Consider the following 72,089-nt stretch of genomic DNA (forward strand, 5'->3'; position numbering starts at 1 on the left):
TTGCCTTTGTTTGCAGTTAGTAACAGCGAACAAAGCTCTATGGTAAAAAAAAAGTCAAGCCTTTTATTTGCTGTTACTAATAGTGAATAAAAAATGCCCTGGTCAAACAGGATCAAACATTTATTTACAAATTAGTAACCGCGAACAAATGTTCGACTTGTTTGATTTTAAGGAATATGAATTAAAATGAATTTGGAACAATTTATAAAAAACATCGGTTTGCAGTTAGTAACTGCGAACAAAGATGTGACTTATTATGACCACATTTTTGTTCGCAGTTACTAACTGCCGAACAAACTAAATGACTTTTTTTTACCAAATGATTTGTTCCCTGTTACTAATCCCGAACATACTCCTAACCTAAGGATTGGGCTGCGGACGCTTATTTTTGAAATTAAGTTTCACCGAAACTTATATATTAAAATCTTTTGCTTAAAAAGTTTATCTTCTTCAAATTTTCAGATATAACTCGATTGCTTTTAATTTCTAATATATAACTCTTATTTCAGAATGCTCCACAACATTAATTTAGTATACCAACATTCTTAATCTTTGTTCAATTTAACAATGGGGCTAAATAACTCAAAAACATATTAATATCCATTTATTGCAATTTTGTGAGGCAAGCAAATCCATTGTTAGGTTTTTTTTTATGATACAGGGTAAAGGTGTTAATTTTTTTTTTCAAACTTGCATAACTTGTTGTCAGTAAACAAACAATCACATAGTACTCATTAGATAATATACTATCACAAATAAACAAAAAACACTATTCTTATAAAAAACAACAAAACATAAACAGGACAAAAATTAAGGACAGAGGAGCATTTACTTGCAAAAGATGTGGTGAAAGTTATGCGAGAATTACTCACTAGATAAAAAAAATCATGGTTGAATAAATGTACAAATGTACCGGAATACTCGACAACAACAACAAGCACATATTATCTCACTGTCGGGTGACACCCGCTTCGGTCAAAGAAGTGAACTTCGATTAGAAAAATCTACAACTTCACATAAATTAGTATTATACACAATTGTTTTATTATAATCTATTTATTCAAAGTTAGATGACTACAAATTTAAAGCTGAATTGATTAGGAGTCCAAGTACAAGACCCATTGTTTTTCTTCAAAGAACAGTCGTCAAGGGAAAGGGAGTACAAAATTAAAGAATTCTTTACACCTGCTAAGATACATAAGTTGAACCAACAGTCTCCAGAGATTTACATACCTCTTGAAAAGTTTGAAGAACACCATATTTCAAGTGCATGCTTCGATGGTGATTGTAATAACCGATTATAAAGCAGCTATTTTACCTCACTATGCCGAGTATTTACATGCCAATAAAGACATAAGTGCGTGCTTTGATGGTGATGGTAACAAGCAGTTCTATGCTGAGTTTATGACTCACTGTGCTGAGGTTTTACCTACCAATGAAGCCAAACCAGTGAAGAGTGATGGCCAGAATGAGCATACACATTGCTAGAATCATTCCTGGTCTTCCAAGAAGCCAGTTCTTAGTCTTTTTTGCCCCTTCTACTCCTCTTTGCAATCGATCAGCCCAACGCATCTGCATCAAGAATTTTTGATGTTTCATATAGAATGCAAATGCCGTAATTTGAGTGACAATAGTAAATTACACTGATTGATGGTGATCAGATAATCCAAGGTAAGAGCAACCACAAGATAAAGAGACAATGAAAAAACAAACAAATATTGGTAATGTTTGAGGTTTTAACGGTGACAACTTTAGCTAATTAGAAAAACATTTCAGAATATACATGGATAAAAGAAGTTTTTCAGTTGTATGTATGAGATACTTGCTTCCAAATTATCAACTAGGCTCTCTCAATCATTAACATTTTCTACATGAATTTCACTTTAAAAAATTGACACATCCTGGAAAACAATTATTTATTTTTTTGTAGATAAGACAGACAGAGTTTAAAACGCAGAAAGTACCATTTTATCTAAAGCTTCAGGTGACAATGAAGCCATGGCTTCTTGAACTTTTGGAGCATCTTCTTTTGAAAGTTTGAGTCCGAATTGCTCACTCATACTAGCCATCATATCTGGGCTCATGTTTTTCAACATCGATGAAAACATCTATACCAAATTAACACGAAACAGAATAGAGTACATCAGCATTATAGATATGAACCATTTCTAGAACACAACCATAGAAAAAAATCAAGGAATTCGTCACGATTGTGGTAAAGGTTTCATGGACGCACCATTTCACAGTGCAATAACTCGGTTCACGGAAATCTCAATGTGAATTGTTAACTTGAAATACTACATTTTATCATATTAATTCAAGTTTTCTAGAACCTATATTTGTATTAAAGCTTTTATAATAAACCTTTAGCATAACTTAAAATGGTTGTTATTCCATGAATTAAGATCACATGTTCTCTAAAGGAGTTTTGCACAACGGTAAGCCCAACATTCGTTATAAGCCGTCCATTATGTAATGGAATAGCTTTATTTTTATTCCATGATGACAACAGACTTGTATTTGAAAATTGCCAAGTTTCTTAAATAAAATGCATAAAGGGAAATCAGTAACCAACTCACCTGTCGCATGGCAGGATCCTTCATTTGATTTCTCATCTGTTCTTGTACATCTCCCATTGATGTAGGAAAGCTTGAACGAGATGTACTAGCAGTATTGGAATATGAACGAGCAGAGTTGCTAAATTCACCAACATTATTTCCATTAACAGGTACATCCCTAGTTTCAGTGAACTTTGGCTCAGGCTCTGAACTCAATCTACCACTTGATGAAGCTGAGCGTGAACGTGAATCTGAAGTTGAAGAACTAGAAACCGATTTCTGCTGTAAGGAAGAAGCCATCTCAAACATCCTTTGAAGTTCTTCAGGTGACATCTTATCCATCATATCACCTGCCGTTTTCAGCATTTCAGGTGACAAATTTGGAGGAACAGAGCCAGGTTCAAAGTTCCCATTAAAAGGGGAGCCATTTTCACTCTGGAATGAGGAAGCCATTTTCACCATGTTTACGAGCTCTTCAGGTGACATTTTTCCGATCATATTTGATGCCGTCTTCAACATGTCAGCAGGAATCTTTTCAGTTTCTCCAGGATTCATTCGGGCCAGAAATTCGGGATCAGCACGGGAAACAAAATTCTGGAATGATCTGCAGAAAGACATGACATTAACCAATCTATAATGTATAAAAAAATCTTTAGCTTGCCTAATTCCATTTCAAGCAGACAGCAGCAAGATCTTAATACTAAATGGTAGAATTTTTAAGGAAATGATTAATATTTAAAAGCTCACAATTTTCAGTCAACCAAGAAAAAACCCATCTGTCATAACTCCATTCCCAAAAAACATAAATCTTCATTAAATTGCATAAGAGGTGCAAAATTAGGAATTGTTCCAATCAACACATGAATGGCACTCCTACTTTCCTAGAGTTTGCCATTTAGGAGATCGGCACAAACATTAAGGTGTACATAAGTTGTAGTGAGAATAAGACAAAAAAAAAATTGAATTGTTTGGATGGTATCCAGAGAGGGAAGAAATATGCGAATGAGAATTTAAGAAAGTGGTGAGGTTCCATAAAAGTAAATATAGCAAATTAAGCGGGATGGACAAAGAAAGAATTTGTAGGAAACTCGGGGGAACCGAGTATGTTCTTTTTGAGAGTGAATTTATGAAAGGTGGGATTTTTTTCTTAGATAAGTGCAAGGTGGGCTCTTTTTCAAACCGGACAAAGTTGGAATTTTTTTAATGGAATTTTCCATATTTGAATACCTCATCCACAAATGCAACAGCAAGAATACTTAAAATTTCACAAGGAAACATAATTTGTCACAGTTCAAAAACAGGACCAAACTAATTAAACCCACATGAATAAAAATGTTGGAAAATTTGATTTCAAAGATACGTATTTTCTCTCTTCCGCTTTTAAAGGTTCCAACTTTTAGATAGATTTTCTTTTAAACAACATCCGGTTTTTGTAACCTAGAATTACCGGTTACCTTCTTCCTCCTTTTGATTTCTGCATCTGCTTTTTATCCCAGCCATGGCAGCCTCTTCACCGCTCAACCTTGGCCTCCACCATCTTAATCTTTTTCATCTTTCATTTCTTCATATGGTTTCTTCTCTTCCACCATGACCTCTTTACCATTTTAATCCTTGTTCATCTCTTTCATCTTCACTTTCTACCTCTTCTCCATTTCTTAACTATTTGTATATTTATTTAACCATTTTATTCTTAATTGCTGCAATCGATACTCAAACTATTCTTGTTGTTTTCTTATTGCTTCTCCTTCTAGTGCTACCCAACTTAGTGGATATGCTTTGGCTGCAATTAGACCTAATTGGGCTAATTTGGGGATAATTAGACCTCAAGTGGGTACTCAACTATTTATGTTACCCAACTATTTCTGCTTCTGCTGCAATTAGACTTAATTGGGCGAATTTTGGGGATACATTAGGAAGATCCAAGTGGGTACTTCAAATTGGCCTTCAATTATTGGAAGTGGGTATGCTCAAGTTTTTCGCATTTATGAATTGTGGATTACAAACCTACGGCTAAATAACAACCATAGTCCTTAGCTTGCTGGAGTTTGATAGGGATATGGAAAACATGGATGTTAGGAATTGGATTTGAAAATTACAATTGTTTGGGAAAAGTATCATTCAATGTTAATTTCTTAAAGTTAAATCATTTACAATTATCTTCATAGTATCCAACAACATACAATATTTGATGGCATTCTCTAATAATTTGAGCAGCTAAGACCTGAATATTAATGAAGGGAAGGTAATTGACAATCAGGTATCAATACTTAGGAAAGAAAGGATAAAAATTACAAGTTCAACCAGTAACAAGTAAAAGAAACCTTTAAAAGTTGAAAAGACATAAATTTAGAACGTTAAAAAGATAAATTGAAGTTGAAACCTTTAAAAGTAGAAGAGGGAAAGCTCGTATCTTTAAAATCAAAATTTCCAAAAATGTTTTGCTCACTAGGGTAAATGTCAGAACTAGATGAACAAATCTACACCAATTTAGCATAGTCAACTCTACACTTGTTCGGAAATAATTTAATGATACCGATAAATTGGGACTCTAATAACCACAGGCCACAGCCTAGGAACCAAGGGAAGAAGAAAATTGTTATTTCGCAATGCAAATACAATCAAATCCCCTCCCCCCTGCCCCCCCCCCCCCCCCCCCAAAATAAAGGATAATATAAAACTTGCCTGATTGTATCGGGATCCTCTTTTAACGCTTGCAAACACTCTGATTCTGTAGTTGGTCTCTTATTAACAGTATCTGACTGATCTTCAGATGGCCTACTGCTTTGCACAGGCTGTGTCACTGAACTATCTTGAAATTTATCTCTTGCAGCTGACACTTCTTCAACTTCTTCAGTAATTTCTTCAATGACCAACCCTAAAGGACACATCAATATACATAATTTTTTTGAGAACGGTCTAATGACTCTAAAAGCTTCTATTACAAAAACTAGTCACAAAATGTACCCGTTGATGCTCGAAGCATACCTTCTTTTCCTAGGCTTTTTCTGGCCTCCCTGTGAAAATATTGGGAAAAACTCATTTTCAGATATGATGAATCTAAATGTCAATAAACACAAACGATGATTCCAAAACAATAGCAGACCCAACACAAAAGAAATACCTGAAAACTTCAGCAATTGTCTCATCATCAGGGGAAAATTCATGCGCCTTTCCCAGATCAGAAACAGCATTCTGAAAGTAAGAGAAACCAAAAGCAGCCAAACAAAATTCAGCAAACACTTCAATGTAAATCGAACCCCCTAACAGAGCAACTCACTGCTACATGTAAATAAACCTACCTCTTCCTATCCCCCCCCCCAACCAAACTCAAATAAAAAAAGGAAGAAATTATACGTAGTGAACCAGAGGCTTAAATTTTCTACAAAGTGGACCAATGGACATGAATATTTCAAACCTGCAAAATGACTTCATGTTCTAGTTTGTCATTGTCTGTGACCTTAAAGAGCAGTAGGGTGTTAAAGTGTCATTCAAAACTTCAGGCCCCACCTTTTCTCCTCTTTTCCTCCATGAAACCTCCCATGACAATTATTCAACCAAGAAAAACCACCAGTCCACCTAAGCCAACCACCATTCCACCAATCGACGGCCATAATCACTCATCTCATCAGACCTAGGACAAGGCTGCCTACACCACCCGTTTCACGACCATTCCGAACTAAAAGGATTAATGGAAATAATTCTCTTTCACTCCCACTCCTCACTCTATTTTAATCTCAACGCTCGCTTTTCTGTTGTTTCCTCAAATCTCAATTTTAATAATAGAAGGGACTAGGGAGTATTAGGTAGACAAGCAGGCTGAAAGTTTTAATAAGCAGATGGATGATAGTTCATATTAAAAGGATTAACTTTTATCTACGATAAAAATGAATGCGCGGGGAGTTGATATTTTCTACGAGGTGAGGGAAAGATTAAAGGAGGCTAGTGGGTTCTGTTGGTGAATGGAAAAAATGGGTATGGTGGGGATGCGATGGTCTAGTAGGGTAAACAGCATATGGTTTTGATAAGCTTTTACCTTACAAAAATAACAGAATTTTAACATTTTTTATATCTAAGGTCACCAAGAAAGAAGAAAACTAGAACACGAGGTAATTTAACAGAATTAAAATTTTGCAATTCCACCGCTTGAAAAATTAAAACCTTGGGTCAACATATAGAATTTTCCAAAAAAAAGAAATACAAGAAAATGACCTCTAGCTGACATAATTCTTTATATGCTTGACCCCTACGATACAGAGCCTTAACGTTCCTTTCATCATAAGCCAAAACCTGAAACAAAACAAAAGTTTAAAAAGTAGTCAACTGATATAGCTATCAAGAGTAATGATCCAAATAAAAACAGCAGAATTAACTATTGCCAACCCAACCCCTCACGGTAAAGTTAGAGATTGGCATGAGTAGGCAAATTAACATTTTTAAATCCTTTGAAGAGGGAATAACTGGAGCATATGGGGCCGATCACCACAAAAATATTGAGCTATCTGTAGGAAAATAAGGACAAAATAAACTCTGATGTTATATTATCTCTTTATTTTAGAAAATATTGTGTTAGAATATTATCCCTCTATTTTAGGAATTTAAGATATTGTGTTATTTTAATTTCTATGTATAAGTTCTTGCGCTCTTGTATAAATAGAGGTGTTACCTCTCGTTATAATACAATACAAATCGAGTATTCACTTATTAAAACCAAATTTATATTTCCGCACTATGAATTTCTTCATGGTACCAGAGCCGATGGTGTTTTCCGAGGACCGGTGATCAGCCACGACATTCATCATTTACCAGGAAAAATCAAAAACCAAACTAAACTAAAAAAAAAAGATCAAAATCAAACCAAAACCAGTGCAAAAATTAAACCAAAAAAAAAAACCCGAAATGAATGATTTCCTTGGAACAAGTGTTCCAAAGTATCCAAATATATAACCAAAAAATCCATACTTACCCAAACGTTTCTGAAAATTTGAATCTTAAAAATTACACCAAGTGGTGTAATGAAATTAAACAAGAAATAACAAATCGGTGGCGGCTCAATCATATCATTGCCACCCCTCCAAAAAACAAAGATCCTCAATGGATCCAAAACGATGCACAAGTGGTGTCATGGATACTTTACACCCTTGACACCACCATTATCAATGTTGTTCTTGACCATACTACTAGTGCCCAGGACTTGTGGACATGGATTCACACTTTTCTTGGGCCAATTATGCTACCTCCCGTGAATGACCCCATCCAGCGTGAGGTCGCGAGGAGCATAAATATAGAACCAGAGAAACCCAAAACCTGAAAAGAATTTGAAAACTGAGAAAAAATTTATCCAACAACCAATTGCCTAGAACCAAACCCATCAATCAAACCTGTAACCTCCTTAACCAAGACCCACAAAACCCAAAGAAAACTGACCCATAACCGGCACACAACTACCCAGAACCAACCACACCCACAAAACCCGATATCCCTGACCCAAAACCCGAACAAAACCTCAACCTAAAACCAGTTACCCAAAACCCGCGAACAACCCTTACCCAAAACCCAAAGACCTACGGCCCGACAACCCAAACAACCTAGAACCCATGAACCCAAACCCAAAATGCAGACTGGATCTCATAAACGAAAAAAAAAAAAGGAAAATTCGAGCCAAGATCGAGAAGGAACTAGTAAGGAAAATTCGAGCCAAGTTTTAAGCCCACAATCTGAATGTCTCATTTGTGATCCAAAGCATAAAATAAACCATCCCGATTTATTTCTTGATTTTTTATCTAAACCTGACAAACTGGAAATTATTTATGACCAAATTGCAGAAATGATTATCAAAATTTATTTTATGAAATCAAAAGATCATTACGCAGATTTTCGATTAAAGGCAATGGGAGCTGAAGAATTGAAGAAATAATGTGCAAGTTCGATCTCGGTCTCCCGAGACCAAACTTGAGGGGAAGTATAGGTAAATAAGGAACAAAATGATATTATATTATCTCTTTATTTTAGGAAATATTGTTTTAGAATATTATCCCTCTATTTTAGGAATTTAAGATATCGTGTTATTTTAATTTCTATGTTTAAGTTCTTGAGCTCTTGTATAATAGAGGTCTTACCTCTCATTATAATACAATACAAATCCATATTCACTTATTAAAACCAAATTTATATTTCCGCACCATGAATTTCTTCACTAACGCCTCAGAATTGATGTTCAAGACAAATGACTAACAAATACCTCACAGCCTTCTTTCACACAATCATGATATTGTCTTGTTTTTAAGTAACATGACATCAGATTAAGTGAGCATGCTAACTGTAATGCTCTGCCTCTGGCAACTGGAAGCCCCTTTAGATTGTTTTTGGCCTGAGGATACAAATTCGAAATAATGAGTATATCACTAGACAAAATCTATCTCAACAGTCAACAGTAATAAAACCTAGTGTAATACTAACTCTTAAGTACTTCTGTGCAGCTTCTTGATACTTTCCCTGACTGTGAAGTTTGTTTCCCTATAAAATTTAAAATAACCATAAGCACAAGTCCACTAGAATGATTCACTTTTGCAACTCGAACATTACAAAAAATAACGATGCAAATTGCATAAAGAATTTGCAATTTGAAAATTAAATTGATGCCTTACATTAATGATATGATAGACAAGACAACTTGCAGATATACACAACAAAATCATGTCTATTAAACATTTTCTTCATCTCTACATATGTCATGAAGGTAAACAATGCATCAAATTTTAGTATCAGTAGCAGCCTACATGAGAAAAGCATGCAGATGTGACTCGATCAATATAAAATACAACACTGATACATTGTTTCAACTCTCAAGCTTGACTGACTCAAACAAGCTACCCCTATTATATTTCCAGCGTCACATCTTTCTCAAGAAACCATTCACATCATACTCTAAAATGCCATGCAAAATTTTATTTTCCAAGCACGTTAGCTCACCTATTTCTTAAGCATTTTCATTGACATAAGCAAGTTAGAATGTTGACTAGCTCAACATAATCATGTCTATGAGACTTTTTCGCCATCTCTACATATGTTATGGATGGAAAGCGATGCGACAGATAATAAAATAAGTAAAAACCCACAATGTCAATTTGTTTTGATTCATTTAGCCGTCCTCATGTGCTGGGAATTTGGGAGAAAGGTTTTTTCATAGTTGTTGTAACATATAGATGTCTCAAGCTTAACTAGTTTAAACCAGAAATTTGACTCAAGCTTAATTTGAAGATTTCAAAAGTTTGACTAGTTCAAACCGGCTATACCTATTACATTTCTGATATCACGCATTACATTAGCAGCATAACATTCTCTACAAACTCATTCAACTTTATTTCCATGCACAACATTAGCTCACCTGTTGCTTAAGCATTTCGGCAGCATTCAACTCATAAGTCATTTGAGCATCAGCGTGAACACGCATTGATGCAATTTCTTCTGGAGACGCACGTGCCATCTTCTCACCAATCTGAGCCATTTCTTCAGGGGGAACATGCTTCATTTGCTCCGCAGCCATCCTTAAATCCTCTGGCCCTATATTCTTCATCCCTTCCGAGGCCATTTTAAGCAACTCCGGATTCGACATCATCTATAATACCATTATCATCAAATATTATTTCAAGCATCCAAAAACACATACTCCCTCTATTCCACCCTAAGTGTACAATTTAGTTTGCTACAACGTGATAAGTCAATACACTTATTCAAAATATCTGTAATTTAATATGATAAAAAATTATAGAAAGTTTGATATTAATAATATTTGCAAACTCAACAAACAAGAACTTGACTACGTTTTAACTTAAATAACTTGGAGTGATTGATTAAGTGTTAGAAAATTAACACTTAGGTTGAAACTGAGGGTACTAAATTTCCCTATTTCAACTGAGAAACCTCAACCATTTAATTTTTAAACACTAAGCACTCCAATCAAGCTACTTCTTTTCCTTCCTGTGATCATCAACTAAATTTAAAGTAAAAAACTAACCCTAAGTTTCACAAATGATCAAATCTTCAAACAAAACATAAAATCCAATCTTTCATAAACAGACATTAGTAATTGCGATTAAAGCCACATTAGTAAAAAAAAAAAAAAAAAAAAAAAAAAAAAAAAAAAAAACCAATAATCTGTGAGGAATATATTTTTAAAAAATCAGAAAAAATGAAGAATAAACGAAATTGAGACACCTGTTGTTGGATGTTAGCCAATTCAGAAGGAGACATGCGACTCATCTGCTCTTGCGCAATACGGAAAAGCTCAGGATCTAACATTGTTCGCTAAAATATGCCGATCAATTTATTGGGTTTTCAAACGAACAAAAAATGACGATCGGGAAAATGGTGGGATTGTGATGCTTAAATAAAAGGAAGTGACAGAAATTTGGGTTTGGTCGGTGAACCAATCGAATTTGTTATTCGACTTAGGGATGAAGAAAGGAAGAACATCGGTCAGCGAAGAATCCGACCTAATTAAGCGGTTAGTTAAATGTTACTTCCAATTAAAAAAAAAATAAACAAGAGCAAACCAAGTCAAATCAAACTAAAATTTATCCCATAAATTTAGCCTGGATTTTGATTATTATTTACAGCTTAATAGAATAAAAGTTCATGTAATCCACGAAATTTCTTAATATAAAGATATATATAAATATATTTTTAAAGATATGTAATAATGAACACATTAAATATTAACTATGAAGTAATAATTGTTAAAATATTATATATGGCATTCTTTATATTATTATATGCAACAAAATTTTTTAGTTGAGAAGTTGTATAAAATTATTCAAATTATTTATTATTAAAAATGATAAATTTATACTACGTGATGAATTTCAATTAATAATTTATAATATGTAGCTCAATCTAAACAAAAATCATTTAAGTTACTTTGTTTTTAAAATGATAAGTTTCTCAGTTTAATAAATTTTTGATATGGCTAAAAATGACATGTTAGTTAATTATATTTGCCATGTAAGCCAACATCAATAATAAAATTCTTCCATCTAGCGGAATTCTCTAAGAATGACAAGTGTAATTGGCGTTTCAATCTTTTTATTAAATTGTGTAATTTTAATTTGTATTTTATTCTTAATTTATATTTATAATTTTTATGTAAAGATTATTAGTATCAAATTTTTATAATTTTTATTATTTATAATTAGAGATATTAAAAATTAAATTGATGACTTGGACTGCGTGAAAGTCTAATGATGCAAGCATTTTAGAAAGAAAGAAGTAGTATCTATATCTCCGGAATATCCCATTGAACCTCCAAAACACCATTTTTTACCTTATCTCATCTAGTGGCAATAGGAAATAATATATAAATATATCTCTTTTAAATTTAATTGCTTTTAATTCATCATTAAAATGATAATAGAAATTTCATTAAAATAATAATATTATAAATTAAACTTGAACAGAAAATAGTAGTAATATAATTTGAGAATTAAATATATAAAGTATAATATCATACAAAATCATGCATCCTATTTAAACACATTAATTTTAACTTAGCACATAATATTAACAAGATAACCTTAATTGGACGAACATTAAGAATTACCTTGTGAAATGGCCCTAGAATATTAATGTACATGCCTAGTAGTCTTCGTCTATCAATTTGACATTTGCAGTATAATTGTTGTTCGGAATTGTAGATAGAAAATGGCTAAAGATTGCAAATAAAATACTATAAAGCTGAAGAAGAAATTGATAATGGGTGAAAAGAAAAAAAATAGTTAATGAGAGAAAAAGAATTAGAAAGAGAATGGGGAAAATTGATAGCGATGAAAACAAAATTGAACTACAAATATATCAACTTAATAATTCAATACTTAAGAAGTCAACAACAAACAGTAAGGGTGTTAAAATATAAACTAAAATTTGTGTATATGTTATTGTCAAAACTACAATATAAATCAAAGGCTTCATCTTGAGCAATCCTTCAAATTCAATATTTCTAACATCTTCGATTTGTTTGGGAGTTAGCTTCACGATCTTTTTTCCATTGGTGAGAAATAAATGATGTTTGTAGTTTTTGTATATGTTCTTGTCAACACTATAATAAACAAATTACTAATTTATTAGATAATCATATGTATAAAAAAAAGTGTAACTAAGGGACGTAAAAAGAGGATCAAGGGACATTTTGAGAAAAAAGGAATACAAAAAATAAAGAATTCGGTTTTACAACCCCAAACTAACACATTATATAGAGTATAATTTCTTGTTTAATACAAATCATATAGCATTGGTGTTTAATACAAATCATATATCATTAGTGTTAGTGGTTCATCATTATGTTATAACTGCAAATATACTATGTTATAAAACCAAATGTATATTGTTATAAACCCAAATCTATTATGTTATAACCCTAAATATATTATGTTATAACTCCAACTATATTATGGTATAACCCAAATATATTATGTTATAACCCCAAATATATTATGTTATAACTACAAATATATTATGTTATGACTTCAAATGTATTATGTTATAACCACAAATATATTATGGTATAACCCCAAAAATATTAAGTTATAACTCCAATTGTATTGAGTTATAACCCAAATATATTATGTTATAACCACAATTACTTTAATTACCTTTCTCAACAAGTAACCATTGTTGTCTTCTTCAACGTTATTGTTTTACACCATTAATGAAGCTTAATTTTTGTTAAAACTCAGAAGAACCACAATTACTTTTATTACCTTCCCCAAACAGTAGATATCTTCTTCTTCAACATCACTATTTCCACATTGGTAAAGCTTAATTTAAAAGAAATCAGCGGATTGTAATTCCAACTAATATATAGCACAATGAACCTCAAAAAAATGAAAATGAAACATTAAAAACGAAAATGGTGAAGATGAAGCATAAATACATATACCTTTGATGGTCTTACAAATGTTGAAGAAAGATAAACAAAGAATAAACGACAATGGAGTTAAAGAGAGGAAAATGGAGATTGAAATGGAGTTTGAGAGAGAAAGATGAGTGGTTTTGTCAGGAAAAAATAAAAGAAAAACTGAAAATGAAAGTTGAAAAGTCAAAAGGAGATTGAAAACCGCATGTTTAGAAAGTTAGTTATTTTTTCAATTTAAAAATTAGGCCGCCCCAAACGCGAGACGTCTCTAGACGTCTCAAGTAAGAATTTGTGATTAGTTTTTCAAATTTTATTTAACTTTTTTTAAAATTAAAAACCTTGTGTGTTAATCTTTTTTAAACATCGTCCTGATTCTCAACCACCAATCATCAATTTATCTATCTTTTGCAACCACAAAAAAAATGAGTATGTCATAGAAATTGATTATTTGATTGAACATTGAGTTGGATTATTGAAATTCATCTTGGGATAAAGATTTTATAGTAAGTAATTTGGGATGAAGTATGAAGTTTGGGTTGAATTAATAACTGTAAAAGGTAATTTTCAATATGCATTGCTCTAGTAACTTCTATGGGTATTATGTGTTATGTGATGTTATGTATTATGAGACGTATGGATTTAATTCTATTAATACTTTATTTCATTATAATATTGCTAGTACTATTTAACATTGTTAACATATTTATATTGTTATATTTAATTTTTTTTTAATGTTTTTTGCTACGTTTATTTGGATTGATAATTATTCTATAATTTAAGAATACTGAGAATTATTATATTCAAGGTTGAATTAAATTGATATTTTCTATCTGGTAACATGAGAATCGGTCAATAAATACGACAAATATGATAGATTTTCAAAATGAAATTAATAAATAAATTTAAATTAGTACGATAAGTATTATATGTTTTATGTGTTATATGGTCACCTAAATAAATGAGGATATGATGAACAAAATAGCATGTTAGTTGGTTCAGCAGCTAGCTTGTAGGTTATCACTTAGTGATGAGCTTCATGTGGTACAAGTAGAAAAATCTAAGAGAAATCATACTTGTGGTTTAAGGAGGATGATGACAATTAAAATGAAATTAATTGGTAGATGCATGTCATTTGTTATTGGGATTTATATATGAATTCTAAATGTTTTTATTATGCGATATAAGTATATAATTTGTAGATGTCATTATTATTGTGATTTATATATAATTTGTAGATGTCATTATTATCTGAATTTACTTTATTAAAATTTTTATTTTCGAAATTATGTAACCAGTGATATATAATTATGCTTTTGAATTTTATACTACTTTAAAAATTCTTTTCTTAAATTTATTATTTTACATGATAGAGTTGGAATTATTCACTTAAAGATGGATAACATGTCTCGGAAAAGTTAGGAATAATATTACAAAATAAAATAGAGGTAGGTTTTTAGATTTGAATATTTTTGAGATGAGCATATGAAATAAAATAGTTATTTATTATTTTGGCTTTATATTAGAATCTCTAGTGATCTGTTGTGGTGGTAAGACTTTTAAGGTTGAATTGATATTTTTGAGCATATTTTCTTAAGTTTAAAAGGGGTTTACATTTAAGAGCGTTACAGCACAGTTGCCCCATAAATCAAGATTGGGTTCCATCATCCTCTATTCGTTCGCATGTAAATTTGTTGTGTTAATTAAATCGATAAAATAACTAATTTGAAAATGTGGGGTGTGTTTTATTCTACTATTGGATAGTTGATACAAATGTGCCAAGTGTATCAAGTGATCAAGACCTTGCAAACAACCTACAAGTACAAGACAGTGTTTCTAACTTGTCATCTACGCCAATTGTACATGAAGGGCGGAACCATGTCAAGGATGCTTTCCAAAGACCAAACATGACCTTAAGACACTATGTTGGGAACAAGGAAGCCAAGACAACAACAAGGAAAAACAACATACACTTGGAAATAGGAACAGACAGCAGAACCCAGGCCACAGGACCTTCTGACGACCAGCAGACCTTGCTGAGTCTCCTGAGTGCAAGCCCAACCCATCTAGACCCTAAGCAAGCTTGGGACGTCACCTTTGCACATGGACAAAGCCACCAAGGATTCAGGATCTTACTAACAGTCCACGAAGAATCCTAGAGACTAAGTGGAAGAAGGGTTGCTCGACAGTTTTGCTGAGTAAAAATTTACCTAAGTATTTTATTTTAGTTTTCTATTAGGCGTTTTATAAGCCTTGTAATTAACACGTGTTCTTTAATCTAGGCTTATGATTAGGATATAGCCGTTAAGGTAGTTATGAGCTCTATATAAGGAGAGCCTCACCCATGTAATAAACAGCATATGATTTCATTTGATTCAATACAAGTTGAGGTATTTTAGAAAGTTGTTTTCTGTTTTCCTTCTTTGAAGTTGGTGGTGACTTCATCAAAGGTATACAGAGTATCCTTTAATCTTTGTAGGCTCAAAGATTGTGGAGCAATCATTGATTCTGCAGGGAAACCGTAAGTACAATCCCTGGAAGGCATTGTACATCTATCGTTGGTATAAGAACGTTGATACAGACACCGATCATCATCATCAGAAAACCAAGAAAGGATTTCTTGGTTCTGTTTTTGAGTGTTGAGTGTTTTGTTCTTCATCATTTGTTGTTTGTGTGTGTGTGTAATCAATCAAGGCTTCCGATAAACATTAACCTTTGCATAATCAAGGCCTTAATCAGCCTTGGTTTTGCATCAATAGTGGACTTAAAATGAAATTAATTGGTAGACCGACGCATGTCATTTGTTATTGGGATTTATATATGAATTGTAGATGCTTTTGTGATGTGAATATGGGATGGAATGCTTTAAGAACCCGTTTAATCCCTTCAAGAATGATGCCAAGAACACTCTTGACACAACGAAGAACACATACAAGCCTTCTGCTTGTATGAAACAGAAGGTGATAAGAACAATTCCTTGGAATGGTTTTATGTCGTGGATAGAGACAATTTACCTTCACTCAGCCACTGGCCTCTTCCTCACACTCAAATTAAGATTCACTCTCTTAATTCTCGTGGAAACAACTGAATACCCTCTTTGCTTCACTCACAAAGACAACACTCAGGTTTGTAATTGCACAGAATTACTTTGAATGAAAATTCATTAACCCAAATCTCAATTACATTTTACAATGAGGAGGTCCCTTTATATAGGCCTCTAACGGCTAGTTTAGGGTGTCTAACAAACATAACTAACCCCGTGCCTTATTATTAAAGCGCGTGCAATACATGAACATTAAAATAGAAACATAAAATATCTTTAATACACTGGAATTAGCCATTATCAAATATCTGGCTAACACACGACCTTGTAGCTGTGCTCGTGGGTTCTATGAAGGCTAGCACCATCATCCTTGGGTCTGGGCTTTTTGTCTCATGTCTAAAGATGCCATTCCTTGGATTTCCATGTTCATTCGTGCACCAGGCTAGGCGTTCCAAGGCTCACAAGGTGGGCTGGCAGACAGGCTGGTGTTCTGCTTGTTCTGTTGTTTGCTGACTTCGGAATAGGCCTCTGTTCCTGTTCTGTTTGATGGTTGTTGGGAGATCTTCTATTGTTCCCTCCTGGTCTTCCCATGCTTCTAAGTTCCTCTTTAATCCATTTTGAAGGTGATCCTCTTTATTCTTCAAACAAAAGTCAGCAAGTTCCATAGGTTTAATAGGCTGAGCAAGTGCAATAATGATACAGTTATGCTTTTCTTCCTTTTCCTTGGATTGTGGGCTATCCATAATTGCATCATTTTGTTACGGGATATAAGTATATGATTTGTAGATCCCATTGTTATGGGGATTAATATATAATTTGTAGATGTCATTATAATCAGAATTTACTTTATTATGATAAGGAATATCATATATCTCCTTCTTCAACTCCTTAATTATATGGATTATATTCCTTGTTTATATTATAATTATTCTATTGTAATCATATAGCTCTTTAGTCCTTAAATAAAATATAACCTTCATTACAATTCCCTTTATGGATCTCTTTCTTCTCTTCCCAACAAACTCCCATTGGAAAAAAAAAACTCCTCTTCTCAAGTTCACAATACACATGATCCTACAAAACCTTTCACATCTCTCAATCTTCACAACATACACAAACTCACACCCACAAACTACCTTTCATGGAAAATGCAACTTGAAGCCATTCTCGTCGGCCAATCTCCACTCTTACGTTAATGGTACTAACCCATGTCCTTCTCCTACTATTACCACTGATCAAAAGAAAATCCCCCGACCCAGAATTCTCCTTTTGGATTCGTCAAGACAATCTCCTCTTTGAAGCCCTCATCGGCACGATATTTGTCGACTTAATCCCTCTTATCTCCTAAACTCATACATCCACAGAAATATGGGATGTTTTCTCCAAAACATATGCTACTCCTAGCCGTGGCCACATCAAGCAACTCAAAGACAAATTTCACAGCATAACCAAAGGAAATAGCACTATAACAGAGTTTATGAAAGCCCTCAAAAACTATGCAGATCAACTTGCCTCTCTTGGTAAGAACATCGATCATGAAGATCTCATTGACCAAGTTCTATTCGGTCTTGATGATGCCTACAAATCAATCAAGGAGTCGATCGAAGCTAGGGACACACCCATCTCATTTGAAGAACTCCACGTAAAGCTCATCAACAAAGAACTTTCCATTAAACAAAATTACATAGCCCCCAACCCTCCCGCTACTGCCTTTGTAGCACAAACTGCCCCAAATAGAACTTGTTTTCGCCACTCATCTTCCATAAACCGTAACAAAAATGGCCCTGGTCTTCTTCCCACCCCACCTTCATCTCACAAAACACCTCACCCCTACCTAGGAAAATGTCAATGGTTTAGAGAACAAGGTCATGGTTAGCAACTTACCCTCTTCACCAAACTTTTCCCTAATGCAACTCCTCCCTCCCTTTATCGATCCAGTAAACCGCAAGTGAACACTGCCCTATTACCCTCGGCCTCTACTGGATCCTTTTGGCTCCTCGACAGCGGCACCTCATATCATGTCACCGCCGACCTTAACAATCTATCATTGCACACTCCATATGATGGCACAGATGAACTTATTATCAGAGACGGTATGGGGCTAACTATCACTCACTTTGGCTCTTTAACTTTCTCCCCTTCCCTTGTTCTTCACAATGTCCTAGTAGTTCCATCTATTTTTAAAAACATCATCTCTATTTCACAACTATGCAAAGATAATAATATTGCTATCACTTTCTCATACCACTCTTTTTTTTGTGAAGGATCTCACGACGGGGGCCATACTCTTCCAAGGTCCTTCTAACTCTGGTGTATATGAAGCCCAAACACAATCTCTACAAGTCTTCTCAAGCTCAAAAACCATATCTTTGGATTGACATCATCCTTTAGGTCACCCCTCAAAGCATGCTTTTAGACATTTAATTTATAGAAATAAACTAAATGTTGCTATATGTCAACATTAGATTGAATTTTCTGTTATTGCAATAAAAGTCACAAACTCCCATTTTCTATTTCATTCATTACATCTAATGCTCCACTTCAATATGTTTATACTGATTATGGACTGCCCTAGTCATGTCTCACGATGGTTTTAAATATTATGTAATTTTTGTAGATCATCATACCAAGTACGTTTGGCTTTACCAGCTCAAAAGAAAATTTGATACAAAAGACACATCCATTCGCTATAAATCCCTCGTCGAAAAATACTTCCAACTACCTCTCAAAATTCTTTACACCGACAATGGTAGCGAATATGAATCTCTCAAAAATTATCTATCCATCGATGGCATTACCCACCTCATCACTCTTCCTCAAACCCCCAAACACTACGGATATTTTGAACGTCGTCATCGACACATTGTTGATACTTTCTTAACCCTCTTGCATCATGCTAACATGCCCTTACAATATTGGACCCATGCTTGTTCAACAGCGGTCTATCTTATAAATCGTCTTCCAACTGCAACACTCCAAAATGCATCCCCATATCTTAAACTCTTTGGTACCGCACCTAACTACACTCGTCTAAGGAGCTTTGGATGCCTATGTTTTCCATGGCTTAAACCCTATACCCATCACAAACTTGAATCTAAGTCAAAGCCCTGTGTTTTTATAGGGTACTCCCCTACCCAACATGTTTACCACTACCTTGAGATTGACTCACATCGCATATACACCTCTAGACATGTCCATTTCATGGAAGATGCCTTCCCTTTTAAAGATGAACAACTTAATTCATTTCCATTAGGATCCAATGTAAACACTTGGGCTCTACTTACTTTAATAAACCTTCATCATACTTCTCCTCCACCCACAGATACCTCCCCTTCTAACCCACATAACAACCTAACTCCAATGAACCCACCACAATTCTGCAAAACACTCAAATTATCCTCCCATCTCATTCCGTGTCAACAAGACTAAAACATGGCGTAGGAAAACCCATCAAGAAACTAAATCTCCACGTTGCTGTTCATGAGACAAAGCTACCCAAGAACATCACTCAAGCCCTTAAAAAAAAAAAAATGGAAACTTGTCCCTCACGCCTCTACTCAAAATGTGATAGGGTGCAAATGGGTTTTTAGGATCAAAAAGGACATGAATGGAAATATTACTCAACACAAAGCCCGTTATGTCGCCAAAAGTTTTCATCGAAGAGCCGGTATTGACTATGGAGATACATTTAGCCCCGTTGTAAAACCGGCCACCATCCACCTTGTTCTCTCTCTTTCGGTTCGCCAAGGTTGGCCTTCAAGACAACTTGACATAAACAATGCATTTTTACTTGGAACCCTCACTGATGATGTATACACCAAACAACATCCTGGTTACACTGATCCACAATACCCAAACCATGTATGTAAGCTAAACAAAGCCCTCTACGGTTTAAAACAAGCACCACGTGCTTAGTATACCGAACTTCACCAACACCTTCTTCACTCTGGGTTCAAAAATGCAAGATCAGACTCCTCTCTTTTCATCTTCCACTCCATTGGAGACACTATTTATCTATTGCTCTACGTTGACGACATCATCGTCATAAGCAATCTCCTTGAAACTTTTATCACCAGACTCTTAGCCCGTTTCTCACTCATGGACCTTGGTAGCGTCACTTATTTTCTAGGTGTGGAAGTTCTCTCACATCCCCAAGGGCTCTTTCTTAGCCAAAAACGTTACATCTCTGATCTCTTGTCCAAAGCCAACATGGATGATGCCAAAGTTGCTGCCACACCTCTTGTTGTATATCCTCCTCTAATCACCAATGGCTATAGTGTTAACAAGCTAGCATAATATATGCAACGTCCCACTGAGGCTCACATGCAGTCCCTTCATCGCCATCTATGCTATTTATATAGCTATTTATATAGCTCTCTATATAGCTCTTTATTCTTGAATAAAATATAAGTATATAACCTTCATTACAATTCCCTTTTATATTAAAATTATTATTTTGGGAATTATGTGACTAGTGATATATAATTATGCTTTTAAATTTTATGCCACTTCTAAATTTTTTTCTTAAAATTGTTATTTTACATGATAGAGTTGAAATTACTCAAACTGATGTGGGAACTTTCTATTGTTTTCTTATAACTCTATAGATGAATAACAATATAACATGTCTTGGAAAAGAGAGGAATAATGTTACAACATAGAATAAATGTAGGTTTTTAGATTTGAATATTTTTGAGATTATCATATGAAAGACCATAGTTATTTATTTGGCTTTGCACGATTCAACAACCTTGTAAACACAAAACTCGACCCAACATTTTTCAGTCGGAACCCAAAACATTACTACTTTATACATGCTTTTAATGAGTAAATCTAAAAACAAATTACCTTAATATGCCATTTACTTTCTGAATGACAAAACAGTACAACATTACTCTGAGATTATTAATAGTGCATATAAATCAAGCATTCTAGAATTCAGTTTTCTGATGAGTTAGAATTCTGTCAGGACTGAAAGACAAAACAACTTGACAATCAGTCGAATTTTCTGCTACGAGTAATGAATTGGCTTCCACAATTGATTTCCGAACATTCTCAAGCTCTTCTCGCAGTTTTTCTGATGGAAGAACTGTTTGGCATTTCTCTCCGAGTAAGAGTTGGATTGCCCTCTTTACTGCAGCTTCTCTTTCGCTTTCTAATATATCCAATTTTATGGACAACATGTGCATATCTTCTTCGAGTGTATTGAGCTCGTCTTCTCTTAAATACTCTTGGAAGATACACTGCTGGTATTCAACTATCAAATCATCGATCCGTCTCTTTCCATTCTGTTTCATCTCATTGAGAACCTCCTTTTCATTAGAGACATTTCCAAGGGCAAGCTCCAATTCCCCCACCAATTGTAGAGCCTTTTGCATCTCTGAACTTCTTACATGGATTTCACTATCTAGCTTTTGACCCTTCTTGTTCAAATCCATAACCTGCTTCTTTATGACACTCAGCTTTTCTTGGGATTGCTTGATCTCGTTCTGAAGTTTGGTTTTTTCTTCCTCGGACTTGAGCAAATCAGTAGCCTTGCTGCATATCAGTGCAGGAGCTTCACTCTTCTCGATGTTATCTATGGCAAAAAGAACCCTTTGATTTTCTTGTCTTTGATTTTCCTCCTCAAGTTTTGCTTTGAAGCGCCACAGATTGTTCCTCATCTCCACTTCCGTCTCTTGGATCTCTCTTCTTTTCGTGTTAATTTCATCACTCTGTCCCTGAAGAATGGCTACATTTTCCTTCTGTTGTTCCAAGGATGACTTTGCAGCATCCACCCTTGCCCTTGCCCGATCTTCTCGTTTTTCAAAGTAAGCAATAGATGAAGAAATGCTTGACAGAGATATTTTAAGTGCTGCAAGCTTTTTATTAACAAGTACACTTGCAGCCTGCGCTTGTGACAGAAGAGGATTAAGAAATTCAATCTCTTGTTGCTTGAACTGCACAAGACCCTTAGCTGCATCAATTTCTCTTGACAGTGCATCTACCTTAAGGACTGCTAACTCAACATTTCCAATTTCATCAACAGTATTTGAAGAACTTGACAGCCGTTCTTGGGCCAATTCAAGTTCCTTCCTGATAAGAACAAGATCCTCCTCAGTCATTGTTCCAGAATCCTGAAAATCACCAAATAAATGTCCGGAAGCATCATTATTACTGAACTCATGTTTTTCCTCAACCATCATACTTGTAGTGCACTCAAGAGGGTTGTCAACCATCTTTGTGGCCGAATTGGATGCTTGAAATTGCAGGAGCTCATCTGAACTCGTGTGAACTTCAGCTGTAACTGACGTGGGAATGATTCGGCCAGATGCATTCTGCATGTTCCATTTGGAAAGGTCACCTTCCTCTAAGGCTTCTGTTTCATCGGACAATAATTGCTGGTCCAGCTCCATGCTGGTGCTTCTATCAATGTCAGTATGGAAATCTTCAAAAGATTTCGGACAATCTACTCCGTCAACCTCAACAAGCTTTTCAGGGAACTCAGCTTCTTCTCTCTCCAAACAATGATTTTTCATCGCAGAGGAAAGCATTCTTTTCAAGTCATCTTTCTCCTGCATTGCTTTCTCATACAAACTCATCAGTTTCTCATTTTCCTCGTTCATTTCTGCAAGTTGATGCTCTAGATCCTCGAGTCTATTCACGTCAGCATCTTTATGAGAAATAGGATCTGACTCAATAACTTGTTCATACTTCGCTTCACCTTCTGGATCTTTATTGTTGACTTTGTTGGTCTCTGCAGCAGCCCTTTCGTACAGATCTATCAACTTACTATTGTCCTCAAGTAAAACCTTGATCTTCGTTCGTAATTCATCATTTTCTTTAGCAAGAGTAATTGCCATTTCATGTGCTTCAGCTTCTCTTTGACTTGCTGCTGCAATGACATCAACCATAGCTTTGAGCTCCTGCTGGTCATCACTGTTGACGTCGTTTGTAGTCAAAGCATCAACTTGCACTTTGTGGTTTTCTTGTTCAGTGTCTTTTGAAGATCTTACTTGCTCCAACTGTGCTTCTAAATCCTTGATGTGCCTGCAAGAAGGGAGACTTATTATCAGCCTGTCTGATCCAGGTACAAGGTAACAGAAGAGAGCTGGAATTTGCTAACACATTCATCAGAATTCTGAAGTACATTTACAAGCTAGGGACATCGTGCAGGCACTATTTTTATGTGAAATATGAATTATTTTGACCGAATAAAATATGTATTACTACACTACTAGTTTTTATATACGAATTTCATTGCCAGATTACATGGCATCATAGATATAAAATCATTTACAAACTATGGTAAGCCAAATTACCTTTGCATCTTTCCTTTCTCCTCCACATCACAGTTAAGCTTTTTCCGCAGGGAATCTATTTCTGCCTGGTTTTGTATGGCCTATACAACAGCGAATACACATTGTCAAAAAGAAGTACAAGGAGTTAGCATCAATCAGAAAAAATTTGCATATCAAAACTATAGCAAACATTGATCTAAAAGGCACTTTAACAACCTGAACGCGAAGAAATTCATTCTCCTCGTTGATGGACGATTGCCAAGTTGATGTAGATTCCTGATTTAGAAAAACACACAAAAGAGATTAGATTTGAAACTATGGAAAACATTATTCAGATTTTCAAACTTGAACAAGTTGATCCCTTTCGCATTTGATTGAGCTGATAACTAAAAGTTCTACTAATGTAAGTTAATGTGTGCAATAGCAGATGAAACTGAACATAGTAACGCTAAAAAAGAAAAACATTTTATGCTGAATAATCAGTGCAAAAAAGCGATTTCAATACATTTCATAAGCAGCTATGATTATAATTTTACAAGGAATACTCAACATTCAAGAAGTTAGTTTACTAGGGCAAGTTGATAAGATCTATACATACATATAACTCCAAAATGCAACACAGATAAATGGGGCACTGACTGATATGTGATCATAACAGTCATAAGTTTACAGCTGGAAGAAATCACACAAGTGCAACATCCTACCTTGTTGAAGTTGAGATGGTCCATATCACTACGACCGTCAGTTAGCAAACCAGGACTCCCTTTCTGTTAATAGGTACCCACAATTTCTAGGTCAAAGAGTGAAGAGCATTTACCATCATGCAGTAAAAATATTAATGAAAATTATTTACAAACCTGGACATTTGTTTCCGATTCATGCATAAGCTTCCAATCCAGTGCATCAAGTAACTGCACATTGTTTTAAGAGATTATATTCAAGCATGCTTGTCATTCGCAAGTTGCAGAAAACAAAAAACTAGAGTGGCTGATGAATAAAAACCTTGTTCTGCAATGTAACTATCTGTTCATTCATTCTCTCTCTTTCACCTTCCTCACAGAAAGATTTCAATCTGTCAAAGCAAGTTGCAACAAACATAATTAACAGTAAACCTAAAACATATAGAGTATTTAGTTAAAACATTCCAACAATCTTAATGCTGTATAATGTTTGAAATTTGGAAACACTTGAGTAGAGGAAGTCTTATTAAATAACGGTGATTTGTGAAGTCATACATCAAGTTTGGCTTCCCCTAAAGTCATTGTAGCTGTCTACAAAGTAAGGACATGTTATGTTTAGTTTCAGGAAAAACATGCCTTCTAATTTCTTCTTTCAAACGCAAATTTTCCATTGCAAATCTTGTCACCTCCTGATTCCTATCAACTTGAGCTCGCAAGACCTCAATTTCTTTTTGAAGCTCCTCTTTATCCTTCAGCAAATGGGCCTCTGCAGAGATCTTTCCACTAGCAACAGCTTCTAACCTCTTTATTCCTGCTTCTCTGAACCTAAGCCTCATTTTCAGGCCTTGTATTTCATCATGTCTTTGTTTTGCCTAATAAGCATCAGTAACACCATCACAGAAAGAATGTTAAAGACATTGTTAAAGGAAGCATTTGATCACTCTCAAACAATATAGATTTCTTCATGAATGTATAATCATTGATAATGTGAAAAAGTGATCTCAAATGAAAAAATTTCCAACAACTTGATCGGCAGGCACCTCGTAAAGAGTTGAATAGCGCGCCATCTGGGATCACAGAATTAAAATGCAACTATTCTCCGGTGGAATATATGCGATTTAGATTAAAGGATTAATTTCAAATGCTAGTGAGTATTGTGAAGTAGTTAGCTAAAGTTTCCTAATAGATGAAGGATCTACATGGAAGAGCATCCGTATAGCTGCCTGATAGATAAAAAGTGAAGAGCATAATATATAGGATTCTTTTGTAACATACCAGCTGCATAGCTGCCTGACTTTCAGCAGTAAGAGCCTGCAAGGCTATGTCTTTGTCTTTTTCTCTCCTAAATGCTCCAACAAGAGCAACCTCAATTTCTTTCTTCTGAAAAACATAAATGGACTTGAGAAGGAAACTTGAAGTTAAATTGTGCATGACATGCCCAAGCAACAAAACTACAAACCTGGGACAGCCTTTTATTAGAGGTCAGGGGACTAAATGTACCATTGAGCCCTTCCCAATTGAAAGCTCCAGGTGATCCTAGCAAACTTGAAGTCATGGCGTTGTCTTGATTTACAGCTCCTCCATTGAGTAAAGAACGCAAATGGGACACTTCTTTCTGCAATAACCCAAATCGGGTAAGTAAAAACACAAGTGCACTCCACTTGTAATGCTATTCTTTCACTACACATTTTTATATTCCTTTCTTTTTCTTGGCAAATATTTTGATTTTCATTTCATTTTTTTGGCAAAATTTCATTTCATTTCAATTTCTTGGAGTACATACAGCTCCTCCATTGAGTAAAGAACGCAAATGGGACACTTCTTTCTGCAATAACCCAAATCGGGTAAGTAAAAACACAAGTGCACTCCACTTGTAATGATATTCTTTCACTACACATTTTTATATTCCTTTCTTTTTCTTGGCAAATATTTTGATTTTCATTTCATTTTTTGGCAAAATTTCATTTCATTTCAATTTCTTGGAGTATATACTAATCCAGACAACACAACATGCATGTAAAAAATTTTCTTTTGCGAGAATGAGACAGCATGGGTTTGGTAGCACAAACAGGAGTAGTCTGGTTCAGCAGAAAGTTTGCTCAGAAACATTTTTTCATATATAGTTTCCTTCTAAAAAAGATTTTTGCGGTACGCCTCATGGGAAGATGTAAGACACTCATAAAATACCTTCAGGTGCTGAATCTGCATTCTCATGGCAAGGACATCCCCCGAAGCATCTTCATTTACAATTGCCTGAAAGATAGAACAAATGGATTCAATCACTGAACCAGAAGCTAAACATATGACTGCAATTTTTCTGGGGAAAGTAATCGGTGAATTAAAAAAAAACAACATAGGCAAATGCAAAGAAGACTCAATTATCTCCACAACATACATTGTTCTTTAGAAATTTAGCACGCTGAGCAAACTTCAGGGTGCTTAGAGTCTCCAGCGAGCAGCTGCAAGAAGCCCAAAAAATAGTATCAGCCAAAAGGAGCAGAAAGCACAGAAAGCTATTGCTGTTATACCACTCTACCTAAGATGACTCAAATTTGTAACTTAGCTTAGCAGCTGCTGAAAGGAAAATAGATGCTAATATAAAATCGTTTTTATGATGTCAAAAGTATTGTAATAACTACTTTCATCTTTTACGAATTAATCAGAAACTCCACCTGTTCTCTCATCGTGACGGAGACAAGGATTCATTCTTTGCTTTTGGATTATAATGAATTGAAGTAGCAGATGGTATTTTAAATTAACGATCAACCATAAACATCTCACAAAATTAATGATCAACACCCTTTACCCTCCTAGGTGGGAGTTGCTGTAGACAGTGGTGGTAGGAAAACATAGGCGTTGAGATTGTTTATCCTACATCGACGAATTAAGGATGGTGTGCACACTTTATAAGTTCTTGGAGCCCTTCTTCCCATTGTGATATTGTTTTGGGATGGTATATATCTTCTCAGGTTATGATGTGTGCACCTCATGTTTCCCAAATTATATTATGGCAAGTCCAACTAAACTTAGCAATAAGTTGTCTAAAACACTCCACCAACAACTCATCATAGAACACCGAGAATGATAACTAAATCAACACTGGTGTGTATAGTATGACTTGTGATAACTTGGAAATCTAACGCCTAGTTCCAATTCATGAAATATTACAAGAGAACATCGAATAAAATATGAAATGGATGCAATATTCACTAACCAGTTAGACGGACTAATATTAGCAATTATAATGGTTTTTGAATTCCCTCCAAGTGAGTCCTGAGAAAATTCCATAATATAGCTTAATGATACTAGCAAATAGAACAAGTTGGAAACTTAGTAAGCAAAGAATTGTATTGGTACAAACCTGAAGTAAAAAGGTTAATTTCGAATCTCGATATGGTACATGATGTGATTTTCCATTTGATATGCTTACGAGGTTCATTATCACAAGTCTGCAGCATATAAATGGAAGATGCAAATTGGATCAGAAACTTAAGTTGTTAAAATGTGATCATATATTATAAGAAAGCTTTCAATTGAAAGAAAGGAAAACAGACCCTAATGTAGAGAGCGATTTGTTGATGTTAGTGGCTTCTTTAAGCCGATCACCTTCTGCACCAGAACTTTTTTGTCTGCAGTTTTCATTTTATAGAGTGGCTAAGACTCAAAATTGATAGCATGACAAAGTTCAAAGAAAAGTTTAGAAAACTATGTAGTACGAGCATCAACTAATGTTGTCACCTTTCAGAGCCAGCTAAATCTACAAGATTAAGTCGAGCGAAGCGATGATGTGTTACGCCTTGTGATTCCCACTACAAATTTCACCAATATTCATCCGAAAGACACTAGATTAAATTGAGATTTCAAATGCTACACAATAAAAGAAAAGTATTTTGAGATCTCAAACTATTTACTTACAGTACTCTCAATAACACAGGTAAATACACTATGGGAACGACTACTAGCACGATTCATGTTGGTGGCAGCCACCTTTCTGTTTGCAGCACCCTGACAACATTCAACAAGTCTACATTAGCCGCTAGTATGAGCGTAAGATTCATAAGAAACAATTCAGTACTTGAAGCGTCTACCAACAAATCGAGAACCTGAGAGAACTCAAGTCCACTGTTTGAAGTTGCACAAGCTAATTGACCCCATAATAAATGAGTTATAACTTGTGTAGAAATAAACTAAAAGGCATCACTACCATTCAACATTGACCATACACTCATAAAGAAACCAAGATATAAAAAGGTTTAGTGAGTATTTAGTTTGGTAAATCATTACCTGAAGAAGTTGTTGCATAACTTCTCGAGCACTTGTAACCTCTAGCTCTGTTATGTTTTCCACATGTATACCTTTCTTCAAGTCTTCCCTAATCTGAAACGGAAAATAACAAAAGATATATAAGTCTTCCACACACAACCCTCTATTCCTAAAAAATCACCAATACAGAAACTAATTAGTAGTTAAATATTAAATATTACCAAAAGAACTAAACTTATGAACTCGCAGCCACAATACTAGTTACCATATTTTTATTTCATTCATGCTCTGTACCTGTAAGTTGACAGAGGATGGATTCAAAAGATCAAGTATCTGTTCGTTGTAGATCTCCAAGAATGAACATTTACAAGTGAATCGAAGCTTTTCTTCTCTTCGAGCCTCCTTTTCCTGTAATATTCCAATAATATTGTCATCATAACAAACTTGATACAATAATAATGTTCATAATAAGTCGACACATGACCAAATACAACCAAGAGTAAATAAAAGAAACCATAAATGAGATTTGAGCGGTATAAGGCACTTATTTAGTAACTACATGGGGATAATTCTAATCTTAGAGTGAAGCAGCCATGTACAAATGTGTACTAGGCGTCTGGGCCTACGTTGAAAATTTAGACAGCCTTGACGACTCAAAAATCAGATGTACAGAACTTTGATTAGAGCTAAAGTGCAATCCTATTATACATATTTAAGGAAAAATAAACTTCACCACAGAATTAATGGGCGGCAAGTAATAACACAGTCCTCTGTTCTAAAGAAATTACCTTTTGGATCCTGGAAAAAAGGTACTCAAAAACTCTAGGTGTCATCCCACAATTTACACTATGTCGTCGAGTCCCACCTTCAATATCTCCCAACATTGTGTGTGTTTTTCCACTTCCAGTCTGACAAAAGTTAAGTAAAGTCAAGGAGTTACGAACTGCATCCCTCAAAATGCGGAATCACAAGTTAACATTACTGATTTCAAAGAAGTGATTACTAAGTAACATCATTCTTGAATTCCCAAATGATAAATATCTTGAATAATTTCATATCCTATTTTCACCTAAACAATTATAGAAGTCATAGTTGGTAAGTAAATAAGAACAGTAGGGATCAAACATAAAGGCTTACTTGTCCATAAGCAAACATGCAGCTATTGTACCCTGCAACACAGTTTTCCACCATAGGTACTCCAGCCACTTTAAAAAGTTTTTCCTGCTCGATTGCATGAATAAACTTCATCAGTAACATACAGCTAAGGCCGATAGACATTAGCAGATAAAAAATGTTTTATCTGTTTAAATAATCTTTTATTCTTAATCAACGAAAATGAAACAAGCGAATAAGCAAAAGTATGTATAGAAACATAACCTGTGTGACAGTTTCATCTGCAACAACATCAAACGTAAAGCGTGATTCAGGGTGACCAGTCCATGTGATAGTCTGTGAACTTTCTTGCCTGACACACCGATTGTGTCCATGTAGTGATAATTCAGAACTATTAAGAGGTCGGAGTCTGATGATAACCTGAACACCAAAGTTGCAACATCCATAATAAAAGGGTAAAGATCTTGAGAAAAATCGATTGCTAGATAATAGACATCACTATATCCAATACCCATGTTAGAGCTAGACAATATACTAAATCAATCAAAAAGTATAAACATGGGAAAGCAAGCCGACAAGAAAGTTTATAGTTGTTGAAAAAATCCAAAATGATCTAGGGAATATAATGATTCTACAATTTTCCAATGACGATAACTGTGCCGAAGCCTTAACCTAACAATGAGGTATCCTTTAATCTAGGGAATAAACATTTAATTTTCTGAAGTGTCATAGCATTTACAGCTATCCTTTAATCTATCTTTCAGAGTTTACATTGCAAACAAACATAATAAAATTGAGGTTCCAAATCCCAGTCCATTTCCATTCAAGGGTAAATAACTCATACACAGATTTACACCCTTACCCCTTAGCAAAATCTGCAACTCGAATAAGGAATTCCATTCTATTTTACAAAATCTCAACCTAATATATGTTCAAATCGTTTAATAACCACAAAATCTATATAACCTAAATCATGTAAAAGTTCACCAATCCTAAAAGCAACCACGCGTAAGTTGATCAGTGATACAACAAAAACTATTAAAAAAACACTTCCTCCGGTTTTTCTTAAGCACATCATTTCACTATTTTACGTGCTACTAAAATCTCAATTCATAACCTCAAACCCTAGCTCGATCAATAAATCAATCGAGCTCTTTCAAACTTTCAATAAAAGCAGAAATTTCCAAAACCCTAGAACATTCGTTAAGAACACAAATCTGAATCAAATCTTTTAATAACCAAAAAATACATAACCTAAATCACGTAAATATTCCGCAATCCTAATTGCAACCAAGCTAAACATTATTAGTGATAAAACAAGAACTAGAAAACACGTCCACCGGTTTCATAACTATAACAATTCACTGTTTTACATGCTACCTTTGTTAAGCAATCTACAGAAAGCGTATTTCATAACTTTGAACCCTAGATCAATCAATCAATCAAACAAACAAACTCTTTCAAATTTTCTAAAAATACAAAAATTCCCAAAACCAAAAATATTCATAAAGAACGCTAACCTGAACATTATGATCCTTCCAAAATGAAGGATCTTCAGACAAATCAAAGCTTCGAACAACTAATGCATTATTGTTTGCAGAATCACGAAACTCTTCTCGTTCATTAAAATTCTTAACTGTAGACGACATCAACAAGTTATCTCGCGAAATCGATCTTGCCATACTTGGAGTCCCAGCCCGAACTGACTCGGACGGGTCATGGTAAACCGTCCGAGTTTTCAACGAACTCGGTGTTTCGGAAAAGAATGACGGTGTTTTGAACATCGGAGAATATTAAACAAATATACACAACTTGTATGATAAAGTTAAACCCTTGAAAAAGAAAAAACGGAGGATTAGGGTTCGAAAATTGAGCTTCAAGAAAGTGAAAATGGCAGATAAGTGTATGGTGAAGAAGATAAAGGAAGAGTAAGATCTGGTACTAACGGTAAGGTTTGGGGTTTTTGTGTTTGAAAATTTGAATTGAAAAGAGGCGTGCGGAAGTGGAGCCAATTTAAAAGGCGTCTTCAAATGACCATATTGTCCTCATTCTTTTTTTTTAGACCGGCGAAATTTGAACCCCGGCTCTGTTGCTCCATGAGAAAACTATAATACCTCCGTTTTTTAATGTTTCGTAATTTTTAGTTATTTATAATGCGATATATACATGATTAAATTACATATTTAATTGTGTAAAAAGTCAATATAATAGTCTATTGAACGAAGAAAGTACATGATAATACCTTCGTTTTTTAGATCGGTGAAATTTGAACCTGGCTCAGTTGCTCCATGAGAAAACTATAATACCTCTGTTTTTTAATGTTTTCATAATTTTTAGTTATTTATAATACAATATATAAATGATGAAAATCACATATTTAATTGCGTAAAAAGTCAATGTAGCAGTATTATTGCGTATATTTGGTTAGGCCGATTTCGAATTTTGTGTGCATGTAAATTAATTTATCATTTTGATTTAATTTTTATGCTTATTTTTTTTTCTGGTTGGATCGAGTCATGCTCGATTTTGTTTATTGTGGTTAAATTTAAACACCTCAAATTGTTCATAAAAGACGACTAAATTAGACCGAATTATTAGAATTGTAATGGATAATTTGACTTGCTATAAGTCAAATGGATTTGATGTATAACTCATATAAAATTGAAATTATATTATAACATTCAAAAATTGTCGGATTTAAGTTGGATATAACTAAATAATTTTATCAAATTTAAGGGTAATTTTAGAAAACAATTCATATCGACTTTGATATTTTGCTAATTTGATTTTTTTATGTACAAGGTATTTTGAGTTGGATTGAGTTATACTCAATTTAATTTTATAATGTTAAATTTTGAAATCTAGATACCTAAATGAATCGTCTTATTTGACTTATTAGGATGATTAGCGGACTTATATCGGATAAGTTGGATTTGATGTACAATAATCAAATTTTATATAAAAATATGAATCAAATTGATTAAATCTTGATTAGATTTGTTTCGGAAGATTAATCTAATTTTTTGAAAAATTTAAACCATTAATGTCATCTATATTCACCTTCCTCAATCCTCCTTGTTCTGACATTCATTCAAGCTCCTTCCAAGGCCATATGACCTTGAGAGTCACACTCGTCCGCCTAGTCTAGACTTGTATCTTTGAGTCTGCCTGAAAACTTTATTCAGGACTTTGATGACTTCACTATGAAGTTTATGGAAAATTTAAAATGATTAAGATAAATTATCAACAAAACGAAAGAAATAAGATAAGTTTTAACTTATTTTTATAAATAAGTGTGCAATTCTCAGTTACTAACTACAAACAACTATGACTTTTTTTTAACCTGTTCACAATTAGTAACTGCTAACAACTATTTCACTTTTTTTTTACCTATGCGTATTTGTGGAGCATGTTGTTCGTAGTTACCAACTGCGAACAAGTAAAAAAAAAGTCAAAGCTGTTCCCAGTTAGTAACTAACTAGGAACAACTAGTTTGTTTTTTTTTTGACTTGTTCGCAGTTAGTAATTGCTGCGAACAGCCCCAAACCACAGGTTTTGAAATTGCACGCTTACTTTTGAAAATAAATTGAAACTTATCTTATTTTGTTCATTTTATTGTTAATTTGTCATAAATCATTTCAAATTTTCAAGTTTATGAGCCATATACACCACTTGTGAAAAGTCTTTTAACAATTTCTAGATATGTAGTTCTAGAATTATCTTTAAAAGTATCTAATATCTAGAAGTCAGACTAGGCTAAGACAACTATAAATACGTAGTCATGTAATCCATTTGCAACTCTCTTTATTTTAAACCTTCAAAACACAATAGCCCAAATTCCTACATCAAGTGCAGACAAGAAAAGGACAATGATCCACTTCACAAACCCGAAAATCAAAATCCACTTCACAAACCCCACCAGACTTCCATACAGCTCAAAAGACTAAACGTCCTACTTAGCTTTATATAATCCAACATTCCTCTCCATATTCGTCAACTCACAAAAATCGTCAGTTCGTCACCCTAATTGAATCACAAACAGACCTCAAAAGCTTTCGCCTTTACTACTTAAACACCAAACCATAAAATGCTTTACCCTCGCCTTTCATCCCACAACGCAGAACAAAAGTTTAAAAGTGTGGAACCCGATATGTCATACTCAGTACTACATCATTGTAATATCCAACTAATTTTCGAGCAAAATGCTTTCCCCAATTCAAACACCCCTTAAAAGGCTGTCATTAGCCAAAATTCTTCCATATTGTAATTCTAAGCGCTTCAAATTCCATCATAATACCGAAGATCACAAAAAAAAAAACTAAAACATCAACAGGTGAAGAAAAAGAAATTGTAAAAAAAATTACAGTGAGCATAGCCTTAATGTCATGTGAAGAAATACTGCAATTTATTAGAAGAGAGGAATAAGTTACAAAGTTGATACGAATCTAACATTTCATGACTCCGATCACACTGTTCTTGGCATCAGTAAATGCAAAAAGAAGCTTTTATACACCTCACAGCTCACAGTCTCCTCGAATATCCAGACCCTGCACACTTCTTGCAGAGTACCATCCCTACACCGTACCGTTACAAAGTTATAATGGAGTTTCATAAGATTATACAAATTTCAGATATCTCGAGCTTAAGGAACTGAAAACGGTCTACCTAAAAGTTATTCAGAGACCTACATTAATCAAAGACAAATATGACTTACGAGTATATTGCTATGGATTGGGTACAGATTAAAGTTTCCGACTTCACGAATTCACAACTCTAATTTTGGAATGGAAACACTTTTTAGTTTCTAAAATGGGCAACACCAATTTCATAAAACATATACACAAATGATCTAAAAGACTAGCTCTTATTAATACACTGACGCACGGTAGAATTTTTCTGTCTCTTTCCCTCTTTTTTACTTGTTTATTCCAAAAAACACACTTTTATTATTGGGTAAGCATCTAATACCTAGTTGCAGAGTTGAGGGTCCAACCACAGGTATGAATGGACATTGATGAAGAGGTGAAGCGACATAGTCAACAGGATATTGTCTAACTACCATACTAAATCGACAAATATACAAAACTCCTCTATACAAGTATTAATGCCAAATGTATGTGAAAATTTAGCATTGTGGATCCGTACCTGCACCCTTGCACACTTTGCAATCGATCTGTCCTGTTTCTGTCTTCATCTTACCATCATTGCAAAATACGCATGTTGTACCCCCTACATATCAATCAACAAACTTTATTTAAACTCTTATGGTTAACACTTAACAAGTTAAAGAAACTTCAATACAATTGTGTCCCGTTGCATCTCTTTTTAGGGGATGGGATGGGGAGCACAATTAGCAGTGCTAAAGCATCCCATCTCAAAGATATTCTTCCAAAATATATCCCATAGGGCCTTATTTAATCAAGGAAATTCTAAAATATTGTATCGGAAACCTTGAGTCTTGGTTTGAAGATCGGGAAAGACATAAGCACATAAGAAGTGTTTAGGCTTTAGAGACTTGTTGAAGGAATAGGCTCTCATGTCTCAAGTCAAGGTGGAGATTGTTCTTGGGTGTTCAAGAACGTTTCCGCAACTGTGAGCACCATTATACTTCATAAATAACCATGTGTATGTCAACTCATAAAAGCTCTCGGATTGTTTGATTTTTGTCACTTCTGAGATAGTTGCAGGAAAGATACAATAAAGTTTTTGACTTTGACAGACACAGTCACACAGACTAATAAGTATACTAGCTACCAAAAACATTAACCTTCGATTTGAAGACAAAAGATGTCTGCTATCCAAAGTGAACACGAAAGTTTGACAATATTCATTCACTAACATTATTCAAGCTTTCACTTTTGTAGTTATTTACAATAATTAAGAAAACAAAAGTAAAGCAACAATCTTTCATTATGTATGAGACCAACAATAAAGCGTACCGTTTCCTGCACATCGATCGCAAGGAACTGGATCCCCCTGCAAAAGTCCACCAGTTATTCACCCATCAACATTTATATCTATCACACAAAAAGTGTTCCAGTCAGTATCAAATATCAACAATGAACAACTAGATGCAAGATAGACTAATGTGCACAATATTTCTCATTTATCTTTAGGAGGAAGGGGTTGCTCAAGGCCTTCGGTCTTCGATTGTAAACCTACCATACTAACATTATAATTTATTTGCATATTCATCCTAAATAGTTTATTAACTATTTTAATTAGGTCTACCAATGACCGAATGCATGTTGAAGGGTTGAACGCAATGTCAGATATAATTTATGTTTAACTCTTCATCTCTCCTCAAATATACATGTCATGCTCTACAGCACCTTAACATGGATATGAATATTTTTGACAGATAACATAACTATGGAACTTGAAACATGTAAGTTTTACGTATAATAGCCAAGTCGGACACTTGACATGTATTGGTTGCAAAAACAATAGTACCATGTTAACGTCACATATAGAAATTGAAGTATGTTTACCAATATGATGAATGAGTTTAAATTATAATGAATTAAGAGAGCACTTACTTAAATCTAACAGGTTTGCACATAATATTGATTCTAAACACCTAACCAGTGATACCATTACCAAATTCAAATTGTTCAACAATTCCCTTCAAAACCGCAATGATAAATTGGCCAAACAATTTCAATAACCAACTTGTTATTTTGGAGCTAACACTTTCAATAAGAAACTTCACAGTTCACAAACACAAAAATCTAACAACAGATCAACAACAGCAAAAAATATCACAACACACACCGTAAGAACAAAAACATCGTTTTTGATTGACACTTGAACTTGACAATGTAATACAACAACAACAACAACAACAACGCCAAATCCTTTGACCCAAAAGATTGGGGTCGGCTACTTGAACTCAATTCAGCAATCCTAAATCCAATGATCGTCCATATAAATATTTCTTCTCCATTTTAATCGGTAAGTATATTTTTCGAATCTTTTCCACCGAACACCCCTACTCTTTGAGTCATCTATCAATCTTTCGCCCTCTTTTTGAATCCCCCAAATTCTGATTTCCATCATCCTTACTTTCACTAACACCCCGTCATTGCAAATACGACAACCCATGTTAAATGATTCTCTCTCGTCTCATTCCCAATTTCACAGTGTAACAGTAAGACATAATTGACAACATATCAAATATCACCATCTAATAGAAGTACTAAGGCATTATAATTAACAAGAAGTTACCCCCAGCCCTAATGCCTCCACCACGGCTCAGTCCTAGGTGGGTAAGATACTAAGTACCCTTGTAATATAACAATTAACAAAGTATTTTAAACTGAACCATTGAATTTATAACTTAACACTAGTGAATTAATATAAAAATCTGCATCAGATCAAAAAAAGAAAGAAAATGGAAAAAATTAGAAAAGATCATACCTTAAGGCCAAGGAAAAGAGAGAGGGAAATGGCAACCAAAACACTAACAGTAACCAACAAAGTTTGAGTATCAATAGGCCTATCAAAAATACCCAACAAAAAAAATGGAGGAATAATTAAATTTTTCTGGGATAACTTGAATTTGGAATACTGAGAGGAAATTCTGAATTTGGGAATTTGGGATTTTGAATTGTTGGGTAAAGAAGGAGATGTATTGAAGAATGAAAAGGTTGAAGAGAGAAAGTAAGAATGATAATGGTGGCGATGGTGATGATGAGTGTTGTAGTAGCTGTGGTTCAGTGAAGCCGCCATGGATAAGAAATCAAGCTAATTTCTTGGACCTCTGCTTGCTTCTCATGTTCCTTTTGTCTTTTTCCTTTTGCTTATTTTTGTGATTTTATTTTCTTTTTCTCTAGGGTCTTCTTGTGTCAACAACATTCTCAATTTCTAAATGAAAAACATTTAATGAACAAAATTTGGTATAAATCCCAAATTAAACTAAATCAAAAAGTACATTTATTATTTTATTTGCTATATGGTTTAAATAGTCTGGTCTGATTTTTAAAAACAATTATAATTATTGATCTAGTTTTGATTTTTTATTTTTTACCCTTTACCAAAACTGCTAATCATATTATAATTGAAAATATAATTAAAAAAAGGGTCACTACCTTAATATTTCAAAATGTAGTTTATTAAAGATTAATTAAAAGTTGAAATTATGAGAGGAAATATGAGAAACAGACCCGATCATTTGATTCAATACCAAACATGATGCTTTGAATTTGATCCAATAGTCAAGGTGATTACAATTATTACATTCTACAAAAAGTTTAATAATAATTATTTTTACTTTTCTTTAATTTATTATTACATTATATTTTTAATGTATATATACTTTGAATTAAAATTATTTATTTAATCAAAATGTTAAAATGACTAATTCAACTTAAATTTACCTAAAACAATCAAGATTTACTTAAAATAAACGTAATTTAAATCATACCAATTCAAAAGTAAATATACTCGATCAGAATCTAAGAGTACAAGTTTACCAAGTCTACATAGCATAATATCATGATCCAAACCTAAGAATATTGGGTATACGCTATTAAAAATTGATTACCTACCAAAACTTCATCCTTATAAAAATGTACATATGCACTTTTGATGTAATAATCCACTCATCGATCACATACTCCTTTGTCCTTCAATGGATTAGGAAAGAACTAGCGTATTATTAATTTCCATCTTGATAAGCTATCAGCAATTATCTTGATGAAAAAGTTTTTATCGTTTTTCATTTTAGTTTGTTTGATAAATTTATCTCATTTTATTTTTGACAAAATCTCATCACTTTAACTCTTTATATTCTCCTTCGTATTTCTAAATATTCCGCTACTTTAAACCAATATATTTAACTTTTAATTTTCCAATCAAAGACAAATAAGACTAATTTATTCTAGAACTAAAGCATAAGATTTATCACATGGTCAACTTTATAATTCATAAAATATATAGTCAACCTACTCTATTATGACTAGTGATTTGTTGTCAAAGCACATAAAATCATATAAGCATTATCCAATCCATTGATTCACATAGAATTTTTTAACTATAAAGTAACATTTTGATCATCTAAACCATTACTTATAAAACATTCTCAAAATACTTAAATTTATAACCAAAAGAAACTACTACTTAGCTATGTACTTTTATATAACAACTCCACCATGATGATCATTATGTCCTTCCTTTGATATATAAATACTCATTCAACAAAAAACATCTTCACAATTAAAACTTTCTTTCTTAGTTAATCATCAATTTGATTAATCTCTTCCATTAATTACAACAAAACCAACCTAGAAAAGAAATGGCTAAGAGTGGAGATCAGCACCAACAATACTCGAGTATGGAGGTAGAAGGAGAGAGCAGTGGGACCCGCGATGCAAAGGGGAAAACTCCAATCATGGAAGCTCCATTGATCGGAAAAAGTGGGACCCATTTAGGTAACGGTGATGGTGGTGCTGGGGTGAAAAGAGGGGTTGGGATAATAGACTTTGTAGTAAGATTATTGGCTTTAGCAGCTGCTCTTGCTGCTACAATTGCAATGGGTACTACTGATCAAACTCTCCCTTTTTTCACCCAATTTTTCCAATTTCGTGCTCGTTATTATGATCTCCCTTCCTTCACGTAAGTCTTTTTTTCCTGCAACAACAATGTCAGAGCCTTAATCCCAAAAGATTAGGGTCGACAGAACTGAGTTTTTTTTTATTTACATAAAGTTTTGGATGATGAACAAGGATTAGTTAGTAATAATATTGTTTAATGCAGGTATTTTGTGATAGCAAATGCAATAATTGCAGCATATCTTGTGCTCTCAATGCCTTTCTCCATTGTCACAATTGTTAGGCCACTTGCCAAGGCACCAAGGCTTATTCTAATTATCTTTGACACTGTAAGTATATTAAAATCCTTCTTATAAGTAATAATTTAGGCTCGGCCTAGCCTAGCCTATATCCGGCTCATTGGACAGGTCTAGTTATAATTAACGATAAGTGTTAATTTATACTATGCAGATTGCACTGACCTTGACAGTGTCAGCTGCGGGGGCTGCAGCAGCTATAGTGTACCTGGCTCACAAAGGCAACACAAACACAAACTGGATTGCAATATGCCAACAATTTGACAATTTTTGCCAAAGATCAAGTGGATCTGTTGTGGCTTCATTCATTGCTGCAGTTTTGTTCATATTACTTGTTATTCTTTCTACTGTGGCTCTCAAAAGTCATTGAGGATTCTCAAATTTGGAATGTGTAATGTGTGTAATGTAATTGTTGTCTTTATAGAGTTTTTGATGAGTGTAATTGGTATTGAATGTGAGTCATTTGTGTTGGGAAGTTGTATATTAATGGGGGGATTTGAGGGTTTAATTGTATGAATGAATCATGGATGGTGGGCTTGAATCATTTCTGCACTTGTTATTATATGTTTTAGTAGATGAATGAATATCCCAGTGACTGTTTTACTAAACTTTATCCTTATTTTTTCTGATTTTCTTTTAATTTTGGATAAAGATCGAAAAAATTCTATGTTTAAGTGATTCAATTTCAAATATCAGTTGTCGGGACTCCTTTGGTCGCGCTCTCTTTTATGGGTATGAGTTGCCGTCATCTTTCCCTCCCCAGACCCTGGCCTTAGTTTTTTATGAGCGGAATATATTGAGTAAAATGATGATGATGAATTTCAAATATCAGTCGAAAAACTTTATTATTAAAGATTTCATGATTCCATTCAAACATAATTTTTCACGCATTTACGATGTGGGTAGTATTGTTTTAGTACGTTTAAAGCCACTACAACTCCAATTATTTGATTTATCATCCCAGTAGTATTTTTAAACTGATAAACTATAAAGAAAATTTTAGAAATTTTGTTCCCTATTATGTAACACTTTGCTATATATGATGTTAGCATAAAAATATGCTTACATATGTTTTAACTAATAAATTTTCGGTATAATAGCATTTGAAGTATAATAAATGCATTCCACAATTTCCTTTTAGGTGTTCATGCACAGATTGATATTAGAAGTTTCAAATCAATTTGAATTATGCCTTTTGTCCATAATGATTTTTATAGTTTAAATACAATTTAAAGTTACGTTAAAGCCAAATTCAATTATAAATTCAGATAGAAATCAAATTATCTTATCTATTTTGAACATCTCCAAATCCGCCCCGTAGAATAACTACAATCGTATTTTCAACCAAAACTCATATTCTTTCTTTAATCTCATCTACATATTTACCTCATCTTTTAATTTGATTTACACATTTATATCATAAAATCCCCAAAAGGTACACTTGAAAACACTAAACTTGTAATTATAGCAATATCATAAGGCAGAGGGCTTTATACTTTTTATCTACATAGAGCTACAAGTTATTACAAATTATAAGGAACAACTCTCTAATGTTACTACTATGAGGTTGCTAATATCAAACCTTCAAACTCTACCTGAATAAAAATCAGGTACTGACATCAAAATAATGAAATATTATTATATCATTACAATACAAGAATTGCACCTTCAGTCAGGACTACAAACCTTGGAAACTCCAGATAAACTGTAAAAATTTTACAGATTATGAATGGTTGAGGTTGTAGCCGATAAACATCACAAGTGGAAAACCTTAAGACAATGCCAAAACCCTTAATCCCTGCGGCAAAAAATTAGAAAAAAAGGGGGGCAGCTGAATAACAAACAAGCATAAGATTACCAGTCCACAACCCCCATAAACTACTAGACATGCCTAAATAAACAGAGGTGAGCAAACGGAAAAATGGCAGGCACCCCAACTATTCTGTTAATGTGTATACATCCCTTAAGACAAAATCTCATTTATGTACTGTTTTCTAAAACTCACAACAGAGGCGAGGCACCGAAGGACACAAACAATAGAAACCAACTTCATATGAGAAAATTTGAAGATGTTAAAAGCTTGACAATGGTTGTACTGTGTGAACTTGTGGTGACGAGAGCAGATTCCTCGACATCAGAAAACCAATCTTCCACATACACACTACGCGAAAGAATGATACAGCTAACACAATCCAATCTAGATATTTGCCGATGCCCTCCGAGTTCTATACTCACGGAAGCATCTTGCATTGCTACGTGAGAGGCTTGCTTTGACTGATGAACTGCAATAGCAACTTACAGACATAAGCAGAGCATCCTCGAGATTTGCAAGAATCTGCCCATGCAATAAAAACTCAATCCCCAAAAATACCCTAATTGTAGATTTTTACAGGCTTCTCGTATGTATGACGATTCTGCAATAAAAACCAGAAAATAAATCAGTAGGCAACATTTTTCAAGTTGCTTAAGCACTTTAAAGCCTTGCATTTACACTTGCAACATTAAGTAACATTACTAACTTCAACACAATCACAGTTGACATAATTGTGTTCATTGATCACATAATAAAAAGGAAAATTTATTTATAAAACTCTCACCTTTAGGTGGTCATCTTTTAAATGTCTCATCTTTAAGTTTTCTTTACAAATATCACATTTACATCACATCTTTAAAACTTACATATTAACAAGTTACCTCTTTTTTAAAAAAGGCACATGTCATGTTCTAGATCATTTATATTTTTATTTTAAAAAAGCTAAAACAAAAAAGCAAAAAAGAAAATAACACTCACCACTCCCCCACCCCATCCACCCTAGCACCATCCCGCTTCCTTAAAAACACTTCCCCAACCATCCCCTTCCCAGAATTTATAGCTATATTTTGTCTCGATAATTTCTTATTTGTACAAAACTTGCTGTTTCACATTTCCATGTACATTGCTTTTAAGTGTTTGAGCATCACATACAACCAAAATACTAGAATTTAGAAATGAATACTATTGTGATTAAACATCACATTCAGCCAATAATGATTCACGAGTCAGGTACAATATAACAATTTGTTTATAAGACCATGTAAAACATCTAATAGATTGAAGTAATGCTAGAACATCGTATCATAAAATGTTCAAATAGATCAACCTGACCACAAAAATGCATAACCAAACAAAATGGGCTAACAAAAATGCAATCCAAATTCAGGTTCCTTCACAAACTAGAGAGGGCCTACATTGTTGATGACGTTGTTTCTAAACTGATCCATGTTCACAAGCACTCACATAGACCAAATGAATATAAAAAGATATTACCTGATTTGCTGTATATGTTCTTTTAGGAGCTGTGTCAGCATGTTCTAATCCAAGATACTGTTCCCAAGCACCATAAACATCCCTTCTCTGTATAGCAGAAGAAATGACAGATTCAATATACTGGGAAAAATGGAAAATAGTTTAATAAAGCAAAGATTAGGGATAAGAACCTGAAAGCGATTCGACACAACATCAGTGTCCTGAAGGTATTCTGGACGACCTAGTGAAAGGAAAGCAAACTTCCACTGGCCAAATAGGAAAAAGACCGAAATTTATAAGCGCCAGAAAAATGGGGAAAACGATATATTAAGGAATTCAATTTGAATATATTAACACGAAAGGGAATCAAGTAAACAAAATAATAAGCACCTTGGAAAATTCTTCATCTGGAACCTGCAATTTCTTTTGTATCCTCACCTTGACCTCAGCCAAGGTTTCTCCTTCATGAATCACTAAGAAAAAAGGCTCACCAAAATTCTGAATTGACTGCGCAGAGAGTAACACTTCCTTAGGGTGAATTGAAAGATCCAACATCAGAAGAACCAGAATGCTTTACATGATGAAAAGTTGACAATTGGGAGGTGGGAGTGGGTGTGTGCAAGTGGAATTTAAGATGGCAGAAGTTTCACATGTAAGGCACCTACCATTTGGTTCTGAGCTGTCTCCTTCGTGAAATGGTAGACATGAATAAGCCGGTCATGAGACCCCAAGTTCTTTTCTTCTTCAGGAATCTAAAAAATTAGGTGACCAAAAACTATCAGCATAATAAGTAGACCACAGGCATTTGACAACACTGAGTTGCATTACAGCTAACAACCAGTCTAGTGGAGTTGCAAAGACATTTAAAAGAATATTTGGCTGAGATGGGTAATTCCACCATATGTAAACTTATTACTCCTATTATATAACTTATCTTAACGGCACTTATGCAAGATCACAATAAAATTGTACATCAAGACGGTCATTTGGGAAAATGGCCAAGGTATTACGTAAAAGCCACATAATTTATCTTAATGGCACTTGTGCAAGATCACAATAAAATTGTACATCAACAGAGTCAGTTGGGAATTGGTATAATGCCCAATGTATTACAAAAAAAAAAAAAAAAACTCACCTCTTCAGCTCGTAACGTCCAGTACTGATCATTTATGTTCTCAATCTTTTCACTGGGCGGGAATGTCTACAAAAGGTACACAAAAATTTAAAAGAAGGTTTTAATAAAATCACATCCACAATAAACACATGAAAAATTCTAAAGTATTGACAATTTTATTTCCTTTGTCAAAGGAGAACTACTTTGTCAAAGGAGAACTACAGCTCCGTCTTTATAGAACACTAAATTAAACAGATAAAATGATTAGGTAATACCTTATAGATCTTGTGATAAAATACTTCAAGCAGCCTCAGCTCAGCATCGGGATGTGACAGTTCAACCTCAACCAGGGAAAGCAAAAAAGTTAAAAAAAATGATAAAGAAAACCAAGAAGCCTGGTGAAAAGATTAGAATATTAACACACTTAAAAATAATTCTTTGTAATCCCAACAATTATTTACGCACCATGCAGTCGAGCATGCATAAAAAAAATTCAGAGAAGAAATAAAAAGGGAATGCAAAAATAAAAATAAAAACGGGCATGATATTAGACAAATTCAATACCTTAGTTTTCAGATCATTAAGAACATCCCCCACTGTACTCTGTTTAGGCAGTCTGATTGTGTGAATGGTAACCTGGTAACAAAGGAACAAACAAGTACTTTTACACAATGAAACGAAAAAGATACTAATAAATTAAATCTTTCCAGACTTACTTCATCTTTTGTCGCGTGATGGAAAGCAACTTTTAAGGTTTTCAATCCTTGTAAGACTGGCAACGTTATATCCAGAACTTCATAGTATAGTATGTCAGAAGTCTGCAAATAACAATGTTAGAAAAAGACCAAGTTGACGTTATAAGTTGCACTATATACCCAGAACATATACCCAATACCTGATTGTAGTGGACCAGCATATCTGACAAATGATCCACACCCCGATACTTTATAGGCTGGGGTTTTGGCTGCTGAGAATAACAGTTGTGAGAGGTAAGCCTAATTTTGGATGGATCATCCAACCCCAATTGACGAGCCACTCTTTCCACTACATCATCATAGGTATGAAGTCTTGATCTACAGCTCATCAAGAAAGCAAACAGGGTTAAAATTCACACGAAAAATATCCCTCAATCCCAAAAATACAAACTAGGTATGCTTTCAAAAACAGATGTTTGTGACAAAAGATTACTCACAACTCTAAGCAAAAATCATCTTCCTTCGGTCTCTCCAGTGATCTGAAATGGACAACCTGTAGAAATGTGAACGCAATCAAGAAGATGTGCCGAGAGCAACTTTCTCCAAAAGTACAAAATTACAACACACATAGCACCGAAAAAATACTCCCTCCATTCACCAATGCCCCAGTCCCAAATGGCCCAAACATATAAAGACACTGACAGGAAGCCAACTAACTTTCCGTTTGATTCACGTAACTTGTGTTACTAAAAGCCCTATTTTTTTTTTAGCTCCGTGACAGTCCAGTAAGGCCAAAATGGCAGATCTAGGGGTTTCAATCGCTGTGCTAGATGCAATGGCCCTTTGACCACTAGCAGATGCAAGAAAATGCCCCCACACCCCAGGGAAAACCACCCACTGACTAAAATAAGGATTCTATATACAGAAGTTGCCCAGGATGGCCAACTCCCTCTATATGGACAAACCAAAACCTCTTATGTGGAAAGTTGAGAACTTTTTGGAACACCCATACCAAAAAAAACTCAAAAGCTGTTAGCCTGTTAGCTGTCTGAAGCACTTGTGTAATAAAATAGCAACCAAAACAGCATGTCCAAACTTGTACAGACAACCCAGTTGGCAGCTGAAAGAATGTTTCATTCATTATTTAAGAAGTTAACATACTTGCCGATTGTGCACATAATCCAAGAACGAGGGAACATCTGGATAACGGCATCTTTCTACAGTTTCAGCTGGAAGGACTTTCTGGAAACACACAATATCCCCGTCTTCTAGCTGATGAGCAGAAATTGAAATGTAAGTAAAGGCAACACGTGAAGTAACAGAATAAATAAAGCATTTTGCACACATTACCTGGCTAACCCGAAATGTGAGCTTTCGGTCAATATGTTCACACATAACAGTTGGTTCAAACTTGATTTCCTGAAGGGAAAAGTACCATATTAATGAACAAGGAAGAGAAAAACTCCTTCCTATCCTAACTATTCTTCCCATTTGGGATTGCACACTGCTAATGCACTAATTCAATCCTTAATATCTCTAATTGTACATATTAAAAAATTATAATAAGTTCTATTAATAATTTACATTGAGATTAATCAAACATGAACTTACTTGAATGTGTTTTAACTTATAGATTTAGATGTAAATACTAAGAGTAATCGATAAATAGTGTCGTATTTGAAATGGGAAAAAGTAGGAATAAGAGGGAGTAAGGAAAGCAAGCGCTGGCATTAATTTGTTTATTTAAAAATAGAAAATCTTAAATAGTAGAATCCGCCGCATAATAGATCGCATTCTAGCAGGATTTTCCAAGAAAACAAGAACAAACATTAAAAAACTGCATGTTACAACAAACGTCAAACAAAAAGAAACTGAACTTTTGTTGAACACTTCTGACCTCATATAATTCGATTTCTTCTTCAGGAGCATAGCCAGCCATTTCCTTTAACTTTCCTATAATTTCTCCAGGTTTACCATTGGCCTTGACGAAAAGTCTTCCTACAAAGCTGAAATGACAATAGGCCAAGTCATACAATACAGTTAACACAATCAAATAGAAAGCCCTCTAAGAAGTATAGATTGTTACTGGAGCTCTTCTTTCTCGGGATCATAATGCTTAAAGAACAACAGAATCTCATCCTTTGTCTTCTCTGGAGGCAGAATAGGTCGTAAATCCTATATAATTGAACAAATCTCAATACTATAGCAAACCATCTATTTTTCATCCCATAATCAATAATTAATGCTCTTTAAGCCAGAAAAACTTACGACTCCAAGCTCGATTTCCAAGAATAGTTTGAGTTCTGCGTTATGAACTTTATTAGATACTTCCCTTAGTTGTCCAACCTACAATATAAAGGAGTAATAACCACGAGATTCACCAAAGGAGGATGTGAAACAACCAAAAACTCGACTTATTAATTATTTATAGAATTTCAATAGGAAACAAAAAAAAACCAATTCTTCCATAGAAGTAATCAAATCATTTCACAGAAATACAATTGCAAAATGTTGGAACTGGAAACATACAGATTGGGTTTCTTCCAAAGGTGTCAACGGTCGATTTGGTCGATACGTGTGATTTTGACGCTTTGCCCATAGCCAATATCGCTGAAATTGTACTGGGATGCCAAATTCTTTTGCAACTTCCTCCTGTGATAACACATTCATGAAACAACCATATGTTAAAGCCAAATAAACTCATTGCCTAATTCAACTGCTAAGTAGAAAAGTAAAAGTTTAGAGCAAAAAGTGACTTCAATTTACTAAGTAGACCATTTACAGCTCTATAACCTAAAAGATAGCATGTTAGACACTGGAGCCACACATCTCCTTAATAAATGAAAAAAGACGAAAAAAAATTTATTGTTAATCATTCCTAGTATCCTCCCCAGGAAAAAGTCTTAGGATTATCCAGGAAACATTAAAAGACGGTGCACATTCCAACAATAATACCACAGCCAAAAAAAAGACGATAGTACGGTAACATTTGTGTGAACAAAAAATCTCTCCTGAGGTCTTCCACAAAGAGCATGTGCTCTGTTTACTTCTATCAAGTACTACATGTTCCTGCAAACTCATCTCCTTGTCCACACTCCAAGAAGTACGTATTTTACAAGCATACCACAACAGTAGCACTATACTACCCATCATAATACTCAGATTATATAGCAAGCAGATCACAAAAGCACCAGTGGCTCAAGCCATTTTAGTAATCAACAAATTACTTCAGTTAAGAAAATAAACAAGACCTGGAAAAATAACATTGATCGAAAAACAGGTAATTGGAGGATACAAATAAAGGATGCATGAACGTAATACCTTGAAAAGGTTAAACGGCATCTGCTTCTGAATACGAAAAGATTTAACTTTGTCATGGTCTACAAGATCAAAAAAGATGTCCTTTCCTATCTGTTCGGCTAGGTCATCATCTCGTGCAACCTACAAATGGGAAGTTAGAATCAGAACACACATACTAAGAAAGGCAAGAAACGCTTGCCCATGACTACTTCCACAGAAAATATATCTATATAAGTGGTGACCTTTATAATGGTATAAAGGTGTGCTTCTGCCTTTTCCTTCTTCTTATGCTCTTTCTCTTCTTGCTCTCTCTTTAAACGTTCCTGCACAAGAAAAAAAATTATTTCTTGCATCTAGAAGAAAAAAAATATATAATTGCACCGATAATCTCACCCTGAGATGCTCTGCAATGTCCTTTTCATCCACATTACACATGATCTTATCTTTGTCGCTTTCACGAATATAAACAAGCATATATGCATTTGAATATTTTGTGAATTTGAAGGGAGTGTTGTTGAAACCAGGATTTGTCTGTGGTAACTGTACATTAAACAACAACAGTGTATAATGTATAAATTCACTGAACATACATAAATCACATAATCCCAAATAAAGCATACCTCCTCTTCACCACCGTACTGCTCCTCCAAAGCTCTCTTCAAGTCTTCCTTTGTAACCCGTTCATCATCAAACTTGTACCTATAAACATCATGAAGTGTTTATGAGTATATTGGCAATGAATTGACTGTTAAAAGATAGACTAGGAATTACAGTGGAGTTTGTTAGAGAATAGCCTTGAAGAAAAAGGAATAAGAGTTAGTCAGAGGAAAAGGCATCTTATAAATACTTCTATAACAATAGTATAGATGAAGCACTAGGAAGAGGAACAATTATAAAAAATGTGATGTATATTCGTATTGGTTCATTTGGGAGTTTACTAGCCTCTCAAAAAGCATGTACTACTGTTTATCTTAATTGTCACTAGGTCAGAGTAGATATCTATCTTGCTCCTTGTAATCTTATCAGATTACTAAAAAAATAAAAAAGTTTTAGCATTGTCCAAAATATCACCCTTATCACCATATCGCGACCGTATAGTGAAGGTTTTTTTTAGTTTGCCACGAACAAATTATTGGCTACTATAACTGCAAAACATCATGAAATCTGATACCAAGACTGCATCAAGAACCGCATTTTAGCACTGTGCTTTTTGGAGCTCATCATCGTCATCTTTAATTTCTTAGTCATATAGGAAACCCCTGTTTATAGCACATTATCATATTCTACATAATCATAAACACAGGTAGCCATTGTCTTCATACTGATGCTACTGCATGGGCTGGCTGTGCATAGGTTTTTGATCAAAAAATGGGGTTAGCTCCTCTTGATTGTGCACTCTTTCATTTGGTTATTAACAATCTTTTAAATGCCAAAAAAATTAATAAACTAGCTGACATAGATCATGCAAAACAAAAGCAGAAACTTGAGTGACAGATGTCAATCAATCAGTAGTACAAAAGTGGAAACACTAATAATTAGTGAGTACTCCAGGAAGTAGCAGAGAGAAAAGCAAAAAGATGCACCAATTTCCCGAAGAAATAGATTCTGCATAAATAATGATCCGCCACTAATTTGAACTTCAATTCTTTGTAGCGATAAACTTTGTGCAGCCTTTTTATGAGAATATTCTTTTTCTCCAGGGTGGGTAAAGGGTTGAGCCTTGGCTAGAGAAAATATGCGATAAGTAACGGCAAATATTTATAAATTTGTAGCTACAGAAACATTCTAACAAAGTCGCAGTAGGGAAAGCCTCAAAAGATAGCAAGCACAATGAAAAAGCTGGATGTACTACATGTTCCAATAAAGTAATAAAAGAAAACCCGCAATGTGAAATTCTATCATTTCACACAAACAAACAAAACCAATTGATTTCACAAATAACATCCTGCCACCAAAAATTATGTCTATTTCACCTTTCAAACTTCAAAATACTGCAGCTGTAGGTCATCCCAAAGCACAATCGGCTGTAACCCAACCAAAGTACAAGAAAAGCTGCCAAAGCTGGAGCGCGTATGAGGAATCCAAAACAAAGATGCAGTACATCAGTATTACTAGTAATAGTAAAACAACACACATGAGAAAATAAAGCCTTGCATGCTTTCCAAGTCTGTCTATTTAAACATTGACTTCTACTAGATAGACAACCTGAGAAAAGTTGCTTCCACCTAATACCAAACACTAGCCTCCCGATGTTGCAAACGTTAACAAGAAACGTTAACTAGCATAATAGACAAAGACTTGTCCAAGAACTTGACATGGCTCTCATTCATAGAGGGATCAGTTACTACATATATGGAAACTGGGGGAAGGATGCATGTGTTCTTCACTTCTCCAAATGGATAAAAGCCAAATAAATTTGCACATAAAGACCATAACTTCATACATTGTTTTAAGACCTGACATCACATGCAAAACCTTGATAAGTCACCTCTAGTTTTTACATTCCCCTCCCTTTACCAATTCTCAATTCTCAAGAATCCTTTGTAAACAACTTTCTTAATCCCCACAAAAGTAGAAATCAAGTAATTCTAAACTTCCAAAACCATAAGGTTTTGTGGAGTCGCCAGCAACAATTCTAAGCTCATTGATGTTAATACATACCAAAATCCATGAATAGGACATATTTTGAAACTTGAAGCTTTTCCTAATATATGATATTTAACTTTCTCTTTTTTCACCTCATATGTCATGTTTACCTACTCTTTTTTCGTCCGAAATGAAACATTTCCTTACTCTTCAAGCACCTTAGATCAGATTTCATGTTTACAATTCTAATCACAGCGCAAGAACGCGGTTTCGATCTTTGTTACAGTACGGCCAACAAAACAACTTACTTCAAATCCTTCTGTAATCACCTTTAGTTATGAATTCTATGTTACTCGGACTCTTCATTTTGCTTCGTGTACCCGTGTCCGATCCTTGATGCACGGACATTGGTATGACACTTATTCTATTTAAAACATAAAATACTTGGAAATGTACCAGTATCCGACAATAGTACCCGAGTCCAAGTAACATAGGTTATAATCATATCCAACAACGCTACAAAACTAGCAATTAACTAACTCTAAAGTTCCAATCAAATGCTAAATGATGGTATGGACCATTCAGTAATACTTAATGATCATTAATGCTTTATGCACACCGATATAATGATATGTCATATGTGAATAGAACATATTCCGACTTGATGATTTTCCTAATATATCATGTTTACCTTCCACTTCTTTCACCTAATATATCCCCATGAACAATGACATAAGCATGACAAGAACAAGGTTTGTCATTGGTTTATGAATAAGTTAATTTTAATAATACCATAAAAGCAAAATCTCAAGGTTGCATCAACACAATTTTAAATGATTGAATATAAAAAAAAGCCACCGCCAAAAGACAATTTGATTAAGATCACCAGATCGAAAACAACAATTTAAGTGATAAGGCTTTGCGGTCAATGCAAATAGTTTCGCAATTGTCTTGGCATAGATTTCACCCGCGTTAAGCTCAAAAACCTTTACAATACAATCACAATCCACTTTTGCACGCAATATTTGTACTATTACCAAGGAAAAGGTTGATGTATTTTTCATGTGAGGAAGACCACTAGAATGATCAAGATGAAGGTCAGTTACATCTAACTTCTCCATAAAGAAACCTCATCCCTATCTTTATTTATGTCCCTTCTAAAGCACAAGATGCAACACATCCACGTACGTGAAACTTTATAAATGTTATATTGACAAAGATCGATTACAAAAGCATAGTCACCCTACCAACGATAGAAAAAGGTCAAATGCATACCATTGATCGGATAGAGTTGGTCGTATAAAGGCATAGTAATGTCCACCATGCACTCCACCACTGTGCACCAAAACACTGCAGATAGAATATTTGCATAGAGATTAGAAGGTATCATTACTTTCGATCATCAGACACTATAACACGTCAATACCAATTAGCACTAATTTTTGACAATACCCTATAACCATATTGAAATCAAATGCCAAGTCCAAATATCTATGAAAAGAAAGGCTAAGACGTTGAAGACTAATAAAATCCATCAATTTTAATTTCATGTAACTAAAATGCAAAGGGAAAAGGTCGTGCAGCAGAAACTAGATGAAATTATGTTTCCCAATACATTACACGGCATAGAACCAAATGTTATAGAGGGATGATCCTAATACATCAAATGATATCCAACCATGATGTGAATTCAATGAACTCTCATCCAACAATGCAACACCAAATTTTCTCAGTAGTCAACAGCAGAATCACAATATAACAAGCATAAGTACACACATACCTGTGAAGTGTGTAAAGGTTACGGACACTTCTATCAGCATCAGGTGATAAGTATTTCCCATCATCACGGTCAAGATCAAGTTCAAGGGGGAATTCATAACGGTCATTAATCTGTCATTCGCAAAGAAGAAAAAGCAAACAGGTTCAACATATTTATATTACAAAACCAGTTTTAGAGATTAACAGAGAATTGAAGAAAATTTTTAAAAATCAATTAATTCATGGTGTGATACAATGTTACCAGGATCAAGGTACGATTCAGATCGTGGAAGGGGCTCGGGGTCGCAATTCACTAGTGTTAGAAATTTGAGGTGAGCTCGAAACGATTTTGGTTCGCGTTTTATAGGGTCGCGGAACGATTTATTCCGGATCGAGGTACAATTTTGGGTCGATTACATTAGAATGAAGTACTTTCTACCTTAAATGTACGATAATTTACAAGTGAAAAAAATAAGAAGGAAAAAAAGAAAAAGAGAAGGATAGAATATAACTCAAGTTTAGTTTCATTTGTAAAAGACTAAGTTTTAAAATTTTAATTTGAAAACGAGCTTTAAACTTTAGTAGCCCAAACGCCCAAAAACCTAACACTACTTATATTATATTATAAATAAAAGAATAGAACCCTAAGAAACTAAATTGATGTCGGCTTAACTGTTTGGGTTCATCTTCATCAACGAAAGTCACAATTTCTCCATTGATGCTGATTTCAATACACATTAATGGTATTTTTTTTCTTTTCTCTTTCCCTATTTCTCTCTTTTACTTTTACTTTTCTTTTCTCCTTCTTCTCTTTTTTTCTTCTTTCTCTTCATTTTTCTTGCTACTTGACTGCGTTTTAAGGCTGATATTGGATTGAGTGACATAACGTACCAGATCGTGTCCCCGAGCGATCATGATCGCAAATGACCCGCGATTGGGATCAAACGATCTAGATAGCGGTACGGCTGTCAAACCTTCGATCCTGGCTACACTGGTGTGATAAATCAATGCAATATTTTCAATCAAAAACTTGCCAACCAAACACAACAATCCTTACGTGGTAAACTTGAATTCAGTACAGCAAGTCAGCAAGTCAGCAAGACAGATATTGTGTCATAAATCATAATCAATGTTTGTGATGTTCGGAATTGGGTACACGTGTCTAACATGGGTATGAATCTATATCAGAATCGTCCACTTCTACTTTAAGGACTCAGGAGTCAGGGACTTATTCTTGAAGAATTTAAATATTAAATTAGCACTCGGCTATTAAAGCTTAAGTGTAGTTGTACAAACAGTACAGTCACATCTATTTTACTGTTACTTCACTAAGACTATTTTTTTAAGCTACCCATAACTTAAGAAGTTTTTGAAAAAATATAATAAAATATTTGTAGTGTAATCGAAACCAATAAATGCATAGAAAAGACAAATACTACCTTTCAAGTTACAGGAAAAGATTGTACTGCACGCTAAATCTTTTAGGTGAAATATCTTTATTATGTAAGTCTTTTTGCCAAGCTCAACTCGCTCATACCCTATAATTTCCCTTTCCCTTGCTCATTTTCTAAACGATTAGTAAATTACTTTTGATAGTTATGAGCTAGCCCTAATCCTTCCAACAAAGAAAAAGGTCAAATGGGAAAGACCAATGTACCTGAAAGTAGTTTTGATCCAATACGAAAAATGGAAACGGAAACAAAAACATTAAATTTAGAGTTTTGAAACTAAATGAAACGTACAATTTTATTTTACAACAAAAAAAAAAGGAAAAAAAGGGTGTGAAAAGAAAATGACTAAAAAGAAAAGACGAGGAAAACAGAAAACAAAAAAAAAAAAAAGAAGGGCTTTGGTACTATATATGGTTTTGGGCACGAAAAATAAAACATTTGCCAAATGTATTTTCGAAAACGTTGATCTAGAGTTTCGATAACGAAGGTTCTATAACGAGATTTGGTGGGATGTTTCCAGTTTCTGGCAACTCATTGCAGATAAAAAATGGCACGATACGGCATCACAACAATAATGATATAACCATAGCAAAGATCATATTATTGTATCGAAAAACATTGAATAAAGTGCTCAACTTCATTACATGCAACAATACCATCCAAAACATAAAATCTTATCACATATCAAAGTTAAAACACTAGATAAAAAGGACTATTATGACCAACCTTCACCATAGTATCACGCATAAAATCATACTCAAATCGTTTGAGCTGCAATTGCAGAACTGGGGGGAAATCAATGAATAAAACACCCTTCCTAGCATCCTGAAATTGGCAAAGTCAAAACAACAAACAATTAAATTCACAAACAACTATTTGTACACTAAAAATACATTCGAAAAAATATCAAGGCTAAGGGTGAGAGGTCTCAGCCCAAAAAGAAATGCGGAAATATAAGGTCAAACAAGTAATAAAATAGCTATCAAAGACATATCACATATTGTACAGCCCCCTAAATTGTAATGAGCAAAGATTCTGCAACAGGACACTAACCTGTAAACCATACTGCTCAGCATGATACTTGTTATCACCCTCCAAACGTTCAACTTCCACATATTTATCAAATGAAGCATAAACATCCCGACAACCTTTAACATCAAGTTGAAGGTCTGTGACAGATTATGCAATTATATTAGATCACATAAGAGATATCTACTGTTAACGCATTCAGTAGTTGATTTGCCTACCATAATAGGACTCCTTCCGTGTTGATTTGTAATCCACATTTACGCATTCAATATAATTCATATGATGCCCTTCAAACAGTTTCTGAATAGTGCCCTCAACAACAGTACCCTATAATAAAAATGTTCATAAATTTCAAGCTCTACAGATGAGCAATAAGAACAAATTATAATCATGATGGAATATATTGGATATAGTGCCACTAATGTGATGTTGTATGGAATAGACGGGCTAATATGCCTAATGTCCCTGCACCAATATGATGAGAAACAAAACACCACCTTCATTTTGTCTTCAAGCTTTTCGCAAAGGACTCTATTAAGCTCTTGTACATCATGTTGCATGAATGAATCGTAAGTATCCCATCCAAATGACTTGGTCAATTCTTTCGTTGCCACACTACTGTCACTGTATTGAAGCTTGTAAAATAAACTTTGAAGAGCCAGAGGAATGCTTGCAGACGGCATATCATTTTCGGTAGTGGGCATATGATACACGGCCTATAAAACAAATGCAAACGAAATATTAGCACTCCAGATTATAAGTTGCACTAACTAGCTGTAGCTATAACTGACCTTCCTGAAATACGGAATGTGAAATAGTGTCTGAAGAAGAGAATTCATATAACATGTAGCTCCCTGGTTCTTCAATCCAACGTATCCAGTCTCTTTTTTGGAATCATAGGACCAGTAGTCCACAATCTTGCGAACAGCAACCTCAGCTTCCACGACAACGGTATCATTAACAAGATATCCTCTGCTAGGATCATATAATTCACTTAAAGGCATAAATGATGTAAACCCCCAATCACATTCCCTAGCATTAAACTGATGCTGAGTATCTGCAGATTTACAAAAGAATAAATTGCATGCAGAATAAAGAGTCACACTGGTATGCTAAAAGGCTAAAAAATAGCCAAATAAGAGTAGGATATCACTTTCCATAAAATCAGTACTCTACAACCATCAAAAGACCCATACTTCTGCTTTGGCAAATCAATGTTATCCATAACAAACATTAAGTTGTAGGGGGAACCCAAAAAAGGACAAAACTTCAAAATTTAATTCTATTGACCTTAAAACATAATTGACCTTAAAACCTGTGCCAAGAATAACATTGTAATAATCATAAAACAGCACTCAAAGCTTATATATAACAATGGAGGTGTAACACATTAGCAGTATACTCGCACTGTATCTTCTTCAAACTTAAACTAAGCCATATAATTATCCATTTTCAACATGTAAACATGTAAACATAACATAAACGAAAAAAATCTGTAAAACATATTAAACCAACACTCCCATAAAATCCAAAGCAACTTTGATGTAGGCTGTGTTTGAATCAAAAAGTTTACAACACCAATTGTAATCCATGCATAATTTCCGGCATTGATCAATAAAGTGAATCCAATCAGACATCTGAGTTCTTACTTATACTTAATACAGCCTTCAAATGGAAGGGAAAAAGGCAGACAAAAGCATTTGCCAATTACTGAAGAATATACCTTTTCTCACGGAATACTTGTTATGAATTTGATTGACCACAGCTAAGCTGAACTGTGCATACCTACTCCACCCATAAGGCAAAGTCTGAGAATCAGCAACGTCCAGATACATAGACAAGTAATCCACATTGTTCCCTTTTGGAAATATAAGTATCCTCCTGCAACATACATTCTATATCAACTAACCGCCCTTAACATTTCCATTTATGCCATAAAGAAAACCATAAAACTAAAATCAAATATTTACACTACCATTTAAACCCGCCAACGACAAACACATCTGAATAATGCTTCTTAGCATTCAACCTCGAGAAATTGTCAATTTTCCAAGTAAACCTCGACGAGGGAGGATCTTCCACAGGCTGATTCTCGGCATTATTATTGTTATTAGCAGGTTCAGCTTGTGCAACAACTACAGCACAAAACAATAGAATACATCCAAATCAAAAGCTTAAGCAACGTGATTAGCACACTAACAAAATTCAAAAAAAAAAAAAATCAAACCAACTGTCAACAATAAAGGCAGAAAATGCAACAAATTATCAAACCAAACCTTCCATAGGTTGATGATTATCAGCTATATCAGAATGTGGAACAAGCATCTCATCATCTTCTTGCTGCAAAACACCAATCCAACCCACGTTACATTGAAAACAACTAGAAAACACCAGCTAAATCAGAATGACTCTTATTCAATCAGTTTGAAAACACAGCAAATCAAAATTCAATTCAAAAAAACCTCAAAAAACAAAAATACGTATACTCCTTCCAAATAAAGCTGCATTTTTGCACATCAAAACCAATTATCAACTATATCAGAATGCGGAACAAGGACCTCATCATCTACTTGCTGCAAAACACCAATCCGATCCACATCACATTGAAAAACCCTAGAAAACAACTCAACAACTAATCTAAATCAGAACCACTCCAATTCCATCAGTTTAACAAGACGTTATACAAACAAGCCTAGAAAACACCGCAAATCAAAACTCAATTCAAATAAATCTCCTAAAACAAAAACACGTATACTCATTCGAAATCAAAGCTGCACTTTCGCAAAAGCATCCCATCACCTTCTTGCTGCAAAACACCAATCCGATCCACGTTAAATTTAAAAAAAGCACCCTATAAAACACCTCTACAGCTAATCTATAATCAGAACCACTCAAATTCAATTAAATTGACAAACATCGTACAAACAAGCCCTAGAAAACACCGCAATCAGAATTCGATTCAAATAAACCTCGAAAAACAGCATTATGTACACTCATCCGAAATCAAAGCTGCATTTTCGCATACGAAGAGCCAATTACGAGCGAAACAGAACAAGAAGAACAAGTTTAGGGAAAGTGCACGTACGTCGATAGGAGCAGGAGTCATGACTGTCATTGAAGAGAGACGAGAGAGAAAGAGAAGAGGTTTGAGAATAGATTAATGGCGGAAAGGAGAGAGAAAAGAGAAGGGAGAAGTGAAAGTGTAAGGATGGAGGAGAGAGAAAGGAGAAAAAAAGAGGGAAAGAAAAAAGTGTAAAATGCGGGAGAGAGATCGAGAATAGAAGAGAAGCGAAGACGATGAAGTTGATGGTCTTGTGTTCGAAGGTTTCTTGAGTTTTACTTTATTTTCGTGATTTTAGTTTTGGGTATTATTAAATTTCCCGGTCTTCTTATTTCGTGGCCATCTTTTTTATTGAATTTTTAAGATTGTTTCTGATTATCTTTTAAGTCTTTAATCTTTAACATTTTTCTAAAAACTATCTTCAAATACTCACTAAAGTAAAATAAGCTAAAACCAAAAATAAATTCATAATGGCCAAAGAAAATGAGCATGAATATCGGTAAACTTCAAGATCAATTCAAATTTTTTTGAAAAAATAATAATAGGGGGAGGCAGTCCCGTGCGAGTGGACTGTGATTGGATCGTGTGAAACGCGCGATTGGGCTGCGGGTGGGTCACTTGAAATGCGCGACTGGACCGCGGTACAGTCGCACGTTTCGCGCGACCCATCCGCGGCCCAGTCGTGCGCGACTCCCTCCTTTTTCATAATTTTTATTTTTGATATTTTAATCCTCTTGTTTATTTAAATTATTTTAATAAAATTTAATATATTTGGTATTAATTTTTTGTATTTTATAATGTATGTTTATTATGTTTATGTTATACTTAATATTTGTAACTATTTAATTTAGCTTATACTATGTATGTTTATTTTGTTTATTTTATACTAATTAACTTAATATTTTTATTATTTAATATTATTTTTTTATTATTATTATTTACTTAATATTTATTAATGTTTGGAAATTAATTTACATTTGTAAGACTTTGAAAACTTAGGTGACAATATAGATGACAATGTAGATTATTCTGTTAAATTTGTTACGGATTGAAAATTTGATTTTGTTAATGAATTACATGCTTAAACCGATGAGATAGCATTAGGAATTGGTTTTCAATTTACACTTATCTCGTATAAACATAAAGAAGGACTTTTTAGAGTTAGTTTGTACTTACGATGTCATCGAAGAGGTGAATTGCATAACTTAGATAATGTTGCTTGACCCGGTTCTAGAAGTAGAGCATGTGGGTGTAAATTTATGATTGTAGGAAATAGTCGTAAATCAGGAGAAAGTCCTTAGAAGATGAGGGTGTGTCCTAGTGAAAAAGGAAGACATAACCACCCTTTTTAATATGTAGAGATGGTCATATAAAAGCAACTAGGTTGACAGTAGATATTCGATAACTTATACGAGAGTTTAGTGCAATTGGCATGCAACCTACCTTTATCATGACCTCAATAGACAAAATTTCCCTGGTATTTTTGCTAATATAAAATCAGAATTACAATGTAAGACAATCAATTAGAAGAGAAGAGATGGATGGTATGACTCCGCTTCAACAATATTTATATATGGCTACAGAGCACAATTACGTGGTTTGGATTTGGATAGTGAAGGGAAATTGAGTCGACTATTAATTGTAAATCCTACATCCGTCCAGATGATTCGTACATGGCCTTATATTGTGTTGATTGATGCAACATATAAAACAAACAAACAAAAGTGGCCGCTCTGTGAAATTATTGGAATGACGCCAACCAATCACAACTTCTTGGTTGCGTTTTGTCTGATGTGGGATGACGCGGCTGTTTAATATTCTTGGGTGTAGGAGAAATTAAGAGAAATTTTTGGCAGTGCTCTGTCTCCCAACATTATTGGAAACAACGTAGAAAACATGGTAGATAAATTGTGTGGCGGGAAAAGAAATCAACAAGGGCAAATATTTAGGCAAACCAGATGGAACCCCTTGGTTAATTGTTCCACACCGAAATGAAAATATATGGGGGTCGATTGTGGCTACTTGGTCAACTAGAAATATAAGGGTCGTTTGTTATTTGGTTGGAACATGGATTCCCCACAAAGAGAAGTTTGTGCATGCATGGACGAATAATTGTGCACACATGGGTAACCAGACTACCAGTAGAGTTGAAAGCCAACACTCGTCATTCAAGTACTATCTTGGTAGCGTTAATAACTCTTTTAACACCCGATTTAAGAGGGCACACGCACAAATTACTAATCAACAATCGAAGATTCGACAAGCGCTGCAGGAATCCATGAATTTTATTTCAAGGTCTTTGCATTATAATTGGATGAGACCATTATATCGTCATGTATCTATTCATGCCTTGGAACTTTTACTGCTTGAGCATAACCGTATGTCAGAGTTGGGTGATTATGCATTTGACAAATGCGGTTGTGCACTTCAGAGAACCCATGTATTACCCTATGCTTGTTACTTTTGTTTATCGATCAAGTCACAAGGTTCTTTGTATTTGGATAACATACATCCATTTTGGAAGACCCTTACGTACATAAAGGCAAAAGTTGAATGAAGAAGTAAGACATGCAAATGCTGATGATAAAGAGTATTTCCAATCGTTGATTGATGAAGTGCTTAAAGCAGATCCCGCAATTTTACAACGCATGTCTCAAGTCCTTGAAGATGAATTACACTTGGATGGTACCGATATACCTGAGGCACATGCAAGTCCACCAAGAAGGGGAAGACCAACAACATGCAAAACATTCAGGAGGAATAAAAGCGCCTTTGAGTACAACCGATCGTTCTCTAAGGGTCGTGGATCGAGATCTTCATCACGCGGGAGATTAAGTGGTCATTCAACTCAATAGTCCGTTGGAATTAACTTTAGTTTCAACTTATCTGGTATTTGTTTATCTCCTCTATTCTTCAAATTAGTTTATTAGAAGTTATTGTAAGTGTTTTTTCTTACAGATGATTCACTTGGTAGTGATTTTTCACTTTTTTGTTGGCCGCAATATATTTCACATATTCTTCCACCATACTTATTTGATTAGATTGATGTTATGGGTGATGAAAACTGTGGATTTAGAGTTGTTGCCGTCACAGAGTTGGGAGGCGAAGAGGCATGGCCGTTTCTACGCCGAGTAATGTTTATGGAAATGCGAGTGCACAGACCGCAATACCTACGTTTGTACTTATCAGCAGAGTCGCTAAATGCAGTCATGTTTAGAATTGGTTCGTATAACAAGGGACCTGCACCATATATTCACTGGTTGGATGCACCGCTGAGATTGTACTCTACAACGACATTTCTTAACATTGCAATAGCGTATTATGAGTCCAGTAACGGTAATCTCGAGTACAACTGTCTAGTTCTTCCACTAAGGAGAACACCGGGAGTGAATGGTATAATTAAAGTTCAACACATATGTTTGGTCAATAGAAGTATGTTCAACTTTTAATGAATGATGATTCATCTCCTCTGCCACTAGTCCATCAAGCCTGGAGACAAGTAGCTGAAATTCATGCAGACATTTAGAAAGACATTTTCGCAGTAGGATTTTTCTTTGTAATAGACTATTAGGTGTAAGGTCACCAACACGTAATAACACTGCTGAAGATGCTGTCAATTTAGATAGTCCATACTAAAAATGGTGTATATTGATTTAATTATTGTATTTATTGTATACTTTATTGAATAATTTTTTGTATAACCTTTGTACTTAGAAAGCATTCAATTTGTATAATTAAATACATACATTAAAACGATAAAAAACATTAATATTAAATAATAGAAAGCATTCGAGCAGTTTAGAATTAAAACACAACAACATCAACAAATAGTTCATTATTACAAATAAATTGTCTATGAAGGGCCTTGCTCTTTAAAAGCTTGCCATTCGGCCAATAATTCTCTAACTTCTTCCATGTATAGGTCAGCAGTCTATCTTTCCCGGTGGTTCATGTGCACAATAGCAGGCATTCTTAGCAGTGGTGTGATACGACTTGGAAATTCATTTGAAAACTGCACGTACAAAACAATAATTTAAACAGATAATAATTAGTAATAAAGTATAGGGAGAACCGCTTCCTACGCAGCTTAGACATGGGTTGTAAAACCCCGTAATTTATCGGGATTAAAAATAAATAAAATATTATAAAATAAAGTATAATATAATAAAATAAATAAGTAATATTGAATTATGCTATTAGACATAGTTAATTATAAGAAATAAAAGTAAGTTAAAATTTGAATATCATAACACATTTTAACGCGTTTTATCGCGTACGCTGTTGTCATGTAGCGTTTCTTTTCTGTTTTGAAAAAAAAATAATAAAACAATCACTTAATTAATTAATTAATTAACAAAAAAAATTAAGGAGGGAATGGGAAGGGGGCAGCCGGTTGAGTATAGGTGAATGGGAGGAGTTTTGTAACTCCTCTCATAATTGGGTTTTATGGCACAATAAGTGATTATTAATTCCTATTAATCCTTTAAACCTCAATTGAAGTCTTCACATTTTTAATCCCCAAAAGTGATCACAAAAATCAGAAAAAAATTTTCCTTCCCTTGCTCCTGGTTTCGGCTGTCACAAAGAAAAAAAAAATTTTGGTTTGTTCAATTCAATCTTTTGATCAAAGGGGTAAGTTTAATTGAAATTACTAGTTATAGATTTTATATACAAGGCTTTCTAAGATGAATTATATTTTTATGTAAGATGATATCTTATGACTTTGAGGAGGATTGAGTATATTTTTTTTTTTATGTAATTTTCTCTAATAATCCTTTAATAAACTTTAATTTTGTTAAAAGGATTAAGTTATGTTCTTGATTTATATTCTTTAACAAAGTTTAAATTTGTTATAAGAATTGAGTTTTGTTGATATTCAAATAATTTTCTTTTATGGTTTAAATTTCTCTAACTAAATTTCAATTTGTTAGTAGAAATTAAGTTGATATGGATTAAGTTATGTAGTCATCCAAGGGTTTAATAATCCTTTAGCAAAATTTGATTTGTTAGAAGGATTGTGTTATATATATATGTGTGTGTGTGTGTGTGTGTCTTGATTTTCTTTTTTTTTTTAGAAAAAAAGGGTGATTTGATTTTATAATTCTCTACAAAATGTAATTTGTTAAGAGAATTAGGTATTTAATAATTTATGAAATTTCAAGTCTCTTGAAGGATTATGTGAATGTGACCTTGCAAGAGTTATTTTGATCATGAGATTTAAAAAGGGTTGATAATGTATATATAAAATAATAATAATAATGAATAAAAATTTAATAATATAAAAATGTAGGCGGCAGCAGCTGTTCCGCCTCGTTAGAGGTACCGACTCGGAAACGTTAGTCGTTTTCCGTTGTTTTAAGCACCGTTGCGTTAAAAACTCGCTAAACGCTTAAAATAATTAAAAATAGTAAATGGATGTTAGAAATTATGAAATTTGGTACCCAAGGTAATTGACACGTCCCAAACGCAATGGCGAAGTCGGATTTTTCATTTGAATTTTCTAATCTGTCCGAAATGGCCCTTAAAGTTTCTGGTCAGAATTTGTAATTTGGAACTATTGGGATTTGGATGTAAACAATTAAGAATTATCAAGTCTTAGTGATATTTTAGAGTATGAAGTGGATTAAATGTGTAAACACGTCCTAATACGTGGTCGTTTTGTGTGTGTTATTTAGGACCTCGATTTATAAGAGGGCGAAATTTTGGTTGTGCTTGAGTAGTGTTATTTGCAGCGCATAAAGGTACACGTTTAGACCATACTGTTTATGTGGTTGTGCAAGTAGTGTTGTTTCATTTCTAATCGAGGCATTGCAAATCACATAAAGATTAGACATCTCAAATAATATGAAATAATTAATTGAAAATTTAGAATTTATGTGTTTGTCATCCAAAGGGGTTGAAGTTTGGTTATATTACCCAAAAGGGTTAACGTATTGGTTTGGATTATTATAATAATTGTTTCCATGACAGTTTTGGATCATTACGGTCACCATGGGGGTATGCATACTTTAGCCTTTGGCGACCTGAACAGGACGGGCAACGTCTTAGGTCGGTGGTTGCCTTGGGATTAGCTCTCCCAAGTGTATTCCACCAAATGGATTGGTTTTATACTTGAACGACCCGAACAGGACGAGCAACGTTACAAGTTGAAATTATCTAATAATGAATGGTTTATACTTGAACGACCCGAACAGGACGGGCAACGTTACAAGTTGGGATTAATTAATAATAATGTATAGAGCCTATGCATGCTAGGATGAACTTTCTGCTTGTATTCAACCGGATTGATATTTGTATGAAGTCTCTGACGTGTATTGGTTGTTTCTTTGGAACCTACTGGTGTTGTCTTACGACGACTGGTAGGTTGATTGCAGGTGGGGTCTGGTGTGAGATCTCGACATAGAAACCGTAATAATCAAGACTATGTTTTACCTTTTGTATTAGATTATGAGTAGGAAAAAAAAACTCTGAATTAATGTAACAAAAGAGATAGTTTTCTATTCGCTTCCGCTATTTCGATTAGTTTGTTTAGAGGCCTCTAAGCTCTCGAGTTGTACGTTAGAGCTTCCGCTGACTTATTACCTTTCACAATGGTTTTGTTTTCTGTTTATCTATATTTCTTTATCGACGGAACGTTAACGGTCCTAGAGAAAAGTCTTCTCTGGAGTCCGAAAAGTGAACCGGAATTTGTATTTTCATATGGATTTCGGGGTCATTTAAACCGGACCGTTACATGGGTTTTCCAAAGAGACCGGCCAGCGCGAGCTTTCACTCACCATCAGCGGGTTCGACGGCAGTGACCCTTCAATACCAATACCTAGAATGCATTGCACCTTGTGCAACATAATGGTCATCTCCCCTAGAGCATGTGGAAGGTGTTGGTATACGGCTGCCACCTCTCCACAAAGGTCGTAACTAAAGAACTATCAATGTGTTGATGCATAAGGTAAACTACCTAGGGGAATGGCAGGTAAAACTCCGTAAAGCTCATCAGACATACCTTGTCATCTGATGATTGAATCTAGTGACTACTTCCTAGTACAGCACTTCTGAATTGGAGGCGTACGCTTAGAGCCCTAAAAAATAACCCTAGGTATGTGACCCCCATAGTTGGGTATCAAGCGGACGTCCATTGGGCCCCCTGGCTGGGGGGTAACGTGATCAGCCAGTCTATGTCAGCAGACTGTGGGCGCCTCCTCCCCCGTGGCGCCGCATTGTCAACTTGCCTATCTTTTGCAAGATCAAAAGCGCCATTCGTACTAGGGCCAGCAAATGTAAGCTTACCCGCATGGCCTCGCACAACCATCCAATCCCCGGGTTGGCCTATAAAGCCGTGGTAGTCACTATCGTCATCATTAGACCCCTCCCGTATAACTCTGTGCGCTCGTCTTGTTATCAAAATGAGTATGCACTTGGTGCAACGTACTCGAACGTTAGGCCTAACTGTGTCTGGCCACTTGTTCCTGCCTAGCCCGACGAGAAGAACCTGTAACCCCCCTCTCATGAGGGTCCCTTCTAAGTAAGGTGGGTGTAGAGTTATGCCCAGTCAATAAACCTATAAAAAAATCCTTTCCTTTTCCTTGATTACCCCCATTTACTATAATTTTCATAATTTATTTAAATATTAATAATTAATTAAAATAATAAATTAAATGAATAACTAAAATTAAATTAAACTTGTACGTACGTTAAGTTAATTACATGAATAAAAAAATTAATTAATTAACATATTAGTTCACAATTGAAAACAATTAATTAATTAACATGGAAATAAATTAATTAAATACATAAATAAATTACTTAAAGTAAATACATTAATAACAAAATTATAAATTAATAATATTAATATTATTAATTATATTAAATTAATAAATATTTAATAATATAAATTATTAACAAAAATATAATAAATAAATAAATTACTTAAAGTAAATACATTAATAATGAAATTATAAATTATTAATATTAATAATATTAAATTAATAAACATTTAATAATTTAAATTATCAACAAAAATATAAATTAATAATAATATTAAATGCACAAATTAATAAATTAATATAATCATTTTTGTTTTTAGAATTTATCAATGGTATCCCTGAGTTTTTGCACTTTATCATGGTGTTCCTAAGTTTTTTCGATAATTAATGATACCCCTCGCATTTAATGCTAAGGCTGTTCAAAAAAACCCGACCCGATTGACCCGACCTGTTGACCCGTCGACCTGTAACATAAATGGTGGGTCAATTTCTAAAAAACATTTTAAACTACGGGTCGGGCACCCGACCCGCCTTAACCAGGTCGGATCATGGGCCGAAATTTTAAATGAAGCGGGTACCCGGTGACTCACTTAAAACAACTTAACATTTAATCTAACTGATGTAGTAGGTACTAGGTAGCAATAATGCAGCTCATTGTCTAGCTAAGGGGACAATGGCAGAAGAGTATATGAGAGCCATTTTACCATATCATTTACATTTAGGTGTAACCTACAAGTCCGGTTGAACTTTTACCAACTGTATAGTTTGACAAGCTATTTTAAACATTCAAGGGTGACTTGCTACTGGTCTCAACTAACATAAACTAAGTTGTGATTCACCAAATAGAGCTAAAAAATAGTCCAAATTTGATCTTAATTCGCTAATAAAAAATAGTCCAAAGTCAACACGAGATATTATAATCAACAAGAAGAATGCCAAAACTTGAGGTTGTTTATATGAATCAAAACAAATCAAAACAAGATCTGATCGCTAATAAAAAATAGTCCAAAGTCAACACGAGCTTTTATAATCAACAAGAAGAATGCCAAAACTTGAGGTCATTTATATGAATCAAAATAAATCAACACGAGATGTGATCACTAATAAAAATACTTCCTTTATGTAATACTAATGACATAATACCTATCACATTTTTTAAGCAGCAACTTAAAAAAACTCTTAAATAAGCATAATACATCAAACTAAAAACTTAATTAATAAATAATTTAAAATTTTACCAACTTTAGCTTCATCAAAATTAAAAATCTTTAGTAAAGAATAAGAAATAAATATACCAACATTGCAGTAAGCAAAACCACTCAATTTTCTTCTAGGTTTATAATTTACATCCTTTTCTCGGTAAAAAAATGGTTTGAATTTTTGAGCCAAAAATGCCACATATTAACAATAAAATCTACCCAAAAAATCAAAAATAAAATCGGGTACCCGATGTTCCGACTCGATTTATTCGGGTACCAAAAATTCGGGTACCAGCATTAATTGGGCTGGGACACGGGCCGTTAAAAAAGGTACTAGACTAACCGGGTACCCGCTAATTAACACCCTTATTTAATGCTAGTAACAACCGTGACATGAATGACGTTTTTGTCGTTATCTTGCCGTTAACTTCTTTTAAAACCAAACCATGGTCAGTTTCTACTTATTTTCCTTGCCTCTTCATTTTCCCTCCTCAAACATATCTAATTGCTTCCTTCATCATTAAGGACCTGTTTTTCTTCCTTCATTGTTGAAGCTCCAACAAATCACCAAGCTCATTAGTGCTTCATATCGTCACATTGGTAAGTTCCCTATTTCTTTTTCTTTTTTTTACATGCACCTCGTTTTGATGTCTCTTTTAATCACCAATTTCGTGATCAATGGCGTAATTATTCTGAGTTTTACAAGGACTCTCTACCATTTTCTTCAATAGAGTAAACAAGACCGTATTTTTACAAGGATTAGAATGAGGACGAGAATGAGGATCATAATGGATTTCACGTTTGGGGTTCCACGTGGTCTTCTAAAACTTCCAGAATACACCTTACTATAAAATGAGGAGTACCTTGAGGAAGAGGTCATGGATGGAGAGGAAGAGCAAAAGCAAAAGTGAAGAAGAAGAAAGGTTGAGAAAGTAGGAGTTAATGGTGGGTTTATAAGGGAAGAAAAACTAAGCATGGTTAGCTAAATTTCAAAATAAATGGATAGAAATTATTATTAAGACTAAATGTTGGGGGTACCATTGATAGTCGAAATAACTTAGGGATACCATTGATAAAGTGCAAAAACTTAGGGGTACCATTGATAATTTTCCTTTATTTTTTTAATTGATAATTTTAAGATTTTAAATGATCACTTTAATGTTATAAGTGATCATTTTAAGATTATAAAAAATAATTACTTTATAAGTGATCACTTTAAGGTTATAAGTGATCACCTTAGTGAGACCGTTTCATTTAAGAACTTATGAAATCTTGATTGATGCACTAGAATGTAGTAGAAAATATTTTTGTGTTTGTTGGAGTTTGGTGACTTGAGTGCACCATGATGAGTTCTTGATGATGCATATAGTTGTATAGGAATATAGGAGTGCTTATGATGAAGAGGAGTAAGATCACAAGCATCTAGGTGATGCCTAGTCAAAGTGCTCGAATAAGGTTGCAATGGACAGAGTTGTGCCTTGAACGAGGCACTGAAGATTAGAAGATATTGAATGCATTTTTTTGGCGCTCGAATGAGCATAAATTGCGCTCGAACAAGCGGTTCTGTACAACCAACTTTTGCTTTCAGTCAAGTCCTATTTTGAAGCTAATTATCCTCTCATTTGTTGTGGGCCTCTGGTTTCAATCATTTGCATATGTCACATAGTATGAATTAAAGTGAATGGAGTAAGAGTTCTAGTGTAATACCCCATTGTAAGAGTTCTTGAAGAACTCCATTGATTTCTCTTCTCATAATTAGAACTAACCACCACTAAAGACGTAGCCCACGTTGGGTGAGCCTCACAAAATATTGTATCTTTGTTTCCTTTGCTTTCATTTCCTATTGCATTTTCCTTCCTAGACATTGATTAAAGATTAAATCTTTAGGTCCTAATTGTAGGAAATCACGTCATATATTGTAAAGTAGGAAATAAAATATTTTAGAAGTAAAATATTCTAATATATTTTGTTTTAATTTTTAGTGCCATAGTTTGTATATTTAAACAGTTGTAGAGTTCTTATGAAATCATTACAAACCTGTATTCAAACACTAAAACACTTGTCTTAACCATTTTTCCACATTATTTTATCTTTCATGGTATCAGAGCCGTAAGGTTAAGATCTAGGATTCCGATAACCTTTTTCCGAGGACTCATTATCTACCTTACCTTACCTGCGATGGCCCAGTCATCGAAAGATCTAACAGTTACACAATCAATTTCTATGTAACAAATATAACAAATGTTTAAAATGTTCCAAACCCTTAATAAACCTGCTGTCACAAATGAAATTGCAGGAATTCGTGTGTCTGAATGACCCACGTATAATAACTATACTAAATGGTGCAAATTAATGCACATAGCCATTAGTGGTCAAGGGCCGCTCAATCACATCATCGTTGCACCTCCACCACCCACTGACCTTAAAAACCCATAATGGGCTCAACGAGATCCAATGGTGATAGCATGGATAATCGAAAATATTGACCTAGAAATTGTGAATCAATTTCTTGATTGTACTACTACACAAGAGTTATGGCAAGGAATTGAAACTCTCTTTAGCAGTGGTAGGGACGAACTTCAAATCTATGACTTAAGTTCATTGCAGTAACTTTACTTTAACCCAAGGAAGAAACTCAATTGAAATTTACTATGGCAAACTTATTACCCTATGGAAAGAAATAGATCGAAGGATGCCTAATCCTATGACATGTTCTGAGGAAAATACTACTTTCAAAATACATCCGAAGGCAGAGATTATATTAATTCCTCACAAGAATTCATGAAAATTTGGACGAAGAGCGAAGAGATCTTCTTCTCATTGATCCACTATCCACGGTGGACAAGGCATATGTTACTTTCGGTTAGAAATCAAACGCTGAGGAATCATGATCGACGATTCATCATTGGGTACAAAATCCTCAAAAATTGGAATAGGATTGGCCATGGAAAAGAGATCTATACCTCAGAGGCGAGAAGAAGATGAACAACGTGAACTCTGGTGTAGTCACTATGGTGGTACCTAGGGCTGTTCAAAAAAACCTAACTCGCTTGGCCCGACCCGTTAACCAGTCGACCCGCATCATAAATGGCGAGTCAAATCTTTAAAAAAATTTATAAACTACGGGTCGGGTACCGGACCCGCCTTAATCGGGTTGGGTTATGGGCCGAAAATAAATCATAGCGGGTACCCGATCACCTGCTTTTAATAGAGAAAATTTTGTTTGTATGTGTATTTTGCCTTTTTATTTTCATTTTTGTAGCCATGTTGATTGGAGAATTGTTTATGAAAAAAATGAAGACTTTAAAAAGTGATACTGGGAAATCATTGAATTTCACAATTGTGTTCTTTGAAGTAGAGAACTTTTTACCAAAATGAATGTTATGCCAGTAGCTCAGTAGTAACACACAAGCTTCTGTATGAACATTCCTTTTAGTTACTTTTGTTCTTAATTTTAGTAGTAACAACTATTACTTGTGATTTGTAAAAAAGTTATGCCTAAATTTTGTAATTAAATTCCAAAAACTTTGCTAATTAAATTCTAGCCAACAAAATAGAGTACTCAGTGTCCCGACTCGACTTATTCGGGTATCCAAAATCTGGGTACCCGGATAAATTGGGCTGGGACACGGGCCATTAAAAAAGGTACCCGCTAATGAACACCCCTAGTGGTACCCGCAATACCAAGGGATGATGTTTCAAGCTCCATGGTTACCCCGGGTGGTGGGATGATCTGCAGAAGAGAAGGGTCGCCACCAAGGCACCGACGAACCGGACTGGCGGCAACCGTAGACCAAATCGATGACCCTTCATTGCTTGAAAGCTCAAGTAAAATATGGGAAGGTGAGATGACAGAACCGGCAGATGGCAAAGCAACAGACGAAAAAAATGGGGAAGAAAGAAAGCACACTGCCAAAAAAGATAAGGAAGAGAGAGTGTGTCATAGAGCAAGTGAGGAAAACTTTTCTAAAATCCCTTTTTATACTCCCACTCATCATTTAACCCTAAAAATTTCAAAACAACCCTAAAACCCAAAAATTCCACCCGATTTTACCTAACACAAATGCCTACTTTCCAACCCAAATAATCCTTTTTTAGGAATGGGCCTTTTAAGTCACCAAACTACACCACAATGGATAATTGATTGCGGGGCGACTGACATAATGACATTAGACCCTCGTGATTTAAAATCTGTTAAACCTACTTTACCTACATACAAACAGCTAATGGGGAGTGTGTTCAAGTCAAGCAAGTGGGACCCGTTGATATCTCATACCTAGCTTGTCTCATAAATTATTGTCTGTTAGCAAGTTAACCAAAAAACTTAATTGTACTATCCTTATGTCTTCTACTGGTTGTGTTGTGCAGGATGCTCAAACCGGGACAATCATTGGACAAGGTACTATATGAGGAGATTATACTATGTGGATGAGACGACTTACCAAGGTCAAGCTAAGCTTTCTCAAGGGTTCTCCGATGATCATGTCTGGATGTGGCATCGACGCTTGGGTTATCCTTCTCTTACCTATATGAAACATTTATTTTCTTCCTTTAAAAACACTAATATGTCTTTAAATTTTGAAACTTGTGTTTTGGCAAAAAGCCATCAACATTTGTATTTTTCCAAGTGGTACTTACTCTATAACTCCGTTTGCTTTAATTCATTTAGATGTGTGGGGACCTACTCTAATTTTTTTAATTATAATTTCTCCTATTATGTTTTATAGTGGATGTTCCTCTAGTCATCCCTGTGAAGAGAGTACGGGTATGGATTGTCCGTCACCTTCCCTCACTTAGACCCTGCTTTTGGGCGGGATATGTTAACTTTGCCATGAAACAATCTATGTTTGAACATGGGACTCTCCATTAAACTTCTTGCTCTGACACACTACAACACAACGGAGTTGTAGAGCGCAAAAACCGTACTTTACTTGAGATCACTCGAGCTCTCTTAATCGAGTCTCACTCCCCAGCTTTATTTTGGTTCAAAGTCATTGCTGTTAAAGCTACATACCTTAACCAACCGTCTTCCTTCTAAACCTTTACAATACAAAACTCCTCTTGAGACCCTAGGTTCATTTGTTTCCCTTCCTTCCTTTCATTCCTTACCCCCTCGCAACTTTGGATGTGCTGTCTTTGTTCACCTTCCCAAACAAACTCAAA

General features: G+C 34.5%; 5 protein-coding genes across 6 annotated transcripts; 1 reads left to right on the forward strand and 4 right to left on the reverse strand.

Moving 5' to 3' along the window:
• Positions 1–970: 970 nt before the first annotated feature.
• On the reverse strand, positions 971–11,106 carry LOC130826909 (outer envelope protein 61-like). Of its 2 annotated transcripts, none has more exons than XM_057692541.1 (11): positions 10,773–11,106; positions 9,943–10,173; positions 9,015–9,071; positions 8,797–8,925; positions 6,768–6,845; positions 5,680–5,750; positions 5,523–5,572; positions 5,241–5,433; positions 2,580–3,162; positions 1,965–2,108; positions 971–1,572 (listed from the first exon to the last, which is right to left on the reverse strand). In XM_057692541.1, exons 1-11 carry the CDS (start codon positions 10,854–10,856, stop codon positions 1,426–1,428), a joined length of 1,767 nt encoding a protein of 588 aa, XP_057548524.1. In that variant the 5' UTR covers positions 10,857–11,106; the 3' UTR covers positions 971–1,425. The 2 variants fall into 2 exon arrangements, with proteins under 2 accessions (XP_057548524.1, XP_057548525.1); XM_057692542.1 differs by having other exon boundaries at positions 5,544–5,572; positions 10,773–11,093.
• A 10,112-nt stretch (positions 11,107–21,218) lies between these two features.
• Positions 21,219–32,324, reverse strand: LOC130827290 (kinesin-like protein KIN-12E). Its single transcript, XM_057692958.1, has 22 exons — positions 31,361–32,324; positions 30,105–30,260; positions 29,865–29,948; positions 29,516–29,635; positions 29,022–29,135; positions 28,749–28,841; positions 28,380–28,469; positions 28,203–28,273; positions 28,019–28,093; positions 27,826–27,913; positions 27,679–27,737; positions 26,860–26,923; positions 26,652–26,717; positions 25,924–26,079; positions 25,740–25,844; positions 25,101–25,336; positions 24,787–24,856; positions 24,642–24,695; positions 24,489–24,551; positions 24,001–24,060; positions 23,806–23,885; positions 21,219–23,533 (listed from the first exon to the last, which is right to left on the reverse strand). Exons 1-22 carry the CDS (start codon positions 31,622–31,624, stop codon positions 21,436–21,438), a joined length of 4,266 nt encoding a protein of 1,421 aa, XP_057548941.1. The 5' UTR covers positions 31,625–32,324; the 3' UTR covers positions 21,219–21,435.
• Positions 32,325–34,223: 1,899 nt separating this feature from the next.
• On the reverse strand, positions 34,224–37,695 carry LOC130827347 (uncharacterized). The gene is made up of 4 exons (XM_057693032.1): positions 37,260–37,695; positions 35,780–35,816; positions 34,986–35,069; positions 34,224–34,414 (listed from the first exon to the last, which is right to left on the reverse strand). The coding sequence occupies exons 1-4, from the start codon at positions 37,569–37,571 to the stop codon at positions 34,362–34,364; spliced, it is 486 nt and encodes a 161-aa protein (XP_057549015.1). The 5' UTR covers positions 37,572–37,695; the 3' UTR covers positions 34,224–34,361.
• Positions 37,696–38,936: 1,241 nt separating this feature from the next.
• Positions 38,937–40,295, forward strand: LOC130827184 (casparian strip membrane protein 1-like). Its single transcript, XM_057692835.1, has 3 exons — positions 38,937–39,455; positions 39,597–39,720; positions 39,842–40,295. The coding sequence occupies exons 1-3, from the start codon at positions 39,136–39,138 to the stop codon at positions 40,055–40,057; spliced, it is 660 nt and encodes a 219-aa protein (XP_057548818.1). The 5' UTR covers positions 38,937–39,135; the 3' UTR covers positions 40,058–40,295.
• Positions 40,296–40,861: 566 nt separating this feature from the next.
• Positions 40,862–58,230, reverse strand: LOC130827864 (ubiquitin C-terminal hydrolase 12-like). The gene is made up of 32 exons (XM_057693739.1): positions 57,992–58,230; positions 57,183–57,246; positions 56,882–57,041; positions 56,630–56,787; positions 55,698–55,963; positions 55,404–55,622; positions 55,125–55,233; positions 54,931–55,046; positions 54,604–54,702; positions 52,449–52,558; positions 51,944–52,018; positions 48,703–48,781; positions 48,476–48,622; positions 48,325–48,405; positions 48,104–48,223; positions 47,312–47,434; positions 47,051–47,128; positions 46,869–46,957; positions 46,680–46,788; positions 46,133–46,201; positions 45,944–46,054; positions 45,280–45,335; positions 44,983–45,160; positions 44,804–44,905; positions 44,652–44,723; positions 44,363–44,428; positions 44,109–44,174; positions 43,639–43,725; positions 43,364–43,480; positions 43,165–43,239; positions 42,995–43,081; positions 40,862–42,101 (listed from the first exon to the last, which is right to left on the reverse strand). Exons 1-32 carry the CDS (start codon positions 58,019–58,021, stop codon positions 42,060–42,062), a joined length of 3,360 nt encoding a protein of 1,119 aa, XP_057549722.1. The 5' UTR covers positions 58,022–58,230; the 3' UTR covers positions 40,862–42,059.
• Between the last annotated feature and the right edge of the window lie 13,859 nt (positions 58,231–72,089).

Source organism: Amaranthus tricolor, chromosome 11 (assembly GCF_026212465.1).
Source record: "Amaranthus tricolor cultivar Red isolate AtriRed21 chromosome 11, ASM2621246v1, whole genome shotgun sequence".
NCBI lineage: Eukaryota > Viridiplantae > Streptophyta > Magnoliopsida > Caryophyllales > Amaranthaceae > Amaranthus > Amaranthus tricolor.

Excerpts from the sequence above, each read along its gene's own strand:
- LOC130826909 (XM_057692541.1), bottom strand. The coding sequence starts at position 10,856 with ATGTTAGATCCTGAGCTTTTCCGTATTGCGCAAGAGCAGATGAGTCGC. Across the intron at positions 9,072-9,942 it reads CCGAAATGCTTAAGCAACAG|GGAAACAAACTTCACAGTCA; the intron begins GTGAGCTAATGT and ends TAAATTTTATAG. Across the intron at positions 5,434-5,522 it reads TATGCTTCGAGCATCAACGG|GGTTGGTCATTGAAGAAATT; the intron begins GTACATTTTGTG and ends TGTGTCCTTTAG.
- LOC130827290 (XM_057692958.1), bottom strand. The coding sequence starts at position 31,624 with ATGTTCAAAACACCGTCATTCTTTTCCGAAACACCGAGTTCGTTGAAA. Across the intron at positions 29,949-30,104 it reads CAGATGAAACTGTCACACAG|GAAAAACTTTTTAAAGTGGC; the intron begins GTTATGTTTCTA and ends GCAATCGAGCAG. Across the intron at positions 26,718-26,859 it reads CTAAATTTCTAAAGAACAAT|GCAATTGTAAATGAAGATGC; the intron begins GTATGTTGTGGA and ends TCTATCTTTCAG.
- LOC130827347 (XM_057693032.1), bottom strand. The coding sequence starts at position 37,571 with ATGGCGGCTTCACTGAACCACAGCTACTACAACACTCATCATCACCAT. Across the intron at positions 35,817-37,259 it reads CTCTTTTCCTTGGCCTTAAG|GGGGATCCAGTTCCTTGCGA; the intron begins GTATGATCTTTT and ends GGACTTTTGCAG. Across the intron at positions 35,070-35,779 it reads CGATCGATGTGCAGGAAACG|GGGGTACAACATGCGTATTT; the intron begins GTACGCTTTATT and ends ATTGATATGTAG.
- LOC130827184 (XM_057692835.1), top strand. The coding sequence starts at position 39,136 with ATGGCTAAGAGTGGAGATCAGCACCAACAATACTCGAGTATGGAGGTA. Across the intron at positions 39,456-39,596 it reads TATGATCTCCCTTCCTTCAC|GTATTTTGTGATAGCAAATG; the intron begins GTAAGTCTTTTT and ends TGTTTAATGCAG. Across the intron at positions 39,721-39,841 it reads TTCTAATTATCTTTGACACT|ATTGCACTGACCTTGACAGT; the intron begins GTAAGTATATTA and ends TATACTATGCAG.
- LOC130827864 (XM_057693739.1), bottom strand. The coding sequence starts at position 58,021 with ATGACAGTCATGACTCCTGCTCCTATCGAC. Across the intron at positions 46,202-46,679 it reads AAGAAATCGAATTATATGAG|GAAATCAAGTTTGAACCAAC; the intron begins GTCAGAAGTGTT and ends TTTTCCCTTCAG. Across the intron at positions 43,082-43,164 it reads TTGTGTCGAATCGCTTTCAG|AGAAGGGATGTTTATGGTGC; the intron begins GTTCTTATCCCT and ends TCTGCTATACAG.